The sequence below is a fragment of the Phascolarctos cinereus genome, unplaced genomic scaffold (assembly GCF_003287225.1).
Source record: "Phascolarctos cinereus isolate Bilbo 61053 unplaced genomic scaffold, phaCin_HiC Scaffold_5;HRSCAF=322, whole genome shotgun sequence".
NCBI classification, from domain to species: Eukaryota; Metazoa; Chordata; class Mammalia; order Diprotodontia; family Phascolarctidae; genus Phascolarctos; species Phascolarctos cinereus.
This window is the reverse complement of record NW_027555958.1, coordinates 441,827,268-441,899,356: the sequence shown is the minus strand read 5'-3', so window position 1 is coordinate 441,899,356 and position 72,089 is coordinate 441,827,268. Positions and strand designations below refer to the sequence as shown.

Genomic DNA, 72,089 nt, shown 5'->3' with positions numbered 1-72,089 from the left:
ACCATCTGCTACAGGAGGCCCTTCCTGATCACGCCACTTGTCATCCTGCATTCACTTGGCATCTATTTTGTATTTATTTCTCTGTGCGTGTGTCAGGAGAGTAAGGTCCTTGAGAGCAAGTGCCCTCTTTTAACCCATAGTATCAACGTCTTTCTGAAACACAGCACCAAGAAACAAAATACTGCAGATGCAGTCTCACTAGGCAGACGACACTGGGACTCTTACACTCCTTATGCCTCTATGAATCCACTCTTAGATCATATTAGCTTTTTGGAATGCTACATCATTCCACTGACTCATATTAGAGATTTGGAGGCAAAAGGCACTTTAGATGTCAATCTGGCCTAACCTACTCATTTTACAGACTAGAAAACTGAGGCCCAGGGAGAGGAGGTGATTTATCTAGGGTCACACAAGAAATCAGTGGAAAAGCTGAGATTTGGACTCATGCTGTCACGTGACTCTTTATTCTCAAGTCCAACCTTTGCCTTTACCTTCCAGGACTTCATCATAATTCTAAACAATCTCCTCAGCTCTCGTTACCTCTCCATTCTCCCACAGTCACTCCTATGGGGGGGGATGGTTTAGATGTCACCATCACCCAGAATTGTTACTAGATCCTTCACTCTGAAATTCCCTCCTCTGACCACCATTGACTCTCCTTCAATCTCTCCCACTGATTCCCTCCTCCTACATACAATCGTATCCCTCCTCAACTTCTCATCTCTGTTGTTTTTCGTTTTCTTTTAGCCTTTCACTGCACCACGGCCTCCCTTCACAGCCTGGATAACCAGTTTGATCCAGGTTGAGGCTACATGCAGCCCTTTAGGTCCTCAAGTACGGCCCTTTGAATGAATCCATGTTCCATGAAGTTAGGATTCAAAGGGGCTACACTTAAGGACCTAGAGGACCACATGTGGCCTCGAGGCCAAAGGTCCTCCACCCCTGAATAAGACATTGCTTCTTCCACCTTTGAATTCCCTACTCCCTTGTCCTTCTGCTGTTAATACCCCTATCAAACCTCAATCCTTCCTTTTCTACTCCTGCTCTCAAACAAATGAAAACTTTTTAAAATGTATTTTATTTTTTCCCCAATTACACGTTAAAACAATTTTTTAACATTTTTTAAAGTTCTTAATTCTACCCCTTCCTCCTTCTCTCCCCTCCTCCCTCCCTGAGACTATAAGCAAGCAGATATAGGTTAAACATGTGCAATTATGTAAAACATTTCCATATTAGTCTTTTTATACAAGAAGGAAAGAAAGAAAAAAGGAAGGAAAGAAGGAAAGAAGGAAGGAATGAAGGAAGGGAGAAAAACAGCATGTTTCAGTCTGTATTCAGATAGTATCAGTTCTTTCTCAGGAGGCGGACAGCATGCTTCATTTGTGCTTGTCTTGGCTCATTGTACTCCTGAGAACAGCTAAATCATTCACAGTTCTTCATCATACAATATTACTGTTACTGTGTACAACCCTCTCCTGGTTCTGCTTACTTCATTTTGCATCAGTCCATGTACGTCTATAGATAGCTTTGATTTCAAATGAACACTTTTTAAGTCAAAAACCCTGAGGACCCCCCAAAAAATGGGGCAGCTAAGTGGCACCAGTCCTGCAGGTAGGAGGAACTGAGTTCAAATCCAGTCTCAAACCAAACACTTGACACTAGCCGTGTGACTCTGGGCAAGTCACTTAAACCCAACTGCCTCACAAAAAAAAAACCTTGAGGACCAGATTGACTAAAAATTCTTCTTACCATGATTTGGCCCTCACTGCTACATAAACATCTTTCTTTTTATTCCATTTCTGATTGTCTCTAACTCTCCAAAGAGATGTTCAAAACTTCCTCATGTTTGCAAAATGTCCAAGCTCCACCCTTTACCCCATTCTTACACCCTTCACAACATAACTCTGGCCTGCCTTTCTAGATTTATTACATTCTACTCCCCTTTACATACCTGGCCCAGCCCAATTGGCCTTCCTAACATAAGACGTTTCACTCTCATCTGTAAAATCAGGGGTAGGTCTAGATGGAATCTGAGGTCCCTTTCCGGCTCGCAATCTCTAAGTCTGTGACGTCCTGTTTCCTTGCTTGGCATACACTCATCTCCTCTCTTTTGCCCCAAATAATCTCTAGCTTCCATCAAAACTCAGCTCACCTGCCACCTCCTCTAAGCCCTTTTCTGAGACCCAGCTGTTAGTGCTTGCCCTTCAACTCCTTGTATTTACTTTGCACACATGTATACGGGTTGCTTCCCCCAATGAAATGTAAGCTCCTTGAGGGTAAGGACTGTCATTTTATTTTAATCAAAAAGCATTCAAGCACTTGCTATGGTTGCCATTTGGGACACAAAGAAAAATGAAACAGTCTCTGCCCTCAAGAAACTTACATTCTATTAGGGAGACATGTCCCTATAGAAAGTACATACAAAATATACACAAAACAGGGGAAGGACGCTTAGCAGCTGACTGGCAAGGAAGGGGCAAGAATGGAGGGAAGGATAGGGAAAGACTTCACAAAGAAAGTAGAGCTTGAGCTTTGGAGGTAAACAGGAACTCAAAGAGGCTTCCATGAGGACAGGGTACATTCTGGGCATGCGCAGACCAAGAAAGGCAGCCTGTGCAAAGGTGAAGAGAAAGGAAATGGAATGTTGGGCAGGAAGAACAGCAAGAAAACCAGTTTGTCTGGACAGAAGTGAATAAAGAGCAACGATACATAAGGCTGGAAAGGTGAGTCGAAGCCAGATTATAAAGGGCTTTGAATGCCCGAGGCACTTATGCTAAATCCTAGCAACAATAAAGAGTAATAGCTTATTTCACATGATCAGATTTGGGTTCTGTGAAAATTACCTGGGCTGCTATGGAATACAAAAACTAAAGAGAAGAAAGACAAAGCAGGAGACGAGCTAGGAGGTTGCTATAGTAGCACAGGAGAGAAGTGATAGGGGCCTGAACTAGGATGGTGATCTTGTGAGCAGAGATACAAGAGATACAAAGGTAGAATGAACATATCTGGCAATTACTTAGGGTAAAGGAAGGAGAAGGGAATGAACATTTCTATAGCATTTAGTATGTGCGACAGGTTGTGCTAAGCATTTTATGAATACAATCTCACTTGATCCTCACAACCCTGGGAGGTAGGTGTTATTATCATTCCCACTTTACAACTGAAGACGACAGAGGTTAAGTGACTTGTTCAGGGTCACACAGCTAGTGTGTCTGAGGCCTCATTTGAATTCAGGTCCTCCCTGACTCCAGGTCTAGTGCTCTACCTACTGTGCCACCTAACTGCCTCTAAAGGAAAATGGGGAGCTAAGAATCACTCTGAAGGTGAGAACCTGGGCAACAGGAAAGACGGTGCCTTCAAAAGCTATCAGAGAGGTGCCTGGCACGTAGTAAATACTTAATAAATGTTTGCTGATTGATTCTTTTTTTTTTCAACAGATATGTATAACATCTACTTTCCTCAGATGAAAACCATTTTTCATTGACTTCTTTATTGCTCTTCACCTCAAACCTGCTCTAGTCTCAGGATGTGGTGGCCCTTCTTGCCAAGGCCAATCCCTCTACTTGTATCCTTGACCCTCTCTCCCTTGGGAGTTTATCCCATGGATTATTCCATGTCATCTCTACTCTCTGCTTCCTTTCTATCCGTCTACAAATATACTCAGACACTTCTACCGATAAAAAACACAATCCCCCCCCAACTTTTTAACTCTATCCCCAAAATAGTCTCCTCTGTCCCTTTTAAGTGTTTAATACCCAGAGAAAAGCCTACAAGCTGCTTCTATGTACTTCCTCACCACCTGTTCCCTCAACTTCATGCAATCTAATCTGACTCCCATCCTACTACTCTATTCAAACTGCCCTCCAAGGTTTCCAATAAGTGATTTTTTTTAATTGCTACATGTGATTGTCTTTTCCTGAGTCTTCATTATCCTTAGCCCTTCCGCATTAGCCAACACTATTGACTATTCTCTTCCCACCCCCACCTTTTATTTTTCTCTATCTTTTATGAGTCTTTTTTGCCTGGTTCCACTCCTATTTAGCCATTCTTTGTTGGTCTTTAGGGACTGAATGACTTCTTCCCATCCCTTAAGTATAGGTGTCCCCCAAAGTCTGGTCCTATACCCTCTTTTCTTTCTCCTCTCTCTCTCTCTCTCTCCCCCCTTGGTGATTTCATCTCCTCACCAGTTTACTGACCTACCCCATGCAAATGACTCTCTCTTCAACTTCACCTTTCAGAATCATCCTGCAAGCCTCAGCTCAAATGGCATTTTTTTGGGGGGGAGGCAATCAGCGGTTACATGACTTGCCCAGGGTCAAGTGTGAGGCTGGATTTGAACTCAGTTCCTCTTGACTACAGAGCCAATGCTCTATCCACTGTGCCACCTAGCTGCCCTTTCAAATGGCATTTTTTAAACTTTTCCAGCTCCTCCAGCTGAAAGCATTCTTTCTCCTCAAATCCTCTTAGAACATTTTGCACCCCATATACCTCTTTGCCCATGCTTGTATTATGATATCTAATTTGTGTATTCTACCCATTTGTGCTGAATGCAAACTCCTTTTTTTTTTTTGGCTAGGCAATGAGGTTAAGTGACTTGCCCAAGGTCACACAGCTAGTAAGCGTTATGTGTCGGAGGTCGGATTTGAACTCAGGTCCTCCTGAATCCAGGGCTGGTGCTCTATCCACTGCGCCACCTAGCTGCCCCTTGAATGCAAACTCTTTGAGGGCAAAAAAGTGTCATTTATTAACCGTTATATTCCTTGGGTACAAACATCTATTGCTTTTATTTTTGACAGATGTCTCCACCTAAATGTGCCAAACTAAATAAGTGCAAGACTGAGCTGCCTTTCCCACAAAGCCTGTGCCTCCTGCACTATTTGTGTTAGTGGCATTACTATTAACAGGCAACTCCTGTTTGAAACTTCCTAGCAGTGTAAGCATGGGCAAATCTCTCCAACTCTCTAAGCTTCCACTTACTCACTTGTAAAATGGAGATGACCGCTGCAGTAACGTACCACAGCATTACAGTAAGGTTAAATAACATAATGTAAACAGGGTGTCCCAAAAGTCTTTTGGGACCCCCACATAAAGCACTTTGTAACTTTAAGCACTATATAACTATTAGCTTCACTGACTTGTTTTTTACATTTAAATGTACGTATAAATTGTTTACACATATACAGGTACATATAATGTTACTGTGCTATAAGACATGACAAGCACAATGATTTCAGAAAAACTTGGAAAAACTGACACGGGATGCCTATCAGTTCAGTAACGGCTGAACAAGTTGTGGTATGTGATTGTGATGGAAGACTATTGTGCCATAAGAAATGATGACCTTGGGCAGCTAGGTGGCTCAGTGGATAGAGCACCAGCCCTGGATTCAGGACGACCTGAGTTCAAATGTGGCCTCAGACACATAACACTTACTAGCTGTGTGACTCTAGGCAAGTCACTTAACCCCACTGCCCAGCCAAAAATAAAAAAAAAATGCTGAGCTTGATGATATTAGAAAAACATGGAAAGACTTGCACAAAATAAGGAGAGAAATAAGCAGAACCAAGAAAATATTGTATACAGAAACAGTAATATTGTTTTAAGAATGACTTCGAGCAAACAAGTTATTTTGACAAATATAAATACTCAAATTAACTATAAAGGACACATGAAGAAAGATGCTATTTGTATCCAGAGAAAGAACTGATAGATGTATAGAATAATTTTACATATTATTTATATGTATGTGTATGTGTGTGTGTGTGTGTATACACACACACACACACACACACACACACAAACATACCTATTTGCATCTAATGGGAACCATTCTAGGGTGGAGAGGAGAACAAAAAAAGGAAAGAAACGAAAAAGAAATTTACATAATAACTGTTGTGTATTTAAAGACAATAGCAAATTGTACATAGCTGATTTGCAGTTTCATGTGCAATTATCTTTTTCAGTATACTATGTTATGGAAATGCTTACCTTATCCCAATAAAATAAATTTTTTAAAAAAGACTTACATGAACTGATACAGAATGAAGTGAGCAGAACCAGAACATTATACATAATAACAGCAATATTGTACATTGAATAACTGTCAATGTTTTAGTTATTCTCAGCAATACAATGATTCAAGACAATCCCAAAGGACTCATGATGAAAAATGCTATCTACCTCCAGAGAAAGAACTAATGGCAATTGAATACAGATCTAAATTTCCACTTTCCTTCTTTCCATTTTTTTTAAGTTTTCTTCCACAAAATGACTAATATGGGAGTGTTTTACCTGACTGCACATGTATAACATATCAGATTGCTTACTATTACTATCTCAGGAATGGGGGAAAAGGAGGGAGGGGTAGAATTTGAAACTAAAACTTAAGAAGAATGTTAAAAGTTGTTTTTACGTGTACTTGGGGAAAAATATTAAAAACAAAAATATATATAATATGTTGTTCACTCATGTCTGACCCTACATGGTCCCCTATGAGTTTTCTTGACAAAGATAAGGGAATGGTTTGCCATTTTCTTCTCCAATGGATTAAAGGAAACAGATGTTAAGTGACATATCCAGGGTCACACAAGTAAGTGAATGTCTGAGATCAGACTTTAACTTGGCTCTTCCTGATTCCAGGCCTAGCACTCTACCCACTGAGCCAGCTAACTGCCATGTAACACACACACACACACACACACACACACACACACACACTCTAACAAAAACAACTTCATAAAAAAATTTCTCTTATCCACTTGATTACTAAGCCCTATTAGGGTCTACCTTCTTCAGTATCTCTAATACCTGTGCCCACTCCTACTGCCACCATCCTAGTTCAAACTTTCATTACCACCCATAACAAGTTTTCCTTTCTCACTGTCTGGCCCTTCCCATCTTTAACCCTCCTGTTCAAATTAACTTCAAGCACACCACATCTACTTAAAAATCTGCAGGGGTTCCTGATGCTAAATCAAGTCCAGTGCCTTTGTCAGGCCTTCAAGGCCCTCCAACTTGAAGCCATGCTCCCTTCCCCAGCCCCACCTCACACCACCCTCTTCTGCGTAACCTAAAGCTCCAGGTGACTATTTTCTTTTCAAAGGTGACTTTGATGGATCCAAAATTCCCACCTCTTTGAAGCTATGGATATGGCAAAATAGAACAATGAGCTCTGCAGCAGCATTTTGATTGGCCAATTGAGCTCATCTTTATCTTTAGGGCCTCTGAAGGTACAATGATGTAGAAAGAGCATGAAACTGGATTCAAGACCTGGGTACGTACACTCTTTCACTAGGTGATCTAGGTCAAATCATCTGAACTCTCTGCATCTCAGATTTATGAAGGAGAAACCTGTGAAATGAAGGCATCAGGCTACCTGATCTCTACGGTCCCTTCTAAGGCCTGAAGTCAGAAACCATAGAAGTCAAAAGTGAAAACTCTCACTAGGAAATAGATGTGACTGGAGCAAGTTGAAGACAGAAGCAAGGCCCCTCCTCAGCTCAATCCTTCACTGGCGTCTGAAGAGGGGTAACAAAATGAGAATCATTCACATTTCTTTTTTCTACTCCACTACACCCACCTGCTGCTCTTCACATGATCTAGGTAAGCCCATTACTAGCACCTTTTGCTTAGGCTCTTTCAAGTCCATACCATCCATTCCTTACAAGATGGGAAAAAGAATGGACAGAGCAGTGACTCTGCATAGCCCCTTTCCTGATTAACTTTCTACTGCTACATTGAAAACCCTTCTGGAGCATGCAGATCACAGGCACATCTCATTGCTGGGATAAGTGACTTGTCTACAATCACACTCTGCCTCCATATCCCCCTGTGCCTAAAGACCTGCCCTAGAAGTAAAGCCAATTGCTGAGGGAGAGGGGCTACAGTCAGCCTTTCCAGGCACTAGGGACTAATTTAATATATTCCTGCTAACATACTCTAAGTCAATATTTCTACAACTGGATGAAACTGTACACCATACAGAAGTAGAAGAGCTTCACAGAATCCAAAACTTTCACCTGTACCTTGCTTTATCCTCCATTACTAAGTAACTTGCTCTTGCCTAGGCTGCCTCCTCTTTTTCTACTTTAAGCAGACAGATTACCTTTGAAATAAGTGAAATAAAGTGACTATTTTTATTCCCCTCTCAACAGCATGAAAACTCTACCATGGCTTATTTTCTTTAATGTAGAACACTGAGGAATATTGGGGCTGAAGACTGTTACAGGATGAGAACCACTACACTAATTAGTTTCCTAGTGACATGACAGAAATCAAGGTACCTTCAGAGATGTGTGATTTAATTAGTACAAGGGAGTGGCCTTAATCACTAGAAAGTATAAAGTACATTGAGCAATTAAATTCAAATGGGAGAATTCAGTATCTTACACACACACATACACACACACACACACACACACACACATATCTTCTCTCTCTCTCTCACACTAGGAGAGAACTATTAAAATCTTGGATTTCTGTACCAAGTTTGAAGAAGGATGGTTTCAGTTCCTTTCCATCAACAGAACAAAGGTGAAAGTTGGAACAGTTATCTTTTGCCATAAGATGATACAGTAAACATGTCTGAAGTTCCCCTTAATTCATTCTTCCTTGCAGTTTGCTGTGCCAGTTCTCAGTGATCAGAAGCAAATGAAATACAAAAAATTCAGACTGTTTTAAACATCACACAAGTAAAAATTACATACAAAGTTTAAGTAAACCACCCTAAGAGACTGAAAAAGCCTAAATCATCACTTTCTTCACAAATAATCACTTTTATTTAAAAAAAAAATACCTGTTCTCTTGTTTGAGTATTGATTTACCAAAAGACCTGTTAGAAGTTACATATCAAACAGGTGTTTGGCATTTTGTTACACTGCTTTTCCTTCATTCAAAAATCTTAAAAAATACAAGGATGATTCAAAATGAAGACACCAATTTTTGAAAAATTCAAATATTCAAAAATGATAATTAGAGAAAAGCTTTTGTCAAAGATACAATGATCACTTACATTCAAACACTAAAAAGTACAGCAACAGAATTTCTCCTTAATAGTAAAAAAAAAATCTGTATTTGAAAACACAAGCTAGCATTGTAGGCAATGGTACAGGACTTCCCAGTAAATACAGACCATCTCTGCTTCACATGTGTCCCTTTTATATGCCAGCTTTAGAAATTTTAACTGGAGCAATACGGCACGAGAAAGAAATTAAGAGAATAACAAGCACTTGCATGGAAACATTTATTTGCTGAAGAAGATTCCCTATAAAAGCCAAGGGATTATTTCTTCAAATGAGATAATGACTTTAGTTAAAAAAAAAATTTTTTTCAAATGGTTGGAAGACAAACCCATAAAAATCATCAATACTTTTTACATGTTGGCTTAAAAATCCAGAAAAAATAACAAAAAAATTGTTAAGAGAAATACCATCTACAATAATAAAATGTATCAAACATTGCAGGACCTACCTAACAAGACATACAAAACAAATATGATAGCAACTTTGAAATGACTAAGGGAGAAATTAATAACTTGAGGGACAGCTGCGAGCTCATGGTTAGTTTAGTAAATACAATGAAATTACTGATGCTTTTCAACAGCAACTTCCTAGGGTTTTAACAGTATCAGACAAGTATCTACAAAAACATATTAAGAACCCACTATGTGGCAGACGCTGTGCTACACAACAGGAATACAAAGGGAAAAAGTAATCCCTCCTCTCAACAAGCCTACATTCTATTCAGGGAGAGAACCAAAAAAGGCGTAAAAAAGATGGAAAACCTTGGCAGGGCGGGAGAGGAGATGAAGGGGACTTCTGTCAAATTTCACAATGATACTATGACCACCTCATCATCAAAACTGTCTAGGGTGCTGGATAAAAGTTGGAAAAATCAATGGTACACAGCAGGAGATTCATAAAGGCAACCAAAAGTATATGTTTAGTGCTCCATAAACCCCAAATTGCAAAATACTGGAAGAATTATTATTCAATAAAAAATCCAAGGGAAATTGGACAGCAGCAAAGCCAAAAAATTAAACTTAGTCATACCACACACCATATGCTAAAAGAAACTGCACGTGGACCATGATCTAGTTTTTAATATTTTTAAACATTCATTGTAGAAGACAAAAAACTGAAATATAGAAAATTATCAGAGACAAAACTTGACTATATAAAATAACAAAAAGCAATGTATTTTTAAAAAAGTTAACTTGTGGACAAAAAACACTCAAGTTAGGAAAAAATATTCATAGTTAAATCTACTTGTTAATAAAAATCAGACATTCAGAATCTATTAATAAACTGACAAAACTTCAAAGTAATACTCTTTTCCCAATAGATATAAAAGACATTTTAGGGGTAAAGGCAGAAGAAACACATGATTAGTAAATTAGCTGAAAACTTTTAAAACTTATGATTAAGATAAAGGCAAATCAAAACAATTCTGAGGTACAAGTTCATGTCAGACAAAAGTACTAGAAATCAAAAAATCAATATTTGGCAGGACTGCGGGGAAACAAGCATATGCCACTAAAATTGATACTCTTCCTAAGAATTACACAATTGAACATATCCTTTAACATAACAGTCTTATTAATAAATTAGTATCCTGATGATGTTATTAAAAGACAGAAAAAAATCTATATAAAATCTGTAAAATGAGGGGGTTGGACTGAATGGCCTCTAAATATCTTCCAGCTTTAAATCTATGATCCTATGAAACACACACACTCTTTGTAATAATTAAAAAAGTAGAAATTATGTGTCCAACTGAGAAATCACAGGGTAAGCTGTTACATTACTGTAACATTTTATAATCACCATAAAAATGAGAAATATGAATACAAATATGTAAAATCATAAATATTATAACAGAATTGAAAACTGGAAAAAATTATATCCCAAGCAACTAAATTTTAAAAAATTAAGAAAATACTGTAGATATACAGGAAGAAAAAGGACTGAAAATGGACATGGAAAATAATTTGCTCCCATGCTTTTGTTTTTACATTTGGATTTTAACATTTGTTCTGCTTGAGAGTTCACACATTAGCTAATTTACTAAATTTATTTTTTAAAAAGAAAAAAATGACCATAGGTTCAATTAATACTTTTCTAAAAAAAAACCTTAAAAGCAAACAGTCTATTTTATTATTCTCTAATTGTTTTTTATTAATAACTCGTTGAGCGCATCCTGGTGGTAACATTTCTTCCATTTGAATCACATCTTCTGAATAATAAAACTAAACTGATTTAGTGATTCAAAACAGACTTTAACTGACCAACTGACAGTAGTTGTTGGAATTGATTACATTTCTTATGTGATGCAGAAAGCTTTAAAGTAACTCTAATACCCAGTATACTATCTTTCACAAGGTCACTGGCATAGTTTTCACACATAAAGGGCATTCAACTAAATAGTCTCAGTATAAAATCTCCTAACTTCAGAACACAAGAGTTGAGTCAGTGTTTCAATTCTCCCAAAGCTTAGTTTAAATAAAATACATAGCTTACTCTACTGTATAATTCCCTATCCTAACAGTGGCAAAAAAATGGCTTGTCCTGCCCCTCCCTTTCAGGGGAATACATGATCTAGGTGAGGCCAGAAATTGAGTCCATTCTCCCATCAAGAAGACTAATGAAATATAGTACCCTCTCTCAAGGAGAGGGCAATCTATTAAGACACGAATAATAGTAAACAATACAATAAATGCTGAATTATGTTGTATGGGGTCTAAATGTTAATGGAGTTCAAAAGGAAGGGTAATAAGGGCTAGAAAAATTTGGAAAGCCTTTATGATAAAGTGACAGGATTTAAGCCAGGACTCTAAAGACAGCCGGGGGCTTGGGGCAGAAGGGAGGGATTAAATGCCCGGACTGGGAAAAGAGAGGTAATTGCAGGAACAACAGAAAAGGACGGGAGGTAGGGCATGTCTGGGACAGTGAGGCAACTGACCAAACCATAGCATAGAGTGAATACTATAGAGCGAATAATTGAATAGGTAAGAGATCCCAGATTATGAAAGTCCTAGAAAGTTCAGTTTTAAGGATCAACAGGTAGGCTTATGCAAGAAATAACTGGGAGCCATATGTTGTTCTAGGTTTTCTTTTAATAAGTTTTTATTGATATCATCTGTTTCCTACATCATCGTAGTTATCCCAAGTATCCCTCCCTTTCCTCGTGTCTGATTGTTTTTTATAACTAGGAGTGACTGGATGAAATCAGCCTTGAAAGATCAGTCTGCCAGTGGTATACAACACAGAATGGGAGGGAGAGAATCTGCACTCAGGGAAGTTAGCTATGAGGGTATACGGGTATCAAGGAATAACAGGAAAGGGGGGTATGAAATTAAAGACATTTGATTTGGAGTCAGAACCCCTCATTCTAATCCTGGTTCTGACACTAAGAAGCGATGTGACCTCCAACAAATCACAATGGAAGTCAATTTTGTCATGTGAAAAACTAGGAGATTCTACTAAACAATATCTAAAGTCACTTCAAACTCTTGAGTTTTGATGCTGTGATAAAAATTGGAACTAAGCTGGTTATAAAAGGAACAGAGAATGGATAGGAGAGATATTTCAGAGAAAAACAGCTCTTCATTGCCATGTATCTGGGGAACAGAAGACAGATGATTAAAAAATCCCAAAGTTCTGAGTGGGAGAAATACAAGAATGACAATCAATAAACACTGAAGGAGACGAGGTTGAGAGGTAGACCTCATCTGCAAAGGAGAAAAGTTTAGTTTAAATAACTGTTACCTAAACTCAGCAGGTAAGTGATACAAGTGAAAGAGAGTCTGGCCTGGAGTCAGGAAGACTTTTGTTCCTGAGACAGTGCTCTTATTTCAAATGTGGCCTTGGACACTGACTAGATGTGTGACCCTGGGCAAGTCACTTCACCCTGTCTGCCTCAGTTTCCTCATCTGTAAAATGAGCTGTAGAAGGAAATGGCAAACCTCTCCAGCATCTTTGCCAAGGAAACCCCAAATGGGGTCATAGAGAGTCTGACACAAGTGAAACAACTAAGTGGCAAAATATCTAACTCAGTCTGACATCCAAATGGAGAAGTCTAAGAGAAAAGAAAGTCAGATGAGAGGACAGGTTTGTATATTCAAGTCATTAGCAAAAAAGTAACAGCTTGATTTCAGGTGACAGACTTCTAACTTATTTATCTGCACCAAGGGTTGGCAAACAGAATGGTTTTTACATTTTTAAATATGATAAAACTTTATTTTAAAAGGTACAAATCGGCAACAGGTCAGATTTGGTGGATTTTGACCTCTAAACTACCCACTCAACATTAAAAAAAAGGCTACTATAAATAATTGAGAAAATTGACCAATTCAAAAAAAAAGACATTCTGTAATTGGCAAAAAACAAAAAAAGTACAATAGTACAACCACAAAGAATTATGCAAACACAAGTATATATACAAATATGCGTGTACATAGCCATACACAATACTGTAGTAGCCCTCCAAAAATACTCAACTTCAAAGAGTGAATTTTTGTACTCGTAGGTGTGTATTTCTTCCAAATCAAAAAGCAGCCTACCAATTCAAAATCCATTCCATGCCAGCCTTTAAAATTTATAACATGAAAAAATATTAAACATCATGGAAGTGAGAAAAATAACACTAATATATTATTTGTTGTGTCTAACTCGTTTTACTTGGTTGAACGATTAACAATTTCCTAACACTGATTTGACAGTAGAAAAAAAGGACATATATATCATTCATACCTTAAATCAGTGTTACCTGCTTTCTGTTAAATATTTAGAATCAAATTTCATCTTAAGAAAACATCACTTAATTAGAAATAACATGAAGGTGGTGGTCCTCTCAGATTTTAAAATTTCATGCTTCAACAGAAATTGTGGGTTTAAAATTCTCAAACAGATGCTACCCCAGACTTGGCCCATTCCCTCTCAATGTCAAACACAGTCAAATGTTCAGCATCCTCAAGTGAGGTATGGCCTTTCCTGTAGAAACTTTCTAACTTGCAAAAAGAGCTTCATGAAGAATATAAATAGAAAACATTACACGACTACCTCTTGAGGACACCGAGTTGTGCCAGCTTCATCCCTTTACCTGCAGTAGCCACTCTGGATTGGTCTATCTGCTCATGCTTGGGGGCTCACTGGAATTATGGATCAGGGACCTCACTGCCATGCCCCAGCTGCTACCCAAAGCTACTAGAAAAAAGGAGATTTACAAGTATTTCATCAGTACTAAACCAAGGATACAGAAGCTAGACAACTGGGAATACAATGATTCTAAATCTCTAGGCATTATGCAAAAGAAAATGCAAAGTATGGTGTCAAGGGAGTCCTCCAGAAGCAATAGGACATCTTGGCAAATTCTCTGAAGAATAAATTTAACAGTTATTAAAGAACAACACCCTATCATGGCAGTCACTGAACTTTACATCACAAGAAAAGATGCAAGGGATTTTCAGGAAGACATCTGTCACTTAACAATGATAGTGACCTAAGCCCTGACAAGCAATTCAGATCCCAACTGAGGAAAGTGAGTTAACCCTTAGAGGCCTGAACTTCAAGAACTTGAATCTTAGCACTGCTGATCTGCAATTACTGACGCTACTGGAGAAATTCTGATGCAAAGGAGAAAATCTCAAAACCACCTTCTGATTCAAGATGCACTTAAGACATTTACACATCAAATTATACTATCTGCCAATTGTTACATGACTTCTGACCAAAGGTCATTGCAAAATCTTACAGAGGAAAGAATAATTAAAATCAGGTCTCAAAAAAAAATAAAGATAAAGTAACACAACCTTAACAACAAGTAAACAACAAAAGTAAAAAGTGACATTTTATCTGTTATCATTCTATTAGGTGGTTTTGCTCAAGAGTTTGGAGTGAATATATTTGGCAGTGGTATTTGCATGCTTATGAGAAGTGTGTCAAAACAAAATGTTTCTTTTTTTATAGGCATCTAGAAATATAATCAAACAATAAGGTCAGAGTTCATGTTGGAATGTAAAAATAGGTAACATTTAATTTTATTAAGGAGACACTCTAGTATTTCATACGATTTTAACTACAGGGTTGAAAATGTATTTAAATCTGATTTTAAGTGACCAGGGTAAAAGCTTAAAAACAAACATATGGGGGCAGCTAGGTGGCACAGTGGATAAAGCACACTGGAGTCAGAAGGACCTAAGTTCAAATCCAGCCTCAGACACATAACACTCACTATCTGTGTGACTCTGGGCAAGTCGTTTAACCCAAACTGCCTCACCAAAAAAAAAAACCAAACCAAATATACATGTCTTTCAAAGCAGTAACACACTTATCTAATCAAATACTTCTCTATAGTAAATATTAATTAAAATTATGTCCAGGAAAGTTCTGGTACAGTTTCAGATAAGGTAGGATAAAAGACTAAAGTACAGAAGATCATCTAGCTTAGGTACATCACAGGTACACCTTAGGTGAACCAGGAAAGTTGACGCTGGTTTCTATTTAATCTCCATAAGAGTCATATTAGAGCATGGTTTGAAAACAGTCTTCTGAAAACAGTTTTTGTGAATCTGAGAAGGCTGAGCCAGAACAAATGATGATGACTCTATACCACCTGAAAGAGTTTATATAATAACAATCAGATAAGTTAATAGTTCCTTGAGACATGACCTATATAAGTAGAAGGGAATTTAAAAAACAAAACAATCTATGAAATTTATAAAAACCAATCAATCCTAAAAATTCTGAGCTTGGACATAACACAATTTCAAAAAACTGTTCTAAGGGGCAAAATGAGTTGCTTTAAAGTATCTAATTATAAAAATTATAATCATGGTCTCACGAAAAGAGGCTCTGAGAGCACATCAAATAATACCTCATTTTACACTGTGCATTAAGGTTTTCAAAGCGTTCTCTTTATAACCATTTTACATATGAAATAGGTGGTACATCCTCATTTTTGAAATGATCTCTGAAAGATTAGGTGACTGCAGTGGGGAAAAACAATGGAGTGACATAACATTACACATACAATGTTTCATTTACAAACCAGTACAATAAAAAATAACTTGTAATACACATATAATGTGCCACCAAAGTACATTGAAGAGAATGGCTTGTCACATCAAAGCTAGCAGAAACAATCTGTGAATGCAGTGAATGTCAGTGTCACTCAAAAGCAGGCACACTTTTAATAGGTGCATATGGGGTCTGTATATGTAGACACACAATTTTTTTTTAAAACACCAATGTTCCCTAAGCAAGCTCTTCACCAAGTCAGTCTTGGGTTATGAATTGTTCAATTACATCAACTCTCTAAGACCATTCACTAGGTCACAGAGGAGTTACGATATGTATGAATAAAGGAAGCAGCCAACACAACTAAATTACAGGTCCCAGATACATTCAAATAAGTATCATCCTGTGAATTCTATATGATTGCAAATCTATGAACAGCCTCATCTCAGAACAAGAAAAACTCCAAGTGAACCAATGAGTGAACCTGAAAGATGCATGGCACGGTTAAGCAGACTACAGTATACTATCGACAGTGACTTATGCATCAAAACTGACAAAACACATCTCACCAAGGAAGGACACATATGGCTGAAAATGATATGGAAAAGGGACAACAGACTGAGAGCCCTAACTGCTGTCCATGACATACTGAAAGAAAAAGAGAAAGGTATTGGATGAATCTATGGAAAGAAATGGTCAAGAACTACCCAGGATGAGAAAGTGTGGATGGGCTACAATCTTCCCCAGAGGAGGGACTCCCTCCACTAATAAGATTACAGATCCACTTAAGCATATTTTTTGGTAACCTGAAGCCAAAAAGGCCAAAAGCATCAGAACAATCTTTACGAATCTTTACACACAAATGACACTAATAGAAGATCACTAAGGCCAAGAAAGCAGACCTGACAATAACTGGTCTTGGAAAACATGAACACATTTGATATTTGCAAGATACTTCAAGGGCGCTTCTCTCTAAACATCTTTAAACGCTTACTAATCGTCTTCCTGCTTGTAATGTTTCTAGGTAGCTCTGCATCCTAAAAGTCATCTACATATGGGCACTTGTCTAACTAACACCCAGGGGAAACAAACAGAAATGATAATTGTTGGTTTGCTACTGGACAGTCAATATGCTCTTAACTATATATACGTTGATTCTATCGTATACAAAATTTTAATTCCATCCCATCAGTTTGAAAAGGCTGAAAAAGGCTTTGGTAGAATGCTAATACAAAGATAAGCATTAAGATGAATTCCAAATTCCAACAAATGGACTAAACATTTCTCCTGACTGAACCAACATCTCAGCTGTATAGCAGGGCTCAGCCGATTCTGAAAGGGTAACCAAGCACGGTCTGCATCCAACAGAAATGCACAGGATGCCATGGCAAGGGCAGCTCACGGCCCTTCAGGACTAAAGAAACTTTCATCTCCTGGTCGCAACTGATCAAACTGAAGGAGCTAAAGGAGTTAATGGCCTGTCAAATTCTACAAATGTCATTATGGCAATTACTTCAAAGACCTGTTATTTCTTTCATGTGGGAAATTCTTCCACCTACATAGTTCACAAAGCCATCTCTACCTTAGAGTCTCAGAGTTACCTAAAGGCTACAGAGACTAAATAACCTGTCCCTGGTTAAAGAGGGGACAAGGGTCAGAGCTAGGATTTTCATCAAGGTTTTCCAGGATCCAAGACCTTAATTCTTTGCCCTATGCCACATGCTTTCATTACTGTCATTTACTTAGTGCCCCAAAATCTAAAATATTTCATATCTCTGGAAAATAATGAGAACTCTTACCCCTAAATTAAAAACTACATTTAAGATAACTGAAGAAAACACACTTTTAAAGACAAACCAATGGTACTTTTCAATATAAACAATGATGAATAGTTATGACTAACTTTCATGTTCTAATTTATTTACCCCTCACTAAAAATTAAGAAAAGAATGTTTAAAATAAGGAACTTAAGAATATTCACCCCACTCCCTTTAGCACAACTATTTTTAAGAAAGTGATCACAAGGGGCAGCTAGGTGGCACAGTGGATAGAGCACTAGCCCTGAAGTCAGGAGACCCTGAGTTCAAATCCGGCCTCAGACCAAACACTTGACACTTACTAGCTGTGTGACCCTCGGCAAGTCACTTAACCCCAATTGCCTTAAAAAAAAAAGTGACCATAAGAACATCTTTTTGAAACTCAGTAATTATTTATTCAAAAAAGAGACAATATTCACAAAAACATGACAGTTTGATTCTGAGCTAGTAAAAGGCATGACAAAGGAACTCGCAACACCTATGTATGATACAATTCCATATTCAAACATATAATCAGAAGGAAATTAAGGTTTGGCACAGAAAAAACTCAAAAATTTCTGAAAAGATACTCAAAACCAATTTTATATGTGGGTTAAAATGAAATTTGGAAAAATCCATACTTGTCAAAAATTTGATTACTGAAAGAAGTGAAGTTCTCTCCACTGTTTTTTTCAATATCCGAACACTGAAGCTACACAATCCTGATTTTAAAAATACTTCATTAATAAAGTACATTTGATCTAAAACTGTTACTTCAAGGAAAAACTGTTTCTAGAAAACATTTGCTGCTATAAATTGATACATAATCACAAAAAAACTATGAAGTATATACCCTAACATAAACTAGCATACACTGAAGCAATGCAGCCTAAAAATAGCCATACTTGAAGCAAAAAGTTCTGGCCCATTCATCTCTCCAAAGGGTAATTATTCAAAAAGTTTTTTATACATTCTGAATATTTACTCCCATGAGCAGCATTATCTGTTAAAATGATTAAAACAGACATATTAATACTATACATCTCAGCCTAAATCAAGAAAGAAAAAAAAATTATACAATTTATGAGATCTAAGTTTTGTTGCTATAAAAGCCTTACTAAGTTAGTCTTACCATCATTTTTGTAAAACAAGTCCCAAACATTTTGAATTTATAGAACCAAATTTTAAGATCACGGAACGCATGCACAGAGTGTTAAACAACTCATATTTTATACCATTTAAAAAGTCTTCCACTTAACCAATTTAGGAAAGGGAAAAAAATCCCTTCATCTAATTCCTCATGTCCTCTAATTCCTAATTTTCTTCAGGCTGTTCAATACTGAAGTCAGCTTGTTCTTCTGTTCCTTCCTCTACTTCTTCCTCTTCTCCTTCCTCTTCTACTACTTCTTCTACTTCTTCCTCCACAGGATCATCAATCTTTTCTTCCTCCTCATCAGATTCTTCTCCCTGTTGCTCCTGACTTTGATCTACGGCCTCAAAAGAATTCTTATCCTGAAACCAAAATAACAATTTGTGTATAGAAATGATACATTCATTTTATGTAAATCAAATTTCTAGAAAGCACTCTGAACAATCTAAAGTTGTAGCTACATGTGATCTGTTGTTACGAGTACAGTATGAAGAAGACACGTTTGTACCTTTTACTTTTATCCCACATTCTACCAATATAAAGTAACCCAGAAGATTTGTAAAACTACTGAAAATACTACCTTATTTCCCACATTTCTATAGCCTATGCTTTCTTCCTAATGAGATTCCAGAGATATCCATATGTAATAATTTTTTTATGTATGCAATTAATTTTTGGTAAAAACAAAGCAAATTTTATAAAGGCTAATTGAATACAAACTCCTAATCAGAGTAATGTATTTTTATAAATGGCTGCTTAAATTTCATTTGACTGTTTCAGATTTCATAACTTTCCAACATTACTAAAAATTTATGACAGACATAAAATCTGAATGTCTCAATTGTTGGTCGCAGTGGAATAAAAACACAGACTATCAAAAACAACAGAATGTTTACAAAACGGAACATGCCATCATAACAACTGAAAAGTGACCTAACCAAAAGTAAGACTTAGTAACCTAGCCTATTTCATTTACTTCACTGAGTAGTATAAGGAGGTGGCTTTCCATTCCAAATTATAGTACCAATTCAGAGCTACTATCCTACTCTGCAAAAATCCATTACTATCTTCTAGATGATTTAGAGTTTGAAAGCAACCTAGACTACAAATTATTACAATGCTTGGACTAAAAAAGAAGGGTTTTACTTCACCAGCAAGATTTCAGTTCTACCTGCCCAGCCAACAGTGCTACTGCAAGAACATTTAAGAGCAGATGTGAACTACAAGTCATTAACGTCAACAAGCCCAAGAGATTTCTTTTTTTGGGGGGGAGGGGAGGCAACTGAGGTTAAGTGACTTGCCCAGGGTCACACAGCTAGTAAGTGTCAAGTGTTTGGTTGGTATAAGGCTGGATTTGAACTCAGGTCCTCCTGACTTCAGGGTCTGCACTATATGCACTGCACCACCTAGCTGCCCCAAGCCCAAGGGATTTCTGCTGGGAGCCACAGAAAAGTCCCACAAAGCCCAGCCACTTCACAGTAGGCACTACTCTGTCCTCATGTCCCTCTACTGAATGAAAAAGATGCAGATGGAAACACATTCACTAAGTGGCTTGTAGAAATCCTTCAAAATAATTTGGAAGTTCAGTCTTTTTTTTCTATTAGATTCCATGATTGCTTTTTGACATTAAGAACTAAAGGTATTCACTGAAAATATCTGCATTTGTGCCTTTACATAATTTTGTTTAAAATATCAACCATAATACAGTACTGCCTAGATAATTTACATAAAAATTATACCTGACAATTTAGTCTTTAACTTATTCACCTAAATTCTCATCTAAAAAAAATCTAAGACAGGTGGTGCAATGGATAGAGCGCAGGCCCTGGAGTCAGGAGGAGGTGAGTTTAAATCCAGCCTCAGACACATGATACTAGCTGTGTGACCCTGGGCAAGTCACTTGACGCTCATTGCCTTGCCAAAAAAAAAAAACCTAAGACAGGAAACACTCTAAAATTTGAGGCAATGACAAAAAGAAGTAACTGAATAGACAGAATATGAATCTGCTGACTTAACTGTAGTCTATCAATACCATAATTAAGAACCAACATGACACTTCCTAGAGCAACTCTTCCAAATTTTTCCACACTCTCCTCAAAACCCTCATTTACAGCTGCCTCATTTAGAGAAAGACAGACAACACAATGAATGATAAAACAAGGTTTCAAAAGTCTGGAATTTAATGGGATAAATGTAAAGTCCCAATGTTCTGTTCAGAAATCAATTCTGCTAGTATAAGATGGGCAGGTTACTTCTAGAGGCCAATACAATTTTAGGAGACTGCAAGCTCAGTAGGGGTTAGCACTGTTATAAATCAGGCAAAAAAGTTAACTGCACCTAAATTTGCATTACTGGAAGCACAGGTCACAGAGAGAAAGGTGCCCTGGTCTAACGACACCTAGAGAACTGTGTCCAGATCTGAATCCATTTTACAAAGGACAGTGAGAGTTTCAGTTGATCCAGAGAAAGGCGAGCCAAAGATGAAAACAAATTGGAAAACAAGCTATAAAATAGTTTACTTAAAGAAGTGGGAATATTTGGCCTAAAGAATAGAAAACAAGGCAGGATCTGATAACTTCCTTCAAAGGAAAGTCACATGGAAGATGGATTATACTTATTTTTGCTAAGCCCAGAAAAGCAAAAAAAAGACCAGTATACAGAAATTTTTAAAAGGTAGATTATACACAAAAACGAGGTAAAACTTACTCACAGCCATCTAAAATGGAAATGGAAAGTTCTACAAGGCATGATTTTCCTGTCACTAGAGGCCTTCCCATGACAGGTGGTGTGACTACTTGTCTGGGAATGGCACTGAAGGGGCTTTGTACTTTGGGTGGACTAGATGGCACCGACAACAAAAACAAAGATAACAAACATTTCTACATACTTTAAGGTTGGTAAAACACTATACGTACACTCCCTCATGTAATCCTTTCAATGTAGCTGGGCTTTACTGAACTTTTTTGTATCTTTGTAATTCTGTTACATCAGATAGCTCTCTGAAAAAGGGCATCTCGCTCCACAAAGTTTTACTCTACTGTCTTATCATGACACAGAGGTAACCCAGGGTTTCTCATCTCTGAAGTAATCACTTATAATTCCTTTTTGGGGGGAATAATGTACAGTAATGCAAAGCAACATCCAAGTATCACAAAACTGTTCAATAACAGGAAAACAGTTTTATCTCTCTATACTCAAACATTTGGTATAATTCCTCAACATTATTTATTAAATCTAAATATGGGAATGTGTGAACACTGTAGCAATTTAACCATCACAGCATTATATCAACAGTTGAGAAAATCTTTTCAAACTCTTACCTTAACAAAAAGCTCATATCGCGCTTTTACAATTGGATTATTCAAGATGCTGGTAGCAGTTAAGATGCTCTCTCTTTTTATCTGTTCCCTATATGCCTACAAAAAGAAAAAAAACATGAATACTTAAAGAGCTAATCCATGTGAAAGTACTCAAATTCATAAGTACTTTTATTCAAATCATTTCTTTTCATTAACATTTCAAAACTGCTGACAAAGTGTATAGTTACTATAACGACTATTTGTTAATCTATGGATTTCAAGATCTTAAAAGGTTTTTTTACCCTCAATATACTACAATAAAAACCACTAATCATTTATTATCTTGTATAAAATGTACCCTATTTCTGAGTGGGAATCTATTTATGCTAATTAAGAAATAAATTTGCCTCTCCTTTATGCCACTACTCATACTGTTCCAATAACAAAAGCTTAGGGAGACTTCTCCTGAGAGGTAACAGCTGCAAGGGGATTTTGGTGCCCTCAACCCCTTTTCCCTACCTTTCTTCTTTCTTTCCCTTTTATTCTTCCTTTCCTTTTCTATCTCTTTTTCTTTGTTTACTTCTTATCATTAAAAATGAGCAACAGTTCTCACCAAAGCTACAGTCATTCTAAAATGGGGTTTGAGTATAGAATTAAGGTGTTTAAAGGAAAGATTCTAGTGGACAAAAGGTAAAACAGGGAAGATGGGTAAAGGAAAAGAGGGAAGGAGAAGGGATGATGGCTGGAACAGGGATGGTAAAACTGAAATTCACAGAATAAAAAGTGGGTTCAATGATGTTTTAGGTCTTATCCCTGGCAATCAGTGTGAAAACATATATGTATTCTCAAAGTATGTTCCACTTGAAAGCAAAAAGAGATGTTTTAAGTTTCTTTATACTTGGGACAGAGTTTTCTAACTTTCACCCCCAAAACCACAAAATCATCTTTTACTGACCTCAATGATGACCTTGTATGAAATACATACAATATGGCTAAATGATAGACCAGCAGAGAAGCAAAACTACTTGAACCAGAATACAACTCAAATTTTCAAAGATGATATAATGATCAAGTTATCTAATAACCCTAATGACTTTCTTTCCTCCTTTTAACAAGTCTTTCTTACCTACAGGTCATCAGACTCAGTTAAAAAACAGGTAAGTTTTACTCTCTCAGTGAAGGGATATTTTTTAGGAATTGGGTACTATGTGGCCATTCGGTCAAATAGAAAATCTAATGATTTCTAAAAGCATTACTTGTATTCTTATTTTTCCTTTTCTCAAAAATAAAAGTCTCAAACCATTCATCACAATTTTTAAAATTACAAATCTGAGGAACCTTTTTCAGATACAAATACCTGAAGATATTTACAGGGATCAACGTGAAACCAGTTCAAAGGCAGTGTGACCCAATAAGCATCACCAGCCCTTAGCAGCACAAACATAAGAGAAGGCAATGGTTTACTAGACTAGATTCAAACATACTTGCTTCCCCTTGGCATGGTCAGGAGATTTTAAGTGCTGTTGAACCGAACTGTGTAAGGCAGGTACATACACACTGCAAGCACTGCAGTGTACAGTCTCTACTTTCATCATGTGGTCATCTGCAGTAACCCCTAAAAAATACATTCAACTATTAAAGAGAATTAACAACTCATAGTGCAACATTAACATGTTGCCTTGTGAGCAGCAGATAAAATCACGTGCAAAAGATTGTTATTTCAATAAACAGGAGAAACCACTATGGTGATCAAAGAACATACACATCAGAAAAGAGCAGGACTTACATAAACATTTTCTCTATACTAGAAACCTCACACAAATCAGGCTTTGTAATTTCATTCCCTCATTACATTGCAGGGCAGGAAAAAAGTTATCCCACAACATTAAGAGAATCAACTGAAAAAAACTACAATGCTTACATTTGGAAAGACAAAGGCCACAAAGAAATAAAACCAAACTATATAAAATCATGAAGGGTATGGACAGGGTGAACATAAATTCACCAAATCCCAGTATACCAGTCTCACATACCTTAACACTTGCAAAAATATGCAAGTTTTCAAATTATGCCAACTACTAAGTTATAAAGGGGAAAGGACAGTGCTAAACTAAAAGGGAGTAGAGGCCAAAGACAAACCAAAATAGGATTAACCAAGATTTACATCATTTCAGAAAACAAGGCAACAATGAGCTAGAAAGCGAGTTGGGCACATTTAGGGTTATATTAGGAATTTAAAGGCAATAGTAACACAGGACAACCTCGCCGTATCACACAACTCTCTATGGTGTCATTATGAAGGAATCTGAGACAATGTGGAGAGACCATGGAGGTCTGACCCAGTATTATGGATCACAGGATCACTGATGTTCTTACAATCTAACTTCCCTACCAAAAGAAAAAGGAATATGGTGAGCCCTTCAGTGATTCAAGAATTTCAAAGAATGAAAAAGAGATAAAGAGACAGAGACAGAGATAAAGATTGACTACTGAAGTGAAAGGAGATGAGGAGATTCTCTGCAGCAGGATTCAGGAAAGAGAAGAAAGGACAAGTTGAAGGAAAGTACAAAAGAGAATTCTCTTAGGGCTCCAATGCCTCACCTGTAACTTCCTCCAAATGCCTCATGTATCGTCTCTCTATCCAGGAACGATAAAACACTAGGACATAACTTCATTCCAGAATAAACCATTTCATTTCTGGCCATCATGTATTCTTAACCTTTCCTCTGAAAAAATCCTTACCCCTGGACATGAATAACATTAACCCTTAGGAGACCCAATAGCAAATTAGCATTTGTTAAAATCCTCTCCTTATGCCTAAATGCCAAGTGCAAAGAGTGATAATCATCTAATGCATGGTTCTCTACCTGAGGGTGCCTGAACTTCTTTTTTTGTCTAATATATATTTCAATAATTATTTCCTTTGTAATCCTATACACTTTATTTTACGCATTTAAAAACACTATTCTGAAAAGTGGTCCATGGGCTTCACCGGACTGCCAGAGGGGTCCATGATGCAAAAAAGATTAAGAATCCCTGATCTAATATAATTATTTTAAACAACTGAGAAAAATAAGTACTTTCTTTCATTTTAGAAGGGCCCAAGGGGCAGCTGGTAGGTGGTGCAGTGGATGGAGCACCGGCCCTGGATTCAGGTCACCTAACACTTACTAGCTGTGTGACCCTGGGCAAGTCACTTAACCCCAAGTGCCTTGCCCCTCTGCCTCCAAAAAAAAAAGGGTCCAGTTTCCGGTAAATTCTTTTTTAATTGTGAGCTCATTTTAAAAGATGATAAACTAGAAGCATTTAGATTACCAAAATATTTATTGCTATAATACTAAAAGGAATTTTAGAAATCAAACCTAAAAAGGATTGTTTAAAGACTTAAAAAATATTCACAATTTGTTGTGGAGAAAATTATAGAGACGGGATAAAGTCACATTAATAAAGTATATTTTTTTAAAGGGAGGAGGGGAAAATAAAGTCTTTCAACGAGGCACTATTAGAGGAAATAAAAGACAAAACAGATTCATCTGATGACTTAAAAAGAAAAAATACAAAAAATTTTTGCATTAAATGGACTCACAGAGGCAATCTAGTTTAGTTTCCTCATCTATAAAGTTCAGGGCAATGAACTAACTCACCCAAGGTCACAAAGTAGAAGAGCCAGGATTTGAATCCAGGTCATTTGACTCTAAATCCAGTGCTCTTGTCCCACTATACCACAAGAAAATGAAAAGGCAGTTCTGGAAACCCACAAATTACCAATAATCACATCAAAAAGTCCAAAACTTTCTATAAATGAGAGAAATGTAAATTAACTTCTTATGATTCAACTTCATATCCATCAAAATGGCAAAGACAACAACCTAGGGTAACTATGGTAAAAAAGGGGGAAAAAAAAAAGAACCATGGGTGGAGTTGTGAATTAGTTCACCCCCTTCAGTAAACAATTTGAAATTATATGATAAGTGTGCTAATGATAAACACACCCCTTAAACCAATGATCCCATGCCTGGGACTGTATCACCATGGGGTTGAAAAAAAGAAGCGTCCATAGAAGCACGTCCAGCAGCAGCGCTCACTACCCGTACCAGGAACCAGCCCCAAACCAAACACGCAGCCACTGGGGAAGGGCAGAGCAAGCCATGCTGGTTATGTCACGCTGCCATAAGAGAGGAACTCAAAGAATTATGGCAAGAATTACAGGATAAGATACAATCTAAAATAGAACCAATGATAGATACTCTACAATTATAAATACACAATAAGAACAATAAACTCAGGTTAAGTTCACAGAAAAGACCAAAAAAGATCAGGAAATACAGGGTGATGAGGGTGTTAAAGTCATGTATAGACATCTTTGGGGCTTGCTTTAATCAAGTAGCATATAACAACACACAATAAATTATTCACCATGGTTTTTTTTCATTCTTCTTACTTCTTTATTCCTATTTGTGAATTTGAATATTTGAACTTAACTGGGAAGTTTCAATAAATTTTGCTTAAAGATTTTTAAGGATGTTTTGCAAAATACTCCACCATTTGCATACTGAGTATATGAAAATCTAATACATACAACAGAGAAAGATTTTTGCCTTTAAAATGATTTTCTGTTTTAAGTATTTAGCAAATATCTTTTCATTGCACATTCTGAATCTTGCTCCTAATTGGGTGAAAAGGTCTTTGACTCAATTCTCATTTAAAAAACTGAAACATGCATGAAATTTTGAATATCAATCAAAAGAGACAGAAAGGGAGAAAGAAAGGGAGCACAACTTATCAAACATTTGTAACAACAAATTTAGAAAACACAACTGGTCAGAAAATACCAACCTTCCATTACATCTTTCTCAGTTGCTTTCACAGCTTCTGAATCATTAGTTGTCTGTTGTTTACGCATTGATGTTTTCTTGAATTTATTCACCATACATTCCTAAAATGAACACAATTAAGAAATTAAGATCCAGTAGTATAAATACATAACAACAGTTAACATTTATATGGTACTTTAAGGTTTACAAAGCACTTGATATCTGCTGCTGTGCTTGAGTTTCGTGAGATGGATCTACAGGTATTATCATCTTCATTTTAAAGAAGAGAAAACTGAGGCTTACAAAGCTTAAGTGACCTAGCCATGGTGAAACAGTAAATCCATACTGGAGGTGGAATTCCAGACCAGTCATTCCTGACTCCAAAATGAACAGAGTAAGTACTCCCAGCCCTCAAGAAATGTACAAGGTCATCAAGGATACAAGATAATTAAGAAACAACATAATTAAGTACAAAGTTATACAGGACAGATCACAAACCCAGAAGGAATTTTTGGTTTGGTTTTGTTGTTATTGTTGTTTTTAAATGGAAGCCAATAAAGGCTGGAATAGTTAATTGAAGATAAGGAAGATCTGAGCTAGAGAAACAATGGGGTCGGATGTGGGGTGGGTTAAGGGCCAGAGTGTATTAAAGAGGAACACTACCCAGTATAGTGAGGTGGGGGCAACAATGAGCATGCCAGTGTCTGAATCACTGCCATGCTCCCTATCCAACTCCCAAAGGCCCAAGTCTTCATTCCTTGGTCATTCCATGCCAAGAGTTCTCCTATTTCTTTCAGCTTGACTCCATTCAACTGCACTCATTTTAACCCAGGCATACCCTATACTTACCTAGGTTAACTCTTTCAGTGGATTTACCTTTTCTCTTAGGCCAAACAAGAAGGTCCAAGGTTATGGATTACATTCTCTATTTCTGTTCTCATCCCCTCAGTACCTAGTAACTACAGACAGGGTAGATGCTCAAAATACTCACTGATGGACTATTTCTTCTGACACTTCTACAAGAAATACACATTGCCTAGTGCTTTTACCTGTAAGTACTTTGGATACAAATATTCTACAATTTAAATTTAGGTTCTACCTAGTAAGCTAACAAATTCAAACTCTAAAAAACACAAAATTACCTAAGTTTTCGTTAAGTTCATATCTTTCTTTAAATAAAAAAAACATAAGGGGAACGTATGTAGGAATGGAAAAAGTTACAAAAGACACATTACAGACGTCTGGACTGTATTTTTGTATTTGTGAGAGTGCTAGCTACAGAAGTTCTGAGAAAGGGCCACAAAAGGCTCTACTAGAGGTTAGTGACTAGACATGACTGTTTATTACCAGGACTAAGTAAGTCCAGCATGACAAATTGGGTCAAGCCCATCCTCAGGCCCCCAGGTTCGCAATGGCCAGTGGCTGTGCACTGGACATCTGCCAAGTCAGAGAAGTGCTAATTCTATACGGTGACGAATCAGAGGCACACAACAGGCCAATACGGAAGATATCCAAACAAGGTGGCACCAATACTGCAAGGGATGATGCCCACACTGGCTAAATTCCCGAAGAAAGCAATCCCACAATTTCATAGGAGGCCACTTTATCACCAGTTTTTCCAGTGATTCCACCTCTTTGTGTTTAATCAGCACAAAGTCTTCCAACGGGATCCAGTGACAGAACATGCCTGCTATGAACTTCAGGTCAAATTTGCCCCGGCTTCCCACTTATTTCCTGGGAGCAACAACAACATCGCCATAAGAGCCACCCTCCCCCAGGACGTGACAACTCCCTGGGCACACACCTGTTAGGTGACTTCCACACAAATGAACTACGTGATATGGGAGGAGTTGTGTACAGGAAAAGTACGTGAGATCTGTGAAGGCACCATCCTGAGGGAGTACAGCACTCCATCATCGTCCACACCAACCATAAAAAAACCAAAGAGCTTCCAGAGTAACTGGTAGTTTAACCAACATATTTTGAAAAGGTTCAATTTTACAGCAACATCTATTTTCCAGGACACCAATATCTATGTTTTCAAGAAAACTATCGTGTTTACACCAGGGAGATCAATTACAGCAAGAGGTCTTTTTTGCAGACCTGCTAAATCTTATCTGCTGATATCTGAGACCCACTTGTTCACTTTACGAGTTGTCCTGACTCTCAGGCCCAGAGAAATCCTTACTGTGATGATTCACCTGATGTCAAACTACATACATCAAATATGTACAGGTACCTGCATCAAAGTCCACGACGACAGAGCTCTCACCGTAATATTCCAGGGGCGAGTTTCCACCTTTGCTACAAACAGTACTAGGAAAAGCCAAGTTGGCCCTTTTAAAACTTTACAGATTGCTGATTGGAACTTCTGATGGCCATGGAAGTTATACATATGCCAAGATGTCCAGTCCTGTAAAGTCTGTGGTTGAGCCAAGAACCCTGGACGAGTACAGAGAAGCTTGTTGCAACCTTTCCAACTGGAGTAGTGATAAATCTGAATTCTGTCAAAGACATGCGGACACCATCCCAGAGCTGTAGCAATTATAATGGTTAAGATGGCTCATTTCCTTCTCTATCTTAGATCTCTCACTCTCACCAAGGACACCCATTCATCCTGATGAAAATGTTTAGATTCTAAAGTCTTTCATCTCATATCGCATTAATCAGGGTTTCAATTTATTTCTTATTTCTGGACTGCAGTATTCATGACACTGAAGTAAAGATTCACTTTTTCATGGCTTATCATGAAAAGTCCAATGGGCAGGCAGCAAAAGAACAGGACTTTCGGATACTATACATCCTAGCAAAGCAATTCCATGAGAAGAGTTCAGTTTACCTGTCCACCCAAAGGAAGTTCTTGCTATATATAATCCATAATTTGATTCACTCACCAAATATTGCATATACTTTCTACTAATCATAGATATTCAAGAATAATTTATACTCCAGAAATGCCAAGATTCATGGAATTAACAAAGTTGCTACCAGTACCTCACAGATTGTCAGGCCATGTGCCCAAAGAGAAGACAAGGAAACCAACACACACTATATAAAGACCTTTGAGTTGATAAGACTTTCCACCAATATATTACAGGATAGCATGAAGATAAAGGTTCAAGCTCTGTGGAAGCAATCTAGGGGAAAAGATGGTATTTAGGCCCAGTAAATGCCAACATAGTGGGCAGAAGGACAGAGAAGCTAGAAGGAACAGACTATTCAGTCAGCATTTACCGTTCCCCTAACTCAAAGCTAATTTCCCAAAGACTGGACCACCATTACAAATTCCTTTTCCCATCTTTCAGCCTGGTAACCCCAAACACTTGGGCAGTTTTTTGAAGATAGGGCCTCCTTTATTATTCTATTTGTTTCCCCATCAAATAGCACAATGACTGACATATAGTAAGCACTTAATGAAGGCTTGACTAATGAACGAAAGACCAGGCACAGCCTCCTGCTTACTCTCTAGCACCTTGTTTACTCTTGCTTTACATCTTGCTTAGCTTTTAATCTGAACCTTATCTTTGATCCCCTAAGAGAATGCTTTCCTCACAGACACTCAATGCGTAATAACCTGAAAGTACTGATCATAGGTCTTCCTCTTTGGAATTCTGCATCTAATCATTAAATATTATTTCTTCTATCTTAACTCTAATCAGAGAATAAGTGTTCATAACTATGAAAACAGCTACTTACATGCAAAAATTCCATAACTATTTTATCAAATTTGGTTTGTTTCTGAATATAATCTAAGGTTTCCTGGTGAAAGAACTTTCCAGATGAACTTCAATTTCCTTTTCTTCAAATGTTCGAAATTTGCAAAATGAACATGTAAATGTCATCCTATGAGGAAAAAAACATCAGGCAATATTTCAAGAAAATTATAATACTTAAGATTTCTGAAGACTGTACCAATGAAATTGATGTCATAAGCATTATTAATTTTCTCAAATCCCACTTGAAGGCAGGGTGAAACAATACTACTTTTACAGCAGTTAGCCAGGTCAAGAAATGTTCATCACCTATGGTTTCTCCATTGTAACTGAACAACTCAGTATTTCTGGCCTGTATCCCTCAACCTATGCATGACTGAAAAGTCTCATAACTAACCCTGTACGGAGCTGCTGAGTTAAGCCAAAGACCAGAGATGTCCACTTCCAAGGTTATACTACAGAACCCTCAGTTCTCTAACTGGGTTATCAAGAACAAATTCTTCACCCTAATTTCGATTTCATGCTTAAGCTTCTAAATGAATCAAGGAAAGTTCTAGGGAATCTGGACCAAAGTGGCATCACTCATGTTTCAGAAATAAGTCATTTCTTGGGATGTCTCTGAACACTAGAAACCTTCTTTAAAAAGGGTGCTCCAGAATGACTGCTGGCTCACTGAGTCCACCTCAGTCAGATATTTATTCAGAGCCTCTGAAATAATCCTAGAACTTAGGATCACGGTTCTAACGGAACCAAGCATAAAGGGGCCAAATGACAATTTACTAGAAGGTAATAAAATCTGTCCAGAAGTGGAAGGAGTTGCCTCAGGAGCTAAAGAATTTCCCTTCCCTGGAAACTTTCAGTAATGGCTGAATGACATCTTGCCATTCACCTCGCTGCCGCCAATCTTCTCTCCCACTTGCCTGAACACAACCTCCTCTCTCTGGACCTGAAACCCTGCCTCCCTCCCCAGGTGACCTAACCCACTCAGCCTTGGGACTCCATCCTGGAGGTGACTTGGGTGAATGAATACAAACTCACAAGTCAACTGTCTCTTAATGGTCCCAGACCATGCCTCCTATTTGTCTAACCTCAACATTTTGGGACATCTTTCCATGCGTCCTCTAGGCCACGCACCTGCCCCTTTCCCACTTTCTACCTCTTGCTTGGGGAACAGCCACCAAAATGAGAGGATCACAGATGTAGAGCTCACAAGGTCTACAGATGAGGAACATGAGGCTCAGAGAGGATGAAGGGCTTGCCCCGGAATGATGCAGGCAGCAACCAAGCCAAGATATAAACTCTCACTCTTGGACACCAAGCCCGAGCATCTTCTCCAGATGCACCACAATGCCTCTCACTGCTGATGGAAAGGATGTGACACTCAGCAGTCCTAGGACTCCACCAGCATTGCTGGGACTACCTAATCCAGTGCCACTGCTTCCCTGCTTGTGTGGTCTTAGCGCCTTCAGGCAAGGGACTATCTCTCCCAAGGTCTAGCAAGCATCCTAGCACACATTATACACTTAACAAATGCTTCTTTATTCATTCATCTATAATCACTTCCCAGGTATGTTGTAAAGGAGATTCTTTTGTTAGGTATGGATTGGCCTACATGGCCTCTGAGGTGCCTTCCTACATCATAATCATGTTTAAAATTTTCAGAAAATGCTGAATAATGGAGGCATTGCTCAGTTTCTTTGAAATGTAGACTACCTTTATATATTCCTGGCACCTGGCATAATGTCTCCTACATATTAGGCACTTAATGTTTACTTAAACAAAGTCTGATTATATTATTCCATTAAGCACAAACCTGTATACATCACCATACTTCTCGCTGATCTTCTCTCTTCTGCGCCTTTGTTTCTCTCTTCGTATTTCAACTCGTCGCTTCTCTTCTTCACTTTTGGGAGCCATTTTTGCTAGTAAATTATATGAATAACAACTACTGAGTCAGTGGAAAATCAAAGAATGTAAAAGATGGCTGTCTAGGGAATACAGGATGAAGGAGTAGAGAAGGAAGAACCACTCAACTTACTTTGCTTCTATTTTCTCTGCCCAGAAGAACAAACTTTGGACTGGAGTACAAATAACAAAATGGCTAACAGGGAGCTGGTATCAACAGAGAGAGAGGAAGTGAACACGCAGCCAATTTTAAGTTCAAGTGGCCACGCTGATCAATGAACTATGTACCCGGATACTAAAATCTGGGAAGTGTAATTGCTGATTCCTAAACAACTATGCCATCTAAGATTCCATCCAACTCTGAGATTCTGTGATCTTCACCCAACGTTTGCTCCAAAAATTACCCTCCTATATCTTCAGCCTCTTCCTTTACCACTGGCTTCTTGCCATCTTCACCATCATGCTCAGGTCTCTTCTATCCTAAAAAGCCTTCATCTGACCCTTCTATTTCAACTATTAAGATCTCATCTCCCTTCTCCCCTTCCCTGCTAAACTTCCTGAAAAATAAAACTATCTACACCCAACATTTCCATTTCTTTAAATCTCTCTTGTACCCTTGTAATCTGGAATCCACCCTTCGTACTCTACTAAAACTGCTCTCTCAAAAATCACAAATGACCTAAACGCCTAATCCAAAAGCCGCCTTCTCTATCAGACTTGAACCAAACAACGGCACTGGTAAACTCACATCTTGAAATTATACTACTTCGATCAAGGTGTATCTCCACTTTGGCTTCACCCCAGGCCTCTGCGAGGAATGAGGGTATGGAGGAAGAGAAGGAGGCTCGGGAAGGTTGGACGCAGCCCAGGGTTACCCCCTGCCCCCAACACCTCAGGTGTCTGGCCCCACTTGGGGTGAGGGTGGGGAGGGGCCATGTATGAGGGCTCATCCTTGTCCACGTGGGGTTCCCACTGATCCCCATATCTGCGTCCCTGTGTCTCCTGCAGGTGGGACGGTATTCAGCCCTGCTCTTGGGAATAGTCTACAGCTCGAAGCATTACGCTTATCTAAAGTCCCCGGCAGAAAAAAAAAACAGAAGCTAGCAGCAGAGCAAAAAAAGAAGGAGGAAAAAACGAAGAAGGCTCAGCAGAAATTGGAAGAAGCCCGAGGTGACACCATATTGAAATAAAAAAGATTTGCTGTGTTTTCTTCTGCAAGAGTTGTGGTCTAATAAAGCTTTCTATGATGTATTCAAAAAAAAAAGAAAAAAGAAAGAAATTACACTACCTTCGAGGTCCAGAATCTTGAAATTCTATACTTTGATCACAATATCTTTTCTAAACTTCTCTCTTATTTACACAAACTTATTTTTCATCCTTATCATGACCTTTGGTCCCCTGGACAATTTAAATAACCATTCTATCCATCCACGCTATTGTTAACTACCAAGCTACACCACTATCCTCAACTTTTTCCAAGAAGTTAGCACTCAGTTTGTGGTCTTCCTCTCTGAACAAACCCCTGGCAATTAATACTCTGGGGCAACATTGTGATAACCCCTTGACAAGATGATGGTTTCCCCAACCAACTAAACTGAAATCTCAAATATCAAATTTAATAATCTTTCCTTCTCTAAGAACTCACTCTCCTCGAAGATTCTGAAGCATTCAATATTCTTACCAACCCACACCTACAACATAACTATCTTGATTACTTTTCTAACACATCATTCACTGGCTCCATATCCATTGCAAAATTCCTTAATGTGACTATACTCTAATGATCTATGTTTCTTCTTTCTCTACACTTCCTTCTTTGCCATATTTATTCATTCCCACTGATTAAATTACTATTTCTATCCAGATTAATCTTCTCATTTTTGGAAGAAATAAAAAAAATTTAATAAATACTAGAGCATAAAAAGGAATAATTTACACTAAATGAGAATTCATGTATGTACTTAGGTTTTATGAATGTAAATATTGAATAAGAAATGCTAAGTTTTGAATGATACCTCAATGCTCTTTATTTGCTTGGTAAATATAAATTGTAAATGTAAATCTACAATTTATATTACATCAAATTAATTAAAGCGATCGAGCATACACAATCAAAAGGATGGTCCAGAGATAACCCTACTGATACCTCAAGTAAAAAAGCTAATCTTTCAAAACAAAAATTGTCAAGGAAGTCATGTTTCTCTTGAGAATTTTAGGCCATAATACAGAACAATACCTATGAAAACATGATAATAAATATTTTCTATTGCATCTGAACAGTCAAATATACATAAACTAGGTAGAACCAAAAAGCTAAACAGATCAAGCTTGCTAAACTTAATTTGCTGCAAACACCTCCCTCAAGACTCACTGAGACCAATTCAAATCCATTGTAATTTTGTAACAGAAAAACAGAAAATCTTTTAGAAATCTTAAGTACTTGTCAAGTTTAAGAACTAAATTTCAACAATCAGTACTGAATAAGACAACTCAATTTTCTACATAAAATTTTTCTGCAACCCAAGGTAGAAAACATTGGGGGAGGGGGGGAACCTCTTGTAAAAATAAGAAGGCCTAAGGGATAACTTCCCTTTACTACTTACTAGGTGATTTCTTCTGGTTTATCTTCTCAATCACTTTTGTCAGCTTGAGTTTCTTGAGAAATGTCCCTCCAGGCTTATTAGGCGGCTGCCCCAGTTTTCTCTTGATTCCTCTTGCAGCCACTGCTACGTTACTGGGTTTGTTATGATAGTCTTCAACAATTCCAGGCCTACGCTTGCCTCCAAAATCGCCCATATGCTGTCAATTTGTGAAATCGATAATTATTAGGAAATTACCAAATACAAAAGCATCAGTTCACAAACAAGCTACACATTTCCTATTCTTTTGTTTGCTCCTGAAAATTCCCCAGAATGCATATTCTGACATATGCAGCACCCAGGAAAAACATTCAATGCATCTGCATATATTTTCACCACCAGTCGAGCAAATATGGGTATTTCCTACCTATACACAACGATTACTCCAGATCGTGAACATGCCTATCAAAAGGCGAAAACTTGTACAACTCTCTCTGACAACTCCTCTTCAGAGTTCCCAAATGAAGTATCTCAAGAAACTAACTTACAGTGAATCTTTACTTTGCTAAAATTTCTGCCTTTAACCAAGGAAAAAAGGTGTTTGTGTTTGTAGCTTTATGAAAGAAAAAAAGGTGTTAAAATCCACAAGAATCTTCATAGGCTAAAGATTCAGAGCTGAAAGGGACTCCAGATACAATCTAGTCCAACACCTCTTCCCATACCCCCGTTTTACACATGAAAAGACTGAGATCCAGAAGGCTAAGCAACCAGCCTAGCATCATGCATATTTAAAGCAGGATCATTTACTACCCTCTAAATTCAGCATTGAATCATAGCTCATCTACTCGACGAGCATTCCTCACCTGGAAAACAGAATCTTAACTGCAATATCATGTAGAAAAAAGGTTACAGATGAACAAAATCCAACTACTTTGTTCTTCCTTTCCCTTCCCCTTCTCTAGTCACTACCAAAACCCCCAGAGGCCAAATGCCTCACAGAATTTTATTTAAACCACTACAACCTTCAAATACAAAACACAGGAGTAATCTGAAGAGAAGAAATCAGTGGGAACTGTACAAGTGCTATGGGGGAAAAAAGGAAAGTCTTATTGGTTTATTTAATTCATCAAGAGAAGGGAAGAAAGAAAGCCCATTCAGACTAGATTGGTGAATCCAAAGAGCAGAAATGTCTGTTTCACTGCCATGAAAACAAAACTGATGTCTCTTAAAAGTATTATTTTTAAAATAAAATCCCATCAAAAAACCTATTTAAAATAAAAAACCAAACCACACAGAAAATATTCTCAATGTTCTACAATTTTTAACACAAGTTTTGTAAAGTTAGTGACTTTCATTTTTCAAATCTAACATCTAAAATCCCAACTATTTTCAATTCCTCTTATTTACAAAATGGAATGGTACATGAAACAGAACTACATTGTTTACAACTGCATGTTATGCATGTGAACTATATCTAACCTAATTAATCAATGAATAAAGTTTCCAAGATGACTTACAGGTTCATGATTAAAAAAAAAACTCCATTGATTACCCATTAAAGGTGCAATGCATTTTACATAATAGTAGTTAACTGTTATAAATGCAAAATTTCTACATAAAATCACCAAGTTTTATTAAAGTACCATTGGGTATTTAATACAAGCAAATCTATATAACTGCTCAAAATTGTCTTCTTCGGGGAAAAAAAGACAATGACAAAGATACAATATTCTTACATGACCAAACCATAATATAACCCCCAATTTTATACTTACTTCCCCAAATCTACATACTTACTATAAAAAATTTCTCATCAATCAAGTTACTTTTGAATACAGGCATAAGTAATAAAAAAAAACTTTTAAGTTTTATATTTTGAAATTAAATAATCGGGAGACCAAGTAAAATGCACTCATTTAAATGTTAAAGCACAACATTTTGGGTTTTTTTTTTTTTATCGTTCAGTCGTTTTCAATCATGTCCAACTCTTTATGACCCTATTTGGGTTTCCTTACCAATGATATCAGAATGGTTTGTCATTTCCTTCTCCAGCTCATTTAACAGATGAAGACCTGAGGCAAACAGGGTTAAGTGACTTGCCTAGGGTCACATAACTAGTAAGTGTCTCAGGCCGAATTTAAATTCAGGTCTCCCTGAATCCAGGCCTGGTGCTCTATCCACTGAACCACCTAGCTGCCCTATGCATGTTTTTTACTGTAAAATACGATTACATTAAAACAATCAAAATATGTAAGAAACTAATCCTCAGTGGTAAAACTAGTTATATGGGGGAAATCGACCTATGCATCCAAGAATTAAAACTGAACAAACAACTGTATCATACAACCCATTTTACACATCTTCTCCAAGCACCCCACCCCCACCCCGCCCCAATGCAGAAGAAATATGATTAAGCAAAAAGGAAATGCTTCCAACTTTTAGTCTTTATTGTTTGATGTGGACTGTGTTGAGAATCATGCTTGCCAGAGATTATCAGCAAAACTTTTTTGGGTCATACATTGCACCTTTAACCTAACTCAAAACCTTAAAAGGTTTCAGAGTTACCCTTTACAGTAATCCAAGAATATCACACCAGCAAAAACGCTCGTGTTTACAAGGAAAATGCAACTCCTTTCAACCCCTTTTAGCCCAAACCTGTATCATCCTCACCTTTCCAATAAAAGGATTTATTTGGTAAGCTTTATGAACCACTCCTCCCCTACCGCCACATTCATTTTCAAACACACTTGGTCAACTTAAGAAGAACTTGTTTACAACTCAGCTTGTGCTTGGTCAAAGTACAGTGGGATGAAAGCAGTGTGGGAGCCACGTTAAAACTAGGGTCTGGAAAGGGTTTACAAAGTGACTAGCAAAAAGAATCTGAAAAGATTCTGTTGTACTTACTCCTCGGCCTCGGCCTCTGCCTGTTGATGGTCCTCCAAAAGCATCATAGTTTCTGCTTCCAAACGTACTTTCAGGATAAGCAGGCGTTCCTCTGCCCCGAGAGCCTACAGGTGCAGGCTGCATATGGGGTGAAGAAGAACTGCTGTAGGAAGAGTAATTCTCTCTTCCTCTGTCCTCCATAAACCCAGGCCTCAATTTTGAACGGGAGTAAGGTGCTTCCCAGCTAGACCCGCCCTGGTTTCTACCTCCGAAAGAGTCAAGGCTATTCCGGTAGGAGCTCTCAAATCGACCACCATAACTACCTCCGAAGCGGCTTTGTTCGGGTTCATTAAAATCATAGCCAGATCTGTACAGATCTCGCCCACCCAGAGAAGACCCGGAAGTCGAAGACTCATAAGGTCCAAACCTGGAAAAGTTGCACAGTGAGGGAAAAAAAAAAGGTAAGCTTACTAATATTAGACATTTCAAAAGACAAATTATCAGCTGACATTTATCAACTAAAATTCAGTTATGCTATATTGATTTGTACAATTCTGGTTTTGTTTCAACAGGATTAGGGCTGGGCAATTTGGCACATGACCAGATAGAAAGCTATCTGAGCCAATTTCTAAGAGTCAAGTTTAAGAAGCCTTAGCTTGATGCATCTACTTCTCAGTGACTTTTCTACTCAAAAGAAAATGTTTCCCTATCATTACTTAAGCCCAGCCCTAGTCTCAAGAAAAAAAAAGTCACCTGCTAAAGTTCACCAGATACTCAGTTAATTCTTCTTTGAACTCATACCTAACATTGAAACATACACAGCATTTACACCACCTGAATTTTCAATTGGGAAACTATCCTGGGCTACACAGACATAGGCTATTTAGAAACAGAACTGAACCTTATGCACGCTAAAAGTCTATGTCAACAAACTATATGATTGCCTCTCAAGAGTCTAAAATTATGTATGCTATCCCTCTTAACAAATTGTAACAATCTGCCAATCGTCAAGGTCAAGGTCAAGAATCAATCCTTAGCCTCTTCCCACTTGAAGACTACTAAGTCTAATAAATTCAAAAGGACTAGGGCACATGATACAGGACTGAAAAATGACATCTATCTCCAATACATGCCCTATGCCCTATGCCCTCTACCTAGGAAATTTCAAGGCAGATGGGAAAGGCTATGCATTGTGGATGATGACAATACATACCATCAATTACTTCAAAAATAATTTGCTGGACAAGACAAAAAAAAAAATTACAATCCCCTGAAACTGCCCTAAGGAAAGGAGCACATAATCTCTTCTGTTTTTAATGAAGAGAAATTCAACAGAAATCAACCGCCCCCAAAAAGCCCTTTTTGGTCATACAAATCTAGACTTACAAATCACTCATATTTATACAATCAAACTAACTGCCAATAAACTTGTATTTGAAACATGATTTACAAGTACTGCTTGATATTTTATTCAGAAGTTAGTTTTATAAAGAAAAGCCCCAAGTTACAATGCAAAAACAACACAAAAATGTCTACAGAAATAGTCTATGCATATTTTCAAAGCAATATGGTAATCATGGACATTTTAAAACATTAAAGCATGATACATTATTTCAATCATTTACAGATTACTAAATGGAAGGTACTATTTACTTCAGAAACCTAGCAAGTACAAAAAAGTATGTATTTTCCCCTTAAACAGAAGTGACAACTGTCAAACACTAAGAGGAAGCACACATTAAGCATCAGGGGGAAAGTGAATACCAACCCACTCCACTGCTAAGGAACCCAGACCCTTCAATTTGGGAATGAGGAGATCAGTTTCCCTTTCCTCCTACCTACTTTTACTTATATACAATAGGATTTTTTGTGCCTTAAGGGACAGCAGATCCCTTTTTTCCAGAATATGATTAATCTCAACCTTGCAGGTGGTCAACTAAAGCTTAGGCCTTACATAGTAGCAACATTTAATATAAATAACACTGTACCTAAATTAAAAACAAGCAAGTATGCTATTTATCATTAAGCTTCTGCATTTTTGGTGTAAGCAGTACCTACCAATAAAATAACCTGGATATGATTTAAAGAAAAAGTTTAATATTACAACATAATCTTGTAATTATACATTAAAATCAAAAGAATACGAGCAGCTATCTTAAATGTTCCTTAGATGTGGAATACTACCAAAGTGACTTAAAATCATACTAGTTAAAATTTCTTTGCTGCTTTTCCCACTTAAGAGTAGATTGAGAAAAATAATTTACAAAGCTTCAAAAAATATTAATGCCAGTAATAAAAGGACCAAAATTATCTTTGATCACAGCTGACTGTGGCACTTGGTTTGATAAATATATAATGTTTAAAAGCAAGCTAGCACTTGGTTTGATAAGTAGACAATGATTAAAATTAAGTTCTAATTTAGAAAGACATTAAAATATTTTATAAACATTCCTATTTTTTAGTTATTTAGGATTTCCCAGAAACAAAAGGTTTGATTCTATCTGCCAATTATTTTTTTTTACTCATTACACCTTTTAGATATTTATAATAAGTTTTCAATTTAATGCCAATTTGTTGATAACCAGTATCAGACAATATACCTATGGAACACTTAAGTTAAAAGAATTTATTCTGGATCTTAAATTAAGCTGCTGAATCATTTGGTCAAATGATTAAGTGAATTACCTGCCACCACCACCACTATGACTGTCCATGTCATATGACTGGTTTAGGTAGGAATCCATGGATCTTGGACCCCCATAGGAGCCATGGCCATAGTCACGATCCATCCCTATAAAAATTAAAAAGAAACTAAAGTAAGCTCACCTTTACTGGCACTCAAATGAAGAAATTTTAGATAAATAACTTTAAATATCCGACCTCCATAAAATCCATGGCCATAATCCCGATTTATTCCTAAAAGAGGGGAAAAAAAAGTCAGTACTGTTCACTCTAAAGGCAAGACTTTGTTTTCAGAACTCTGAAACAAATTCAAGACCTGCACAAAATGAGCTGTTCTTTGCATCTGACCCTGGAGCTCATTATACTGCTATTAATTTCAAAAATTAAAAGCGTAAAGCTCAACCCTAGCGTGCTGACAAGCAATAAAAAAAAAAAAAGCATGGAGCAGCTAGGTGGCATAGTGGATAGAGCACCGGCCCTGAAGTCAGGAGGACCTGAGTTCAAATCCAGTCTCAGACCAAACACTTCACACTTACTAGCTATGTGACCCTGGGCAAGTCACTTAACCCCAACTGCCTTAAAAAAAAATTTAAGACAAATTAAACAAAGAAAAATAGCTCCATCAGAATTTCCTAAACAATTTTTCTGTCTGTAAAAGAAACTGTCCCAAGAGCTATCCATGCTTTCTCTTTACTTTATGGTTTGCTTAAAACAATTCAAACTGTCATGACTCAAATATTCAGGAAACCTTCTTTCAGGCAAAAGTCACAACTTTCATCATCTATTATCTCTAAATTCTACATATTGAGAATGGGATTCTTAGCAATGAAGTTATCTTAATAAGATTCCACAACAGACTGAAGAAGCAATTCACTTTTTGGTCTCAGACCCCTTTTACATTCTCAAAAATTACTGAGGACTCCCAAAGAATTTTTATTTATGTAGGTTATATCATCATTTACTATATTAGAAATGAAAATATCTCATATCATCATGTAAATAACAATTTTCATAATTATTGGAACCCCTGAAATCCTGAACCCAGGAACCCCAGGATCTCAGGGACCCCAAGAGGTTGGCAGACCATACCCTGACGTAATTAGGTGGTGCAGTGGATAGAGCACCAGGCCTGAGTCAGGAACATCTGAGATCAAATCCAAACGCAAAAGCTTACTAGCTATATGACCCTGGACAAGTCATTTCATTTCGGTATACCTCAATTTCCTCACCTGTAAAATGGGGATAACAACATCTACCTTCCAGAGTTGTTATGAGGATCAAATGGGATAATAATTATAAAGGGCTCAGCCACTATATAAATGTTAGTTATGATGATGGTGGTGATGATGACGATTCAAAGCAGAGCTTCCAAGGAGTGCAAGAGAACAGAATACTACTGAAACCCACCTCTGACCCTGAGAAGAAGTATAATGAATAAGATACCATGTTTGAAATCATTATTTAAATTAAAACTCCATTTAAAGAAAAAAAATGAAAAAAAGAAGCAATAGACAATTTTCAGCTTCACATACTTGCCAAATGCAAAAGAGATTAGTCACTGCCTAAAATATGTTTTTAATCCTCCCCTACTAGAGAGTGGCACAAACAAGACAAACATGCAGGTTTTTTAAAAGAGAAAAAAAAATCCTATTATAAATCTTACTTTCTGATTATTCAAAACTGCCTCTGACAAAAAAAAATCAACCTTTTTTCCCCTACAAAAAGTTCTGCATTTCACTTCAAAGAATATTCTTGGAGCTAGCTCCAGTTACATGGGGGAGGGAAGGTGTTTCAGAAACAAGTAGAAGTGGGACAGACAGACCAACTCAAGTCCACATAGCGTCTTCTAGTTCCACTTTAAACTGCCTGCATCTGGCAAGGATCTAAGACAATCCAAAAGATTCACCATGGAAAATGCTGTCCGCATCCACAAACTATGGACTCTGACTGCAGATCGAAGCACATTATTTGCTCTCTCTCTCTCTTTTTTCCTTTTTGTTTCTTCTTTCTCGTGGTTTCTCCCATTGGTTCTAATTCTTCTTTACAACATGACTAACATGAATATCGGTCCACTATGAATGCATGTGTAGAGCCTATACCAAATTGCATGCCATCTTGGGGTGGAGGGGGGTGAGAGATGTGGAGAAAATTTGGAACTCAAAATCTCATGGAAATGAATATTGAAAACTAAAAATAAATAAATAATGTGAAAAAAAATTCTGAGGGAAGTAAAAGTTGAAAACTTAACTGCCTGCATCTGTCCTCAAGGTGCTGTTATAGAACTTCAATTTAGGACAAAATAATAATCCCCAGCATCTCTTAAGTACCCTAATCCTGTTCTTTTTTGGTTCAGAAAGTGTGACATAATAGAGCAGATGCCAAAGACGAGGAGTGTGGCCAGAGCCAGATTAAAATATAATTGGGAAATATTAATGAAAATGAAATAGAACATAGATAATGTTACTACGTGGTATTACAAATCAACACGCAGTCTTGATGGCCCTTATTTCAATTTGAGTTTGACACAACTGGACTAGAGGGTTAAACAAGGAGTAAGGAAGAACAGTAAGGTTTAAACCACCATGCTTGACTCTAAGCTGTGTTGATTCTACACAAGTCACCTAAAATCTATTTAGGCTTGTTTTCTCATCTGAATTTGGGGGTAATAATACCTGTAACACCAATCTCAGTTGTTAGGAGGCTCAAATGAGAACAAAAAAAGCTAAATCACATCTACGTGCACTTCTTAAGCACCTACTACAATCTGCATACACTGTACTAACATAACACTTGGCAAACTTGAAAAGTGCTATAGAAATATCAGCACTGTTTGCTATACGAGGTAAGAGGGCTAATTTCATTAATAACAGATTTATGTGACATAATAATTTCTATAACTTAAGCACAGATTTTTACAATTTATGGAACACTATCATATAATTACCTCATTTTCATCTAACCACCAGCCTATAAAGGAGGGTGCCAGTAGTATTATCCCCATTTTACAGATGAAGAAACAGAAACTGAGTGGTTAAGTAGCTTGCCCAAGTCCAGTAAACAGTGGAAAGGGTACTAGAAATCTAGGTCTTAAGACAAGAATTCAATAGTCTGCCCACTGTGCCATATAACCTACTAACAAAAATATATCTCTATGGTTTGTGTGCAATGGGTCATTTATAAGGCAGAGTTTCTTTGGTTTTTACCTACTCACATATTATCAAAGTTATACTGAAAGTAGCAATAATTTATTAAATAAAATATTGGGTTTTAAATTTTTTAATCAGATGATTTCTATTAAAATTATTTTTATAAACAAAAAACAAATGTTTATTTTATATTGATATTCAAGCATTTCATCTTCAATGGAGATTTGTAATTTCTAATCATTATGCATAGGATGTTATATATATGCTTGCAAACTTGTAAAAAAGTTTTACACACTGTTTCCATCCATCTTCTTTTCTAGCTAATATTCAATCCCAAGATTAATCCCCAACAACTGAAGAAAACTGAGCTCGAAGCAAAATGTTTCCTCTATTGTAGGAATTAATATAGTTCAGGGTTTTGTGTTGGGCTAAATGATCTCTAAGGTGCCTTCCAGCTCTGATAAGCTCCCTAACTAGAAAGCAGCACACAACAAATAGATAGGTTTTTTTAATGAACAGAATCCTATTTTTATAAACCTTAGATTCTAATTACTCAAAACTGCCCCTGCCAAAAAAAAAAATCAACCTTTTTCCCCCTAAAAAAGTTCTACATTTCACTTTACAAAATCCATGGATAAATCACTCAGGAAATGTTTCCTAATGAATGATCATATTTTTAACCTTTGTGCAAGGAGAAAAAGATGTTTATTTTGAAGAAATTCATTCTAAAATGATAACTCATTTCTGGTTTAAAAGTAAAAATTATTTGTTTTTCAGTTTATGGATAGAAGAGGAAATTGAGTTCACAATGCATCACTTGTCAACTCCACAGAATTCCTACTTTGATGCCTCAGAAACACGGAGGCAACTCCTAAGTTCTTTAAAGGTTTTCCAAGTAGAATATCAACAAATTACGGCAGGCTCTACCAAGCTGGAAAAGATTTCACATACAGCCCCAGTAACAGATTGTCTTGATCTAAAAGATCAGCCAGCCTAACTAACTAGAGAGGGCTAATGACCAGTAGATGGTAAAGAATCTGGCGACCGTGACAACTCACAACACAAAACAAAATACTAAATGACTCTCAGTCCTACTTCTGTAGCAACACTTGCAGAGAGGTAGAAAAGAGGATAATAAAAAAGCTAAGCATAACATAATGCTAATTTAATTACTTATACTCTAAATTTTAGCAATATGTCCATTAATCTATTACTCAAGAAAATAAACCAATTCACAGGATCACAAGTTTTAAGGTAGAGGAGGCCTTAGAAATGATTTATCTAATTCAGTGGTGTCAAACTCAAATGGAAACAGATCTCTGCTACCCCACATATTGACTCAAAAACAATAAATTAACATTCTGTTGTATTGTATTCTTATTTATTGTGTTAAACATTTCCCAATTACATTTTAATCTAGTTTGGGCAGCACTCAGGAGTTTTGACAACTCTGATCTAGTCCAATATACTCATTTCACATACAAGAACTCTAAAACCCAGGATAAATAATCTTCACAAGGCCACACAGCTAGTAACAGAAGATCAGGGCTTTGAAACTAGATCCTGCTGTTTAAAACTATCAAATACAAAAATACTAAATTCAAAACCCAAGATATCCACTGACCTGTTAACAAGAATTATGAAGCTCAACCTATAATGCAGGGATACTCTCTAACAACAGACAGTGAAAGGCCATCTATATGGTGCCAGGAGGGTAACAGCCTGCCAAAAAGAGAAAAATCTCCCTACAATGTCACTGATGCCTGAAATTATACCATTACCAATTTTGTCTCTTAGGATTAAGCATTGCCCTACCATTACCAATTTTGTCTCTTAGGATGAGGCATTGTCCTGTCCTCTCCGTCCTCTTTTAAGATGAAAACATTTCTACCCAGAAGTGAAGACAAAGGTAGATATAAGGGATAGAATCAGAATGTCTCCTAGGAGGAATAACAAAAGGACCAGTAGTTAGATTCAGACAGCAAGAGGGGATTGAAGTTGAAGAAAACTGGAAAGGTAGGAGGTGGGCCCTTTGTGAAGAGCTTTAAATGATAAAAGAGAATTCCATAATACTTCATCTTGCAGGTAACTGTAAGCCACAGGAGACCGTTTAGCAGAGGGAGTGTTCAGACCTATGCTTTAGGTTTATGCTTTAAGATGTATATCTTAATCTTAATAAAGATGATAACTGAACTCATGCGAGCTGAAGAGATCACCAAATAAGACAGTACAGAACAAAAAGAGAAGTCCTTTGGGGACACCAATGGTTAGGGGGCATGACCTGGATGAATATTAAGCAAAGGTCACTGAGAAGGAGTAGTCAGACAGGTTGGAGAACCAGCAAAGTGCAGTGTCATAAAAACATCATAGAGGAGAATATCTAGGGGGAAATAGTGATTGACATCATATAAGGCTGCAGAGAGACCAAGAATAAGCAACATCTTTAAAGAAACTAAGAAAAAGATGGTGAAGAGGCCCATACCAGAGGCCAGACAGTTTTCAGGGCACTAGAGAACCAAATTTCAAAGTACTGAAAAGGGAGTGGAGATGGCAAACCAAAATCTTAGGAAAAAAATCATCAGGTGACCAAGAAAATATCAAACACTGACCTTTATGTCTACTTTCCCATCTCTACCAAAATTTCACAAAAATCATCTACACAAGTTAAGGGCAACCCTTATGAAGGTATAAAACTAGAACAGGAAGGCTTTTGCAAATGATACTCTGTAACAAATCATATTTTTATAATAACACAATTGACTGGAAGAGAGAATTACAAGATCCCACTGGTACTTACTGTTTGATGACTATAAAAATGCATTGATTTAAAACAACAAAACCTTGCTTCAAAGCTTTCTAACAAGGTGTCTCCTATGCACATGTTAAAATCATACATTACTTGAAAAATGAAATATAACAAATAAATTTAATAATGCTCAGATAATTTATATAATATGAAGCATAAAACAAGATGTCAAAGATGTCTGCTACAGTCACGAATGATGTTAAATGCAGAGACCAAATGAAAAAAGAATTTGCTATGATCTCCTACTATTGTCTGGCATAAGGCTGAACTGATTAGACTACCCCAGGGGCAAGGAAGCTGAGATCAAAGGTTCCCCACCAGTGTGAGGTAACAGTTTACCTGTTTAGAGGCTTAAGGGTTTGCAAAGATTTTTACATACATTATATTAAACTTTGCAAAAACCCATGAAGTAAGTGTTATTATCTACATTTTACAGATAAGATAAGCTGAATGAGGTAAAGTGATTTATTTGTCCAGAGATTTGTGCCACAGCTATTTGGACAGAAGGCAGGATGAGAACACAGGTTTTTGTGCCTCCAAGTTCATTCAGTCCTTATACAATATATCACAAAGCTTCTCCAAATCCATAATTACACAGGAAAAACCACATAGTGAAAAAGCAATTTTCACAATAAACTGAAAACCCTAACTTCAGTCAATATATAATTAGATAGATAAACTATAGAACTCAAGTCAAAAGCAAATGGAACAATGAAATGGGTCCAGAATTTAACAAGAAAGAAAGACAGCAGCCTGGATTGACTTTGAAAAATCAGACAGTGCCTTTGATAATTCTGAAATAAAGACATATAACAATAATATTCTTCCAGTAGTGCTATGTGGCTACAACACATGGATGACTAAAGTCTCTAAAGAACTGGACTTCAAAGTCACCTAAAAGGCAATGTAGGGGCATATGGTGGGCATATGGTACACCTGGAAAGGGGCTACCTACCAGTTACCTATAGAAGCCCAGGCAAGTCACTGAGCTTCTCTGGGCTTCAGCTTTGTATCTATAAAAAAGGGGAGCTGGTCTAGAAAATGTTTAAGGTCATTTCCAACTTGCAATCTATGATCCTGTAACACATCACCACCTATGAACTACAAAAAAAAATAAATAAAACAAGCAAAAAGGATGTCTTCAGAGAAATGTATGACTAAAAAATGTATATGTGTCTATACATCAAAAAAAACCCAAACATATAAGAATAGACCCAGCATATCTAGTAACCACCCTGCAAAGGGTATACAGGAGGAGCGCATGCAGCACACATGAAAAAAACACACAGATGGGTGATGATCAGATCACAGCTGCATTAGATAAGTAAAAACTATGTGCTTATTTGTTGTAAAAGAAATGTATATATAATAAATTGGTGAGTTTAGATAAGAAAAAATAATGCAAATGTCAGGTGTTCATAAAGGTCATATCATATGATTTGCCTCCCAAAGGCTTCACAGTTTTCTGTTTGATAATCTTTAATAAGCAAAATAATCATATCATTGTTAAAGTTGCAAACCTAATCTAAAAACATACAAAAAACCAATTACTGCTTTAAAATGTAAAATATATACTACGTGTCTGACCAATCCTTTCCCTTCATTGGTTAATCTCCCACCTTCAAACTACAGTCATCCCCACAAGGATCTGATCTCAAGTGTTCTGCTTCAAAAGCAGAATTGGCCAAATGCAAAAGAAAGTACAAAAGCTAACTGATGAAAACAACACCTTAAAAGTTAGAATTGGGCAAGTAGAAGCTAATGATTCTATGAGGCATCAAGAATCAATCAAACAGGGGCAGATAGGTGGCAGTGGATAGGGCACTGGCCCTGGGATCAGGAGGACCTGAATTGAAATCTGGCCTCAGACACCTGATACTTACTAGCTGTGTGACCCTAGGAAAGTCACTTAAGCCCACTGCCTAGCCAAAAAAAGAAAAGTGAGGCAGCTAGGTGGTCAAGTGGATAGAGCTCCAGTCTTGGAGTCAGGAGGACCTCAGTTCAAATCCAGCTTCAGACACTTGACACTTACTAACTTTATGTGACCCTAGGCAAGTCACTTGACCCCAACTATCTCATCAAAAAGCAAAAACAAACAAAAAGTATAAAAACATGAATGCTAAAACTTGTCTTGATATGTAATTGGGGAAAAAATAAAATACTAATAAAAAAAGAAAACAGAAATGAGACGTGAAGTTTAAATTTAGTAAGTCAATTAAGCAAATATTTATTATGTACTACATCCAAGGCACTGTGTCGGTGGGCAATGATTACGTTAAGACTTTAAAAGGCCACCCTCCAATAAAGTTTTTGCTTCAGAGCATTCTCTGAATGATAATGGGAGGGGGTGGAACAGGGAGGAAGGAAGCCCTCCAATAACAAATGGAGATGGTGAAATGAAGAAGATATTTGAAGCCTTGATTAAAAATCCTCTTAGAGAGTGGAGCCAAGATAGTGGAGTAAAAGCAATGACTTGCTTGAGCTCTCCCCCAAACCCCTCCAAATACCTATAAAAAATGGCTCTAAACAAATTCTAAAGCAGCAGAACCCACAAAAAGAGTGAAACAAATTTACAGCCCAAGACAGCCTGGATGGTTGATCAGAAAGGTACATCACGCAGAGCAGGAAGAGGAGTGCAGTTTGCCATGGGCACACAGGCCTCAACGAACCTGGAGCAGGCCTCAGAGGACTGAATCACAGGCAGATGTGGCGATTTCCAGACTCCTCAACCCACACTAATGCCAAAGACAACTTAGAAAGTCAGTGAGAAAAGTCTGCGTCTGCAGTGAGAGAGAAGCACCTGGTCCCAGCCCCAGTCACCAACCTCAGCCCCAGAGCAGGGGCTGCTTCCAGCCCACAGACTAAGGGGGGATGGGGTGTCTGATCAGAGGGGCATTGCAGAGATCTCTTTGCTGGTGCAGCATTCTCTTGCTTTGCTCATGCTTGGATCTGGGTCACAGTTCTGGGTGGCAGTCCTCTGGGGCAAGGAGTGCTAGCATGGGGAGCTCGTAGTGGCGGTGAAGAGAGAATCCTCCTCCGAGTTCAAAGGCAGACAAGAGTGCTTGTGGTCACTCACAGACCACAGCACAGGCCAGTAAAGGAGTAAACACCTCACCCTTGATCATACCAACTTGGAAGAACTGAAAATGTACAGGTCCCTAGAAGTATCTCTGGAAACAGCTGCACAAAACCCCTGAAGCTTGGGACAGTACATTCTCCACACTGGAAGCAGACTCTTACCTTAACAAAGAGTTTATAACTCAAGTAATTGGCTGAGATCATGAGCAAGCAGTGCAAAAAGAGTCTGACTACAGAATCTTACTTTGGTGACAAAGAAGATCAAAACATACAACCAGAAGAAGACAACAAAGTCAAAGCTCCTACATCCAAAGCCTCTAAGAAAAATCTGAATTGGTCCCAGGCCATGGAAGAGCTCAAAAGGTATTTTGAGAAGCAAGTAAGGGAAGTAGAGGAAAAACTGAGAATGATGCAAGAAAATGATGGAAAACTTGTCAACAGCTTGCTAAAGGAGACCCAAAAAAATGTTGAAGAAAATAATACCTTAAAAAATAGCCTAGCCCAAATGGTAAAAGGGGTCCAAAAAGCCAATGAGGAAAATGCCCTAAAAAGCAAAATTGGCCAAATGGAAAAGGAAGTCCAAAAGCTTACTGAAGAAAATACTTCCTTAAAAATTAGAATAGCGTAATTGGAAGCTTGTGACTTCATGAGAAATCAAGACACTGTAAAACAAATCCAAAAGAATGAAAAATTAGAAAACAATGTGAAATATCTCACTGGAAAAACAACTGATCTGGAAAACAGATCCAGGAGAGATCATTTAAAAATTATTGGACTATCTGAAAGCCATGATCAAAAAAAGAGCCTAGACATCACATTTCAAGAAATTATCAAGGAAAACTCCCCACCAGAGGGCAAAATAGAAAATGAAAGACTCCACTGATCACCTCCTGAAAGAGATCCCCAAAGGAAAACTCCTAGGAATGTTGCAGCCAAATTCCAGAGTTCCCAGGTCAAGGAGAAAATAACAAGCAGCCAGAAATAAACAATTCAAGTATTGTGGAAACAACCAGGATGACACAAGATTTAGCAGCTTCTACATTAAGGGACTGCAGGGCATGGAATATAATATTCCGGAAGGCAAAGGAGACAGGATTACAACCAAGAATCACCTACCCAGCAAAACTGAGTATAATCCTTCAGGGGAAAAAAATGGTCATTCAGTGAAATAGGGGACTTTCAAGCATTCTTGATTAAAAGACCAGAAACAAATAGAAAATATGACTTTCAAATACAACACTCAAGTGAAACATGAAGAGGTAAACAGGAAAGAGAAATCACAAGCGACTTATTAAAGCTGAGCTATTTACATTCCTGCATGGAAAGATGACATTTGTAACTCATGAGTCTTTTGTCAGTATTAGGGTAGTGGGACGGGAAAAAAATTATATGCATGTATGTAGATAGATAGATATATAGATAGATAGAGGGCACAGGGTGAGTTGAAGATGAAGGGGTGATATCTGGAGAATAAAATTAAGGGGTGAGAGAGGATTATACTGGGAGAAGAAAGGGAGAGGCAGAATGGGGTAAATTATCTCACATGAAACAGACAAGAAAAGGCTTTTACAGTGGAGGGGAAATGGGGGAAGGTGAGAGGGAATGAGGATTTGGCTTAAGGAGGGAATAACATACACAATTGGGTATGGAAATCTATCTTACCCTACAGGAAAATAAGGGGGGAAGGGGACAAGAGAGCGGGGAGATGATAGAGGGGAGAACAGATTGGGGGAGGGGATAATCAAAAGCAAACACTTCTGAGGAGGGACAGGGTCAAAAGAGAGAACAGAATAAATGGGTGGGGGCGGAATAGGATGAAGGGAAATATACTTAGTTTTTCACAACATGACTACTATGGAAGTGTTTTGCATGACTACACATGTATAACCTTAATCAAGTTACTTGCCTTTTCAATGAGGGTGGGTGGGGAGGGAGAAAGGGAGAAAATGTGTAACCCAAAGTTTTAATAACACATGTTAAAAAAAAATTGTTTTCACATGCAAGTGGGAAATAAGAAATACAGGAAATGGGGTATAGACATCTGTCCTGCCCTACAGGAAAACAGAAGGGGGGAAGAGATAGCAGGGAGGACAGATTAGGGGAAGGGGTATACAGAATGCATGCTACCTTGGGGTGGGGGAAGGGATGAGATGGGGAGAAAATATGGAACTCAAAATCTTGAGGAAGTGAATGCTGAAAACTAAAAATAAATAAATTTTAAAAAAAAAACAAAAAAAAATGAAAAATCCTCTTACAGTAGGAGTTCCTAATCCGAGGGATCTGTGAGTATGCTTTTATTTTATATTTTAATAACTTTATTTAAACAAAATCAGTTTTCTTGTTAATTCTACATATTTTATCTTTTGCACTTAAAAATAATTATTCTGAGAAGAGGTCTTGAGGCTTCAAAAGACTGCCACAAGAGTCCATGACACATAAAAGGTTTTAATGAATACAAATTCATGAAAGAATATCAAGTTTATCCACAAACACAAAACAGTCCTTTGGCACCAGGCTGGGATATACCCTGGGTCAAATCATATCCTTGGCAAAGTAACACAACTTCTAAAATATCAGATTTAAATACAGAGTGTTTTCATGGGTTGTCATGGATCAGTGGAAAGAACATAGGATACAGAATCAAAAGACCTAAAGTTCAAATTCTGGCCCTATTACTTAGTATCTACAAGATATGCAGCAAGTCATTATCCATTTCTGGCTTATCTTTCTCCATATTTCCTCATGTATCAAATAAAAGGTCAGAGTAGACCAGGGGTCCTTAACTTTGGGTCTGTGAGCTTCTACTTCTAATATTGTGAAAACTATTTCAGTATAATTGATCTCCTATGTATTTTACTGTATGCATTAAAAACCATACACAGAGGGGTACCATAGACTTTACTAGACTGCCAAAAGAATCCATGACACAAAAAAAGTTATTAACCCCCATGGATTAGATGATTTCTGATGACCCTTCCAGTTCTAAACCTACAAAGATAAACTGATCATTTCATGGTCCTTAGCCAAACTTGGTATTCAAACTACAGCTGGTTCCATGCAAACAGCATCTCCCAACAGCAGCATGAAAAACACCTTTTAAGAATTACTCCTAACTCTAACACCGCTTCTAGCTGTCATCATTTGGAACTGTGTATCAAAGTAATTCTTGATATAACAGACTAAACAAGAACCCCTTGCCAACAAAGAGCAAATGAATTTCCTTCTGCAAAATGAAGTTACACAAAAAGCCTACTTCAAATAACATCAACTAATACTTTCTGAAAGATTCACGACAATGCTACTGCACTGCCCGACACACCCTGTTACTAAGTATTAATTTAAAGCATGCCAACAAAAGGACAGATAGAAAAGTAATTTTTTGAATTATTATTCAGTGAATCTGCTACTTTTTTCCCTTTTAATACAAAAGAAAACCAGGAAAGATTATTTATTTTTCCTTTTCTTTCTTACAACTAACTAAACCGATTTTTTTTCTCCTAGAAAAGCCATTAAAAAAGGTCAAATTTGTGGTTGTTTAGGGACTGATGATGAGAAGAAATTCGTGAACTGCCCCAAGACCTTGCCTGAGGCTGCCCTTCATTGGCTGATTATTTTAAGCAAAAAAGCTTCAATAAAATGCAGGCAAGGAGACTAAGGGAAATTCAAATATATCAATATTGGTTTTTTGGGGAAATTTGTCTAAAGGTGACGTGAGAAGGACATAATACTAAAATGAGGTCTTTCCTTTAAGTACTTTATTGTTAACCATTTGGAAGGCTAGCCCACTTAGCTACCAACAATGACCTCCTTTGTCTGTGAACAAGTCTATCAGGTAAGAGCACTTTTTTTTTTCAATTGTTCTGAAAAATCTGCCCAGAGGCTGCTTTTCAAGTTGGTCAACACAAATACCATCATGCAGAGCAGTATTAGTAGAACTGTACTAGAACTAACGACTCTAAAGCAGGCTTTGTCATAGAGATCAATACAGAGTCCAGGAAATTATCCCAGGGAGAAAACTAGAGGATGCTGCCCACTTCAGCAATAAAGCCTGTTATAACATTCTTTAATTTCAAAGGCTACTCTGCAAGATGGTATGAACAGATCACAGTTTTTGTATCTTTGGCACTACTACTGGAATTTATATAATAAAGGACCTTCTAAAATCTCACCCTGAAAATTAGTGAAAAACTCACCTCAAATAGAATGCCAGTGCTCATTTAAGCAATAAGCCTTGATTAACTTCGAATACCACCACCCAAGATAACACTTAGGATATATCCTCCAGTCTGCAGAATAACGGACCTGAAGGGGTTGTACCCATTGAAGCCTTTCCAGCTATCAGTGCCCCACCCCCAAAATGATACCTTGTGTCTCTTGTGCATATTTCGCACGTACATATATACAGACACGTTATTTTTCTCCGCTAGAAGCGCCTTGGAGGGCAGGGGCTGTTTCGTCTCGGTATCCACGCGACCCGGCATACAAAAGGAGCTTAATAAATCCATTGATGGGGACTTTTAAGGTCACTTCCAGCACTAAATCTGGGCTAAGATAGAAAAGCTGGGAAATGATCCCGGTTGGCCAACTCACTTAAGGAATGAAGCCCGGGACGCTGTTCGCCAATTTCAAATATTCCCACTGTGCAGGAAGGCGAATGTGGGGAGATCGCCCCGTCTTTGGGCCGGGGGAGGGGGGCGCGCAAGGATGTCTGGGGGCGTCCTTAACCTGCGTAAAGGGGGAGCGGGGCGTGAACGGGCTGTTTGTAATGTTTTGATCCGTGGGACTGGTCTCCTTTGTGATTCTTTGGGTTTTACAGTTGGCATTGAGGGACGTGCCCCAGAGAAAGGGTCCCTCCCCAGGGGTCCGGGACCCACAAAAGATCGCCCCCGACTCCTGGGATCGGACGCTCCTCGCAAAACAAAGCGCCCGCAGGACCGGGTCGAGGCGGACCCTGGGGGGGCCCCGGAGGGGGGGCGGCCTCGCCTGCTCCTACGCACCATTCTCCCTACCCCCCTCCCCCGGGCCGGCCGAGGCCTAGGCGCGGGGCGGGCCCGGGACGCCACACTAAGCCCCCCACGCAGCCCCGGCCATCTGGAGGCGCCCCGGCCAGGCAGGCCCCCGAGCGAGCTCCCCGGGTCGGGGCGAAGGGCTGCCGGGGACTCACCTTCATCGTAGTCCATGGCGGGCGCCTCGGGCCGGGGGACCCCAAGCGGCGGCTGCGGCTGCGGCTCCGGCTCCGGAGGCTGAGGAGAGTGAGACCACAGAAGAAGACGCTCTCACCTCAGGTGCCTCCCGCGACAATGAGGCTGCCGGGCGCTGGAGGGCGGGAGCCTGGCGGGCCGGAAAAGGTCAGCGAGGGAGCGCGGCCCGCGATTGGCGGAGATGCGCGTGGATGGGGCGGGGCTTGAGGGGGAGGAGACGAGAGGAAGTCGGTGTTACGTCACTCCAGGGCTCTCCCAGGGCCGGGCCCCCTCCCCCACAACGGGTGGGGGCGGGGCTGGCAGGGAGAGGAGGCGAGTGCTGGAGCTAGAGGGGTGGGCGACCAGCCGCCGCTGGGGTGCCTGGGAAGGGCGGGTCGCCTGCCCCGTGGGGGAGGGGGGATTCTCCTCGGATTTATCCAAATGACATAAAGCAGGCCCATAGCCTGGGGTCCTCGGTGCTATTGTTTAGGAGAAAGAAGAAAATATAGTGCCACCCTTGGGTCCGTGGTCTGCCTCCTACACGACCTAGCACTCTGCGCCTCACTTTTTTCGTCTGTGAAATGGGAAGAATACCTGTAGCATGTACCTGGAGGGTCGTTGTGAGGGTCACAGGAGATACTGGATGAAAAACGCTTTGTAAACTTGATGGTGCTAGGCAGATGTCCATATAATCACCAGAATTTGGCTCAGATCATGAGCTTCTTATTTCAAAATTCATACTTAAGTTGAAAGACTTAAATTGAGGAAAGTAGGGTAAACCGTAAGACCATATAGGTATGAACTAAATAACATCCCTCATGAATATGAAGTGGAAGTTATGAATAGATTTAAGGGATTAGATCTGGTAGATAGAGTACCTGAAGAACTGTGGACAGAGGTTCACAATACTGCACAGGAGGAAGCAACAAAAAACTTCCCAAAGAAAAAGAAGAGCAAGAAAGCAAATTGGCTATCTAATTAGGCTTTACAAATAGCTGAAAAAAGGAAGAAAACAAAAGGGAAAGGAGAAAGGGAAAGATATACCCAACTGAATGCAAAGTTCCAAAGATAAAAGGTTTTCTTAACTAAAGAATTTGAATACAGATGGAAGCTTACTATTTGCTATTTTTTTCTTCTGTTGTATTTTGTTTCCTCTTCCTGGTGGTTCCTCCTATTGGTTCTAATTCTTCCTTACAACATCACTAATGTGAAAATATGTTTAATAAGAATGTATATGTATAGCCTATATCAGAATGGGAGCTATCTTGGGGAGGAAAGGGGGAAGGGAGAGGGAGATAAAGGTAAAACTCAAAAGCTTATGGAAGTGATTGTTGATAAATCAAAATAAATTAATGAAAAAAATTTTTAAAGGTTTTCTTAAATGTACAATGCAAAGAAATAGAAGAAAAGAATAGGAATGGGAAAGAGATCTCTTCAAGAAAATTAGAGATATCAAGGGAAAGTCTCATGCAAAAATGAGCATGTTAAAAGACAGGTAGGGATTAACAGGAGCAGAATAGATTAGGAAGAGGTAGCAAGAATACACAAAAGAATTCTAAAACTTCACAGATAACCACCACCGGTGTGATTCCTAATCTAGATCCACACATCCTGGAGAATAATGTCAAGTGGACCTTAGGAAGCATTGCTAAAAATATGGCCAGTGGAGGCAACAGAATTCCAGCTGAGCTATAAAACCCTAAAAGATGATTCTGTTAAAATTCTGTACTCACTATGCCAACAAATTTGGGAAACTCAACAGTGGCCACAATTTGAAAAAGATCATTTTATATCCCAATCCTAAAGAAGGGCCATACCAAGAAATGTTCAAATTACCAAACAATTGCACTAATTTCACATACCAGTAAGGTTATGCTTAAAATTCTGCAAGCCAGGCTTCAGCAATATGAGAACCAAGAATTACCAGAAGAGCAGAATGGTTTTTGAAGAGGCAGAGGAACTAGTAACCAAATTGCCAACATTCACTGGATTATGGAAAAAGCAAGAAAGTTCCAGAAAAACATCTACTTCTGCTTCAGTGACTACACTAAAGCCTTTGTGTGGATCACAACAAAATGTGGCAAGTCTTCAAAGAGATGGAAATACCAGTTCATTTTACTTTTCTCCTGGGGAAGCTATGTTCCAGCCAAGAAGCAACAGTTAGAACTGAACATGGAACCACTGATTGGTTTAAGATTGGAAAAGAAGTACAACAAAGCTGTATATTTTCAACTTATTTATTTGACTTATATGCAGAGTATATGATGCAAAGTGTCAGGCTGGATGAATCAAAAGCTGGAATTAAGGTTGCTAGAAAAACAATCCCAGATATGCAGACAATACCACTGTGATGGCAGAAAGTGAAGAGAAATTAAGAAGTTTCTTGATAAGGGTGAAAGAAGAGAGTGTAAAAGCTGGCTTGAAGCTTAACACCAAAAAAAACTAAGATCTTGGCAACAGGTGCCATCACTTCCCGGTTATGGAGAGAGAAGAAATGGAAACAGTGTCAGATTTTATATTCTTGGGCTCAAAAATCATTACAGATAACAACTGCAGCAATAAAATTAAAGATGCTCTTTGGAAGGAAAGCTATGGCAAATCTGGACAGCATACTTAAAAAGCAGAGACATCACTTTGCTAACAAAGGTCCATATAGTCAAAGCTATGGTTTTTCCAGTAACTATGTATGTAAAAGTAGGTCTATGAGGAAAGCTAAGAACCACAGAAGCAACACTTTCAAATTGTGCTGCTAGGGAAGACTTTTGGGAGTCCCTTGGACATCAAGGAGGTCAAATCAGGCAATAGTTAAAGAAACTAATTCTGGCTATTCACTGTAAAGTCAAATAGTGAAGTTCAAACACTTTGCCCACATAAAGAAAAGACAGGGCAAAGACCCTGATGTTAGGAAAGGTTGAAGGCAAAAGGAAAAGGGGATGACAGAGGATAAGATGGATAGATAATATCATGGAAGCAACAAACATGAACTAGGGACAGACTTGAGGAGATAGTGGAGGATAAAAGGGCCTGTTATGCTATCATCTATGAGATCACAAAGAATCAGACACAACAGAATGACTGAACAACAAATGTGCTAAACGCTGAGAATACAAAAAGAAGCAAAAGACAGTCCTGCACTAGAGGAACTCACCACATGCAAATATAGATAGACAAGCAAGGGGTAGACAGTATCATGATTGTAAGTTTTGTCTGGAATAGACCTTAAAGCAGTCGTCCACAAACTTTTTTAGTAAGGTAATTCCTTTGTAAATTTTTTAGTTGTTCATGATGGTAACTGTACTAACCTTTTGAGAAAATACATAGTGACAGAAGGCCCCCATGAAGTTAGTACACTGAACTTATCACTCACATCTGTTAGCATTTGGAAAACAGTAATACCTACATATGAAAGACATTCTGTCTAAAGCAGATATGCGTGGTGGAGATTGAATTATCTCCCTAGATGCACGCTCCCAGAGATGGCACCTGGAGGCCAATTCACCCTCCTACATGTTTCCTGATCTATTTTACTGAGCTATTTATTTAGACAGTCTCCCTGAAGTAGCTCCAATGCCTCCTACCCCCCAGGAGTTCACACCTACAGGACTAGTCCAGTCCTTTCCTTTTTGAGAATGAAGAAACTGAGACCCCAATAAGTAAAGTTATTAAGATCACATAGCTAGTTACTGAAAGGCCTGGAAATTAAAGCAGGGTCTCCAAACTCCTACTCTGGCAACCTCTCCACTACTGCAAGCTATCCCTCTGTGACATCATCATGTCTTATGTCATCATCTTGGCTATTTAAAAATGTATTTAATGTCAGTTTATTATTATTGTGACTATTTACTTTTCAATAAATACATCTCTGGATAAAATGTCCTAATTTGTCCCTCTGTCTCCATTCAGTTTCCTTGTACATTCTCATTTAAAAGGAACTAGTAATTGTGTGTTTTGCCCTTCTAGTTTTCCCAGTTTCCTTGTTTTTGCTCTGTACTTGTATGTAAAATGGGTTGGCTGTGCCCACCATCTGACAGCCAATCTGTTCTGTTAACACTGCCCCTCAGAATTTTCCTGTAGAGTATGTGTGTGTGGAAGAGTGGGGTGTTAGGGTGTCTCTGTGCTTTCTACCATCAGCTTCAGTGAACCCCCAACAATAATATTCCTCTTTTTTAAGGGCTAGTGATAGCAAGCCAGTTCCAATTAACCAGATAATGTTAGATCAGCTTTTTAAACTCAGTTCTTACAAAGAGTCCCATCAAGTCCAAGTCCAAAGTCCCTCAGACTGGCATCCTGGACATCCTGAGCATGGGCTCCCCATGGCTTTGTTACTGTGCTGATACCTAATCTGGATTCCTGGATCCCCATATTCCTGTGGCTTGAGCTCCCAGGTCAGGAATTCTGCTTCCTGCACCTAAAACTGAAAAGGATAAATGAAACAGGACCAAAACTCCAAGCTCATTTCTTACATCCACATGGTCTAAGTTGTAGGTCACCAGGCTCTGCTCTCTTACCCAATGGTGATGCCTGCTGTGAGAGAAGGCATCCTTCACACTTATTATATGTCAGTTCAGGAAAGACGCCAGACTGTGCTCAGTCAGTTTTAAAATCATGGACGGTTCTAGCTACATAGCTACATAGGACTGCCCCTACTATGAGGTCTGGCCAATGAAGATTGTCCATACACTCACCAATTCTCTCTCTCTCAGAAGCAGATCCCCATAGTCTTCCACATGGGTAACATCATCTTAGATGATCTGGGCTTGTACTAACCCCTATTAGATGCAGCATACGTGAAAGGAATATTCATTTGTAGCATTGACTGGCACATGCTATCAAATAGGTTAATCCAATCAAAGAATTTCAATTACCTCAGAGTGCAATATCAGCATTATCCACTAGGTAGCAATCTACTAAAATTGCCTGCCCAGGTTTGTCAAATAATATTAGCACCGGGGCTATGAAGACCAAAGAATGAAACAATCCCTGTTCTCAAGGAACAGTCTTTTCCAAATGCCTGCCTGGATCTCTGTGCATATGCTAGAAAGCACTTCCAGTCTCAGAACGGCAGGAACTCTTTTGTCCTATCAATTCAGATGGGGAATATTAGCTTCTTACTGTTCTGAATACTTACATAGGAGAGAAAATGAAATATTAAAATATGAAATAAAATTATATTTTGGCCCCAGCCCCCAGAGCTTTTATATTTTATATAATCATATATTCTTTAAGGTAATTCATTCCAATTTCTGCCCTCAGCACCTACAGATTTAAACACTCAGTACATAATGTTGGCAGTTAATTCTGGACAGATTAAAATGAAAATGAAAATATGGCACACTGTTCTTTACCCTAGTGATCAAAGATAGTCATTGCTAATTATCTCTCTTTTGGACCCATTCTCTCTGACCTGGATGTTCTGTGAAGAGGGGGAATTATCCTTGTCTGCCCCCTCAAAGGAATGAGGGAGAGGGATTTCACTCTCCATTCTGAGAAGTAAAGGAATAGGAAGAGGGACAAGGATACCCCTCTTTTCTCACCAGGATTCATCAATGGGTTCATTACAGACTCTGGGTGTTGCTGGTTATACCATCCACCAGCTTCTCACTGAGGAGATAAATCAATAGCTCATTGGTTGCCACAGCTCCGCCTCAACTTCAGCTACACCCCTCCCTGAAGAAGTCCATATAGGAAGATGAGGGTAGAGGCACAGAAAACTTTCCTTTGAATACTGTCACATTTTACAGAGACATCACGGTGATCCCAGAGGGACAAAGTCATTTCTGAGAATCTGGTCCACCCAAGGTCCACTCTGCAAAGCACTATGCCTGCCATAGATTCAGAAGCAACAAAAAAGATTCTCCTGGACTACATATTACTTTATAAAGGTTCTCCCAGATAACTTTTTAATCCTCATATTTAAATCTAAATTGCATTATAAATTAGGTATAATTTAAGATTTCTAAATATAGAGACAGAACGACAGAAACAGAAACAATGAGAGACAGAGATAGAGATAATGACAGTGAAAAAGAGACAGAAACAGAGAAAAGCAGGTATATGGTATATGCTGGACCCGAAATCAGAAAAACCAAGTTCAAGTCTAGTCTCAGATACTTCCTAGCTATATAACCTAGGGCAAGTCACTAAACCTACCTCAGTTTCCTCTACTGTAAAATGGTAGTAACATAGCACCTACCTTTCAGGATTGTTCTGAGGATAAAATGAGATAATATTTTTAAGTGGTCTGTAAACTTTAAAGTAATGTATAAATGCTGGTTATTATCATAATCTTCTATTATATCCATGTATCATGACTTATCTAATCATTTCCCCATAGGATATATAAGTTGCTCCCAGATTTTTGCAATTACACATAATAATACTATGAAATCTTTGAACAGATAGCTCTTTTTAAAAAAAAAAAACCTTAGGACAGAGATTCTCAGTCTGGGGGGAGGCGGTCTGTGGATTTGTTTTTAAAATATTTTGAAATTTTTACTTCAATATAATTAATTTCCATTGCAATCCTATACATTTTGTTTTATACATCTAAAAACCTAATTCTGAGAAGGGATTCATAGGCTTAACCAGGCTGCCAAAGGGACCTACAACACAGAAGTTAAGAACCCCTGCTTTAAGGGTATATTTCAACAATAGAATTATTGAATCAAAGGTGCTAAGCTGTTTTAATTTGCTGTTTGAAGCCTTTTTTCACTGGCCATTTTCCCAAATGATGATTATCAATTCATGTTTCTTCTTCTGTAAATTATCTGTTCATATCAACAGCTCTTAACTACATATTGTCTCCTCCCTAGAGTTTTATGATGCTTTTCTTTGTGGTTCTCTTTCTAATTGACAGATCCACTTCTGTCTCCACCATGGCATCATCAACCATGTCCCACACTCTCTTCATAGATATTCCCCAGGAATCTTTCCTGGCCCTTCTCTTTTTTCTCCATATGCTCTCTTTTAAGAATCTCAATGGCTAACATGGCTTCAACTATCATCTCTATGCAGATTACTCTCACATCTGTCCTAAGTTCCAGTCCCAACATTTCCAAATGGTTTCTAGACGTTGTCCTTTTATGTTGCCCTTGGATCTCAAACTCGACATTTTCAAAACCCTCAGCTCAAACGCCCTCATCACAGTTCTGGGCCCATATGGTCAGGGTTTATCCCTGGAACTTGATCCCACTAGAAGTTCACATTTTCTTTGGCTCATTTATGAACACATCTTGACTCTTCCAATAAGTTATCTAAAATACAGCTTTTACAACCCAAGCCTCAAAAAAGAACCACAGCTTTGGCACAAGTTCAACTAGCATTTCTGGAAGAGATGAAGGTAGAGTTTACAAAAAGAGTTCCAACATCTTTGTAAATGAAATGAGAGCGATAGAGAAAAAAAAAATTGACAAAAAGATGGGAGTTATGAAAGAAAGAATTGGAAAGAGAACTACCAGCTTAGCACAAGATGCAAAACTTTACCCAAGCAACAAACTCCCTAAAAATTAGAATGGACCAAATAGAAGTAAAGAATTCCATGAGAAAGCAAGGAATATTAAAACAAAGTCAAAAGACTGAAAAAATTTGAAGAAAACATAAGGTGTCTAAAAGAAAAAATGCCTAGACTAGAAAAGAGATTAAGAAGGAATAACTTAAAAATCACTGGCCTCCCTGAAAGCCATGAAAAAAAGGAGCCTAGACATCATATTTCACAAAAATCCTATAAGAAAACTGTTCTGATCTCCTAGAACCAAAAGGCAATATGGAAATAGAAGAAATCCATTAGTCACCTCCTGGAAGAAAAACCAAAATGAAAACTCCCAGGAACATTATAGCTGATATGCAGGGCTCCTAAGGCAAAGAAAAAAAAAATACTACAAGCATCCAGAAAGAAAGAATTGAAGTGCAGAGAAACCAGTCAGTTCATTCAAGATTTAGCAGCCAACACAAAAAGGAGTGGAGAGCTGTGAAAAAACAGTCCAGAAAGTAAAATATATAGGATTACAACTAAGAATAACTTGCTCAGAAAACCAAGTATAATCTAACAGGGAGGGGTGGGGAGAGGGGAGGAAAATGGATCTTTAATGAGATAGAGGACTTCCAATTATTCATCATGAAAAGACCGGAGCTACATAAAAACTTTCAACTGGGCTCAGATTCTTAAAATCTAGTCAACACGAGGGTCACAAATGTTCAAATTCCTTAACTGTGGCCAACATGGCGAATTTTTAATAAGCCTGGTCTGTGGCTGAAAAAAACCTTTAAAATGAAAACATATGTGTAAAGAGAATTACATAAAAGTAAACATGAATGATCAATCTAGGGACTAAAAAAGGAAAAAACGATTTACATTCTATTATTAGGAGATGATACATATGTACCCTCAGAACCTTATCATCCACAGAGATTATAGAGAGTCTAATAAAACAGAGGACTTAGAAGTAGCTCTGAAAAGTGATGAAAAGAGCGATACATTTACTGGGTGATGAGGGAAGAGAGAAAGAAAGGACAGGGAAAATTGTGTCATATAATCAGGGTCCAGAAGTAGCAGTCAACACAAGCAAGAAAGAAGAGCTGGGAGGACTAGCGGATACTTGAACATCTCTCATGTGAACCGGTCAAAGGAGGAAAAAAATACACATGCTGAATTGGATATAGAAATGCATTACACTCAACGGCGAAACAAGAGGGAAAGCCAAGAGGGAAGTTTAGAGTGAGAGTAGATTAAAGAAGAGATTATTCCTAAGCAAAACAAACTCTAAAATTGTACAAAAATAAAAGCTCTTTTCGCATTGCTAAAGAATTGGAAACTGAGAGGGTACCTATAATTGGGGTATGGCCAAGCAAGTTATAGTATATAAATGTGATGGAATATTATTAAGGTATAAGAAATGATGAAGCAGATGGTTTCATAGAAACTTGGGAAGACATATGAATTGATGCAAAGTAAGGTGAGCAGATTCCAGAGAACAGTTTATATAATGACAGCAATATCATAAAGACAAACAACTTTGAAAGTCTTAGGAACTCTAAGAAATACAATGACAACCATAATTCCAGAGGACTCATGATGAAACATGCTACCTGCCTCCTGATAGATAATAAACTCAGTGCAAATTGAGACATATTTTTAACATGACTAATGCAGAAATCTGGTTTACATGACTACGTATGTTTATAATAGGAAGTTTCTTTTTTCTCTTTGTTTCTCAATTGGCGAGTGGATAGTAGGAAGCAGAGAAAGCAGATTTCAGTTGATTAAAAAATAAAATTAAAGTGTTAATTAGTGAATTCAGGATAAAATGTTAGAAAAAACATATACTCCAATATCCTATTATAATCTCCTTGTAAAGTAAAGGCACTTTGTGAGGCCACCGAACAGATAGTTTAAATTCATCTCAGGCCTGCAATACCAGAGCATCTCACTAAGACACTATCTCCTGGCCAGCTATTGCATGGCTTTCTTTTCTCCTCCAGCTGCAGAATCCTCCTGTTGTCACCCCTTCTCTGAGAAGTTTTTTATTAAGGAAATCTGTTTTCTGCAGGTGTCTGACCGTCAGTCTCTGTAACTCTCAACCCAAATGGTTACTACCACAGCTGGAAAAATGTTTCTCATCATTTCTGTCCATTGATCAAGGCTAAGCAAACGAAATTTAAAAAGTCAGAAGGAATCCCTAGACTTGAGGTCTAATCTAAGGTTTGCCTAGGTATGTGTATGCTTCCTACTAACATGTTCTGCTACAAGCTACCATTACCGTTGGCGTGATGGACAGGAGGGAAATATCTGCCACTTCCCCTCACTTCTAGTCCAAGAAGAAAAAACATGATGAAAAAGAGTCCTAAGGGACTTTAAGTCCAGATTACTTGCCTGAACAGAAGCAGTCAGACCAGCTCCCAAATACCTACTTCAGTAAAAAGCCAAAAATTACATGAGACCAAATAATGCTCAAGAAATAGAACGAAAAGTTACTGTAACTGACTCCTTCCACCCTAGAAATGCCAAAAATATAAGCAAGAATTCCATGGACAATCAAAAATGGCGCCTCCAGAAAAGCAAGCACCAATGTGAGCAAAGACGACTGTAACCACCAAGGCAATCCAGGGACATTTTGATGTCTCCAGGTTCTGAATCCAGAAGCAGGGTCCTAAGAAAGTCTCATGGTAATGCAAATCCCATAGCAGGACCCTTGGAAGCCATTGGAAATAGCAGTGGCCAGTGTAACCATGACTACAACAATCCAGGCCCAGGGGCTCCAAGATCTTTCACATTAAACTGACACGGAAGAAAAGGTGCTCAGAATTTCAAAGGTCCAACAGGCAGAGGTCAGCACAGCAGCCTAAGTAACCAAAAGTGAAATAAAGAGAAAAGATCACCCCAACTAAAAGTGTGCAGTGGATAGAGCCTGGCTCTGGTACAAAGTATCACTTTAGGATCTAAAGCTGGACAGATGAATGAACAGAAGAAGACATCAACCCTATAAAAAATTATTATAAATCAAGAACTACCTACAACTCCAACCTGAAGAGAGAGAATAACTATAACCAAAATTGCAAGCAGAAACTCAGGAAAAACCAGATTTCTCCACAAGGACTACATGAACATCTATAAGAAATAAAGCAAGAGATCAAAATGAAATTAAATCTCTGGAGGAAAGGATTACAAGGAGAATAAATAAGGGAAGAGAGAATGATGAACCTTACCAAAATAACAGACTCCCTGAAAGCTAGGATAGATGAAAAGAAAATCAAAGACTCTATGAAATATTAGAATGAAATAAAATTATTGAAAACATGGGGAAAAATAAAATGACTGGTATAGGAAATAATCAACCTAGAAAACAGGTCAAAAAGATACAATTTAAGAATCACTGTACTCAGGGCAGCTAGGTGGCCCTAAGCAGATAGAGCATGGGCCCTGGAGTCAGGAGGACCTGAGTTCAAACCCAAACTCAGACACTTGACTTACTAGTTTTGTAACCCTGGGCAAGTCACTTAACCTTAATTGCCTCAAAAAAAAAAAAGAAAGAAAGAAAAGAAAGGAAAAAAGAATCACTGCTCCACAAAAAAGCCTGACCAAAAAAAAAAAAAGAAAAAGAAAAAAAGAAAAACCCTGGACACTGTATTTCAAGAAATGATAAAGGAAAGCTTCAGAGATCTAGAACTAGAGAAAAAAGTGATAATAGGAAGAATCCACCCAGCCCATCTTTTGGAATAAAAAAAAAGTACAGGGGGTAGGGGGGAGGAATGACTCGGAAATGTTATAGCCAAAATCCGGAACCTCAGATCAATGAAAAAAGATTACAAGCAGCCAGCAGGAAAAAGGTCAAATACCAAAAAACCACAATCAGGATCACACTAGACCTATCATCTTCTACTAAAAATGAGAGACCTCGGAATACAATTCTTAAAAAGCCTGTATAGACATATAGCACAAAATAATTTATCTTACAAAGCTGAGAATGATACTACGGGGGAGGGAGGAGGGGAGAGCAGTGGAAAATGACCTGAAATGGAATAGAGGATTTTCAACATTCCTGATCAAAAGACCAGAGCTAAATAAGAATTTTGAAATGCTAGTAAATACAAGACTCAGATACCAGAAAGGGATGGAGAACTGAGGTTTCTGTTCAGCATTTGTGGCTATGCAATACTCTGCTTGCCTTGAAAAGCAACATTTATTGATTGATTGATTTCTTTTTTCTTTTTTTTTTTTTTGGCTAGGCAATGGGGTTAAATGACTTCCTCAGGGTCACACAGCTAGTAAGTGTCAAGTGTCTGAGACCGGATTTGAACTCAGGTCCTCCTGACTCCAGGGCCAGTTGAAGAGCAACACAACACTGGTGCCCTGAGCCATCTACCTCTATACATCCCAAATTATGTTATGACACTTAACTGGAAGTTTTCATGCTAGAACATCTTATCCACTTCTTTAAATTGAACAATTAACTGAGAGGGATTAGAGAATAACATTTTCTGGCCCTGAATCTGGAGGGGATACATGTCAGAAAAACTGTCTGAGATGGTTAAGCTGTTCACAAACAATTGCCTTGGGTTACCTAACCATGAGGACTGCAGCTGTGGAGAAATTATACTGAATACAGAGAAGGTGGTCACTTTGTTATCTTGGTCACAGTGTATATAACATGTCCTAGAATTTTTCACATGAACAAAAATAGTTGTGCCTGAGGACCTGGAAATGATGCTGATATTGAAAATCTTTTCCCTCAAACCTTTGTCCTTTCTGACCATCTTTATAACTGTCATGGGCACTACCAACATTCTAATCATCTGGACCTACAACCTAGAATGATGTAAAATGGAGGTCATGGGAAATGAGTAGATTGAAGAAATTTTAAGGGCACAATGTAGAAGGCAAGCAGGATTTGGGATGGAGAGAGAGACTGTGAGGTAGGCACTAACCTCACTGGTAAAATAAGGAGAATGTTCTGGGGGGTCAGTATATGTTGGCCACCATAATCTAGATTGGGTCATAAATTTGAATGGGGTGAACCAATAAAGGAGGAGAGGTTGCTAAGTGATGGTGGTATACAGAGAGTCTAGAAATGGCCATGGAGAACAAGGAGTATTCTGATTCCCCCACTGTGACTGGTGAACCAGGGCTATGTGTAAAATTGCAGCCAGTACTGGAAAAGATGACCATGATTGATGCATTATGATGAAGAAGCTAGGTGTCAGTGAATGTCAGAAAATAAAGAAAGGAGAAAAGAAAAGGTGTAAGATGAAAGCAAGCACAATCCAGAGAAAACAGTGAAAGGGGTAGAAGGATCTGGAGTGGGACATGGGAAGGAAGGTAGTTTTGGAAGATGGGATAAGGGAGTGAGCAGTTGGGGATAGGGCATGAGGTTTGTATATTGGTCAGTATAACTGGGACAGGAAAGTTGTGGGGAGGAGTCAGGGAACCAGGAAAAGCCCCAGGAGAAAGAACCCTGGGGCAGGTGACTGGATCTAGGGGCTGACACTGTGCTCCCTGTGCAGGCATGACAGGGACTCATGTAGGGCTCTCAGGTAAGGGCCTGGGGCAAAGACAGGAGCTAGAGACAAGTTGGCTGCAATCCTAGCTGAATCAAGGCCACTTGTGAAGCAGGCATTAAAAAATACTTGATAAATTGGATTAGATTCCTAAATGGGATTACATTAGGTAAAGATTCCTGTCTACAAGTTTTCAAAAGGTGGTCATACAGAAGGTGGGATTAGGAGGCAGCAGGTTACCTGCCCTTAGAAATATTCAAACATTCTTTGGATGTCTCACCACCAGTCTACAGTGTTGTTGAAGGAATCCCTGTTCAAGGTCAGAGTGGCCTAGATAACTTTAATAATTCCTTCCATCTCACCATTACTGGATTCTGTGGGACTGTCAAGTGCTCCTTAAGTGTTAATTATTAGTAAAGACATAATAAAGACTCAAGAGGAGCACAGAACAAAAGAGGTGCTAGCTATGCCCTGGTCCTCATCACTTTGCTGCATGCCATGATTCATAAGCCACCACCATATTATGACCTCTGAAGAGAATGGAGCAGATTTTAGCAATCGCCTCATCTAAACTCCTCGCCCATGTAGGGATCTCCTTTACATTAGCCTTTGTAAGTAGGCTTGTGTTGCAAGTCCTTCCTTCACAAAGAAAAAAAAACACCATGAAGTTGCAAGGTAATGAATGAATTAAAGGTTTCAAAATGAAATATGGATGAATGGAGGCCAGCGTGGAAATTGTAATCCATTGTGGCCATAGCTTTCATTTATATAATGCTTTGAAGTTTATGCTAAACTTCCTTTATATGGTCTTATATTTTAAATTTGCAGAGTTCTGGTGAGCAAAATCACTTGCAAACCTGAAGGCTTTTTTTTTTAATGTGAATTATTATTATTGTTTCATTATGTGAGTACATATAATCACAGGTCCTCTCCCTATCACATAAAGTATGTAGAGATTGAGCTGAGTTAATTCCTTCACTGGATTTCACCAGAGCCCGGAATTACTGTGATTAATTTTATTGATTACTATAAATAATTTTATTGATTTGCTAAGTGGCATGGGACTGGGTTCCTAAAATACTAAGTGGCTCATGTGGACTGGGTTTATACTTCGTGGGAAGTCTGAGCCCTGAAAAAAGAGCATCAGGTTTTTCTCATACTCTCTGCTTCACCTGGCCCACAAACTATGCATGCCAATGAATTCTGAGAAGTAAAAATAAGGAAGGAAGGCATGTCAAGCATAGTGCAGTGGAGGTGGATTGTGTCAATACAAGGAAGGTGGAGTGTATAGTCTATTGGCTGAAACATAGACCTGGAGAAGTAAAGTAAGTTAAAATAAACCTGGCAAGGTAGATGGGGGTGGGGAAGAAGGGAAGGAGGAAGATTGTGAAGGATTTTCAATACCAAGCTTACAAGTTTATATTTTAACCTAGGCAAGGCAAAGACAAACAACTCATGCAGACACACACACACACACAACTTCCTTCATATGCTGGTCTTTAATTAAAGAAGCTGGGTTTAAATCTTGAGTCTGCTGTTTACTATCTGTGTGACCTTTAGCAAGTGCATTAACCTTTGTGGGCCTTCATTTCATTGGCTATAAAATAAGGGCTGGTTCAAATGGACCCCATTTGGCCCCAAAGCTAGGATCCTTGTGTAACACTTACAAACAAAATAGCTAAACAAAAAGCCAGCAGGGGGCAGCACACAACATATGGAGTTAAGGCTAAGAGCCCGGACTTCTAGAAGTTTGCTTCTCTTTAGCTCCCGTTTTCTGCAGGCTAGCAGTGTCTCCAGCTACTGGAAGTGTCTTTCCCTCTGAACTTCCTTGTGTATTTGTATGCATGTATGGTACTCTCTATGCATCTTGTATGTGCCTTTTAATGCACATGTTGTCTGACCCATTAGAAAGGGCAGGGATCTTTTTTTCCAACTCATTTTGTATCCTAATGTTTAGTGGGGCTGGTAAGTAGTTAAGTGCTTAAGTGTTTGTTGATTGATTAACTGATTGATTACCAGGGGACACTGGTATAGAGAAAGATTTCTAGTGGCCTTGTCTCCATTTGCGGACCACAATGTTGGTGAAATCCATATCATGCATTCTCTCAATGGGAATACTATATTTCTTGTGGATTTAATTTTTAAATACCACATTTATATTTCAATGCAGTAGTTTTAAATATTTCATTTCATTTTTAAATACATCATTAAAAAGATGATATAAAACCAGATGCAGATATGCTATCTAGTATATCTAGCATTTTTCTATTTGAAGAAAAGTAAAGATGCTTGAGGGCAGGAATTATTTTCAGTTTTTGTTGGTACCCAAAGTGTGCTCAGTGCCTGGACATATTAAGTATTTATTAGTAAGCTTGTTGACTGAGTGATCAATAACCTTAAGCTTGGGCTCCTTGCAAGCATACTTCCTTCGACCTCATAAAAGATGAACAAAACTTAAACACGTAATCTCACACATACCCTAAGGAAACAAACTTCATCAAACAAACTATGGGTAAACTAAGTCAGGTTAAAAATGAAATGACATTTAGAGGGTTCACAAATAGTCCAATTGAGAAAATTTACATGTTGCCAAGAAGTCAGGAACAGTTGAGATTCTTCTTCTGTCTTCTAATCCAAGGAATCTTTAAAGCTTTAAGTAAATTTTCACATTCCCATGGGACAGGTTTTGGTCAACTCAATATCTCTCAGCTAGGAGAAATGGTCCTAATCTCTCCTTAATGTTATTATTCCATGAGTCTGGCTTTGATCAGGTGAGATTAATGTGATGACAGACTTTTAGTTAACCTAGATTTGCAGGAGAAATGGCCCTGAGTCCTAAATAATGAAAAGAAATAAAATACTCCTATAACATTATCAATGAGGGCTGAGTCTTTTGTGTATGTAAGCACTTTTCCCTACATATATAGGAAGTAAATATCTGTTTCTGCTGCTTTTTCTGGGAGACCTATACATAAACCAAAATATAAACTTTAAAATTTGTCCCCAGAGATCTGGAGGAAGGGGGGAGGCAGAACAAGCCAAAGATTATTTTTAAAAAATAAAGAAGGTGCCTCTTTTCTCATTAAAGGCTGATTCCCCTATGAATCATCGTAGTATGGACCTCATGCTCCATAGTTGTATGGGATGACACTCACATTAAAAAAACACAGAGGTATCCAAGGAGAAACAGAAAGTTAATTTATTAATATTATTATTATTATTTCAAATCTCGAGATTTGGGTGTCCCTCCACCAGAATGCTCTGATGAGGGGAGACAAGAGTACAGGAGCAAAGGACCTGACTAAATAGCCTTAATGGGTAAAGCCCCCCCCCCCAACTGGCCAATGTTTTGGCTCCCAATCTCAACACGAAACTCTACCAAAGGAACAAACAACAACAAACAGTATGCATATCTGAGTTACAAATTATAGATATCCATATTTAGCCCTTAGTTTGTTGAAATATTACCAAAAAAGCAATTAAAGATGTGCAGTCAAGCTAGACACTGGGCTGCTGTGGCAAGGTTACCACCTTAACCAGAATATAGCAACAGATGTAACAACATGATACAAAGCAGGGGTTTCAAACTTTAACCACTGAGATACATTGTACTGTATAGCCAGGTCACTATTACCGGAATATAGCAACAAGATGGGGGTGGAGGGGAGGCTCAGGAGTTTCAGGCTTGGCAAAATTTAACTGCTGAATAACAATGACATAGAAAGGGGGGCATTACTTGGGGCTAGACTCCCATAACTCAGGTGATTTCTAGTAAACTAAAACTTAGGCCTGTCAGGCTGCTATGCCTGACTTGAGTCTAATACAATTTCTATTTCTTCTTCTAAGAAGTTTTCACGGGACCCCTCATCCCACTCAGCCTTATCCCAAACCTTAATTACACTGAGGAGTCTTCACTGGGACATCCCATTCAAAGTGGAGAACGGAATGGGCCCAATGTTCCCAGCCCTCAGAATCCAACAGCTGGTTTCTTAATAAAAGCCATACAAAGTAGCCTTTAGAAGGGAAGGACGTAGGAGCTGGGAAGACCAGGA

The 72,089-nt window shown here is 38.2% G+C and overlaps 1 protein-coding gene across 1 annotated transcript; it reads right to left on the bottom strand.

The window, feature by feature from the left end:
• Positions 1 to 18,205: 18,205 nt before the first annotated feature.
• LOC110209985 (DBIRD complex subunit ZNF326-like) lies at positions 18,206 to 55,178 on the bottom strand. The gene is given in 12 exon segments (XM_020988791.2): positions 18,206 to 19,324; positions 22,283 to 22,378; positions 23,746 to 23,876; positions 27,098 to 27,197; positions 30,772 to 30,842; positions 30,845 to 30,918; positions 32,602 to 32,710; positions 35,297 to 35,492; positions 38,177 to 38,582; positions 40,841 to 40,946; positions 41,036 to 41,071; positions 55,032 to 55,178. Coding segments are annotated over 12 exon segments (1,539 nt in total). The 5' UTR covers positions 55,048 to 55,178; the 3' UTR covers positions 18,206 to 19,126.
• Between the last annotated feature and the right edge of the window lie 16,911 nt (positions 55,179 to 72,089).